Source organism: Medicago sativa, chromosome 6 (assembly GCF_051527215.1).
Source record: "Medicago sativa cultivar Bolivia chromosome 6, Bolivia_mono, whole genome shotgun sequence".
Taxonomy (NCBI): domain Eukaryota; kingdom Viridiplantae; phylum Streptophyta; class Magnoliopsida; order Fabales; family Fabaceae; genus Medicago; species Medicago sativa.
The window spans coordinates 15,744,025-15,812,115 of NC_140754.1; the positions used below are offsets into that span (position 1 = coordinate 15,744,025).

Sequence of the window (68,091 nt, forward strand, 5' to 3'; positions counted from 1 at the left end):
TGTTATGTCTCGATCAAGTTTGTAGCCCCATGTTTGTCAAAATAGTCACAACTAGTAAAAAAATTGTCATATGTAGCCATCTATTGGTGGAATTTCAAAATGTTATGAATTTTCATTGGTGGAACTGGAATTTCAAAATGTTTTTTTTATGAATTTTCTTTATGAGTTTACTTTATTTGTTTTATATTTTTAAACAGAAAAAGCTTATACTAATCAGAACAAATGTCACAATCATAAAATACAATTTTTTTTTAAATTAATTTCCATTCAATCAAACAAGCAAAAAAACTAGTTAGTTTCAGTTAACATCAAGTTGATCATCGAATTAAATTTGATAGTATTTGGTTAAAACAATTATTAATAAAACTTTACTTATTTATCTCTCATATGGACCGCGAACTACTTAAAAAAAAAATCTAATTTTTAGAGATGAGGCTTCTCTTTCTTTTAAATGTTTATTTCTATCATACCAAATAATATAAAAATGTACTCTCATTTTGAAGAGATGGAATCTCTGATCTCTATATTCACTTTTGGCTGTGGAAGTACACTTATATCTTAATTATTTTTTGCAACCAATGGACATGACAATGTAGCTACCCGTGAATTATTTCTCATACTTTAATTAGTAGCAACTTTTGTAGTTGATAACATAGTACTGTCGATAAATTTAATTTTGGAGCTGTGACTGCGGTGCAGCGATTAATTATAGACCTTTTTGCCACCTTAGATTGTCCATTTTAGAGACCTTTTTCGTAGAAGTACACTTTCAATTGTACCAAATCTTACCTGCCCTAAAAGTTTACTTATCATACTCTTGGTCTTAACCTAAACAAGAGAGCATTTTCAAGACATTAGAGGCACACCAATAATAAAGTATCTCCCAACTTGTGAAGTCCGGATACGAGATATGATACTACACTGATACGTCGATACGGAAAAATTTCAAAAATCAAGATACGATACGGCTGGGATGCGTTAATAAAAAAAATTATATAATTAAATGTACAATATAATTATAACCATTAATTGTCTCAATCTCCTCTCCTCCATTCTCATCATCAAGATACAAATCAACTTCCAAATTCAGTTCATCCAAAGACAACTCTGCTAACTCAATTCTAACACCATCAAGTGGTTCATGCCAACTCTGCTAACTCTGTTAATTGAGTTAATTATAACCATTAATTAACTCAATTCTCCACTAATGTCCCACATTCTATAAATCAAAATAATATAAAAAAAAAACACGTATATGTGCGTATCGGACCACACAGATGTATCCTTCGCGTATCCGGGACGTATCGGAAAAGTATCGGATAATTATTTTTAATAAAAATAAAATTTAATCTTCGGATACTCTCCTGATACGTATCAGGAAGTATCGGGCAGGTATCAGTGCAGGATACGCAGGGGATACGATACGTCATCCATTTTGAAGTATCAGAGCTTCACAGTTCCAACATAGTTTAATTGGTAGAGATATTGTAGTATGTAAGAGTCGAAATTCGAACTTGAGATTCCTAGTTTATTCAGGTTAAGGGTAAAATTTTGGTAACTATTAGGATACTTAACTAAAAAAATGTCAACCAATAATTATATTGTTGCCACATCACCTTGAAATATGACTCATTTATGTCTAACCATATTAATAAAAGACATCACTTATTTGAAGTTTTACCATTGTTGGAGCTAGTCATTGTTAGGTTTATTAAAGAAAAGTATAGGAAAGAAAGTAAGAATGAGAGTAAGAAACATAAAGAAGATGTACAAAGAAACGTTTTTTTTGAAATTACATAAATATTATTAGTACTTTGTCTTCATTTATTCCTACAATGAATGATACTATGAGAATTACAAATTGTCTTTGTCGCTCTTTGCAGCAATAATCTAGAAATGTACTTAATATTATGAGTAACATGCCATTGCTGTAAAATGTTGATGCATATAACTTTTTTTGGTTACAAAGCAAATGAAAGACAAAAAGGGAAAACAAGAAGGAAAAAACAAAGATACTCTCTAAGATAAAAAGTTCCATTGTTGTAAATAAATTTTTTTTGGTTGATGCATAAATTAAGAAATGATAGTTGGCAATATTTATTCAAGGATGTGTCAATGTTATATCATGGACAACATGACATTGATATTTGTGATTTTTTTTTTCTGGATTACCATGATATTTGTACAAAGTTTTCACCGTCGTATAACAATGACTAATCTCCATCAGGAAATCTGTGGAGCACACTGTGGATTCTTCTCTTTCAATCGGATTTTTTCCCTACACAAGAGTCAGAAATCGAACGTCTAACCACATATTTAAGGAGCTCAAATCTCTTGTCACTTAAACTAATCCATTGTTAGTATTGTTACCATGATATTTGTGATTTTAGTTCTTTGTATATGGCACATCACGTGATCTCTTTATATCAAAAAGATAAATTCAACATAATTTTCAAATCAACATTTTAATTACAATTCTCAATGTTGATGTAATTAATACTTATTGTTTGAAGATAGAAGAATGTTGATAACTCATTGATTTTTTTTGGTAGATAGACGAAATGGCAAAGCCATTATAAACTCACACACACAAGTGAGGTACTGGGGTTCGAACCCCGATCATGGCATCCGGCCTAACAATTTCGGCATTTTGCCAATTGAGCTAGGACTTCTGGATCATTGCTTTATCGTTCATCTACGGAATTGCTTCACTACTAAAAAAAAGTTGAAATAACGAGCAAAATTAGAGACTAAGAATATAAATTTGATGTTTAAATCTGACGTTTCTAACTTAATAAGCGACGAAATTAGAGATGAATTTTGTCTTTTTCCATCTCTAAATTTTCGTCGATATCTCAACATTACTATCATCGAGCTAATCATCGGTGGCAAAATAACGATCACTAAACTCCCCCATGCCGGGGATCACACGAGAATTCTCATTTAGGGTTGCATCAATCTCTGATGTGACAAGTTTTAACATCGGAAATTTCTCACAAATGGCATTTATTCCTTGTGGTGCCTGCATAAATTGCACTTTATATTTAGTTCATAAGTGCAAGAAATCCAAAACGTAACTCACAAGCATATATAAGTCATAGTAACTCACTGCTATTAAATTTAGGAAGATGATGTTGGATTCTTGTACACCTTTCTTTAGAAGTAGAGAGATGGCTTTCGTTGCAGAATTTCCTGATAATTGTAACTATTAGACAATGCAAGACAACTCATAAACCAAATGTGTGAGACATATGATATATATGTGTGTTTTATATGATATAACCAGAGTCGGTCTTAAGTTTTTTGGTGCCTTAGACAAATCAATAAAGTTGTGCCTTTTAATTATTTGAGTGTCTTTCTTTCTCCAGCATTTTTTGTTGCCAAAAAATTCATTCATAATCAAGTTTTTCTTAAATATTTTTTTTGAAAGAAGTTTTTCTTAAATATATTTTCAATAGAATTAATCAAAGCGAGTTAAAAAAAATATATTTATATCGTACTAACTACCAAGTAAAAATAATCATATTAATGCCCCTAAAAAAAAGGTGCCCTGGGTTGCTGCCCCTTTCGCCCACCCTCAGGGCCACCCCTGGATATAACATATATGAAACTAGAATTATTAATTTTTGTGCAAATCAGATATCATTCACGCACAACTGCCGAGACTAATCGCTCGAGCCTTGTGCGACCTAAATGGACGATAATTCCTGACATAAATGCTTATTTGATTAGGGAAACTCAATTATTTTAAATTGCTCATGATTAATTAATAAAAGAATAGACAATTATGGTAAGTAGGTTATTAAACCTGTAGCCAAAACTGGATCAAGTAACAACACATGACGATTTGCAATATCTGATGGTAACTTCTCATAGATTAACTGCATTACATTGTGAGATTATAAGATAATCAACAAAGACTAATTGTTGAAAAAAATAATAATAAAATGCAAGATGGATAGAATGTATTTGCCTACACAAACCTGCCTTCCATTTGAGCCATCTCCAAGAATAAGAATTTTACCAATTTTGATTCCTTTGCAACATGCTCTCAATGCATTTTCCATGCTTTCTCCACTGGTGTTAAAGTTGGATTGAAGATTAATTAATTTAAAACTAATAACAAAAAAGTTTTATATGTTTCAAACTTGAGATACTAGCTCGGTGATAAGGGCTTATTCTTGTAACCTCGATGTACTGAGTTCAAATCTTATCGAATACCATTGTAAAATAGTCATCAGTGCCACTTTAATTAATAAAAGGAAAATGTTAACAAGGAACGATTAGGGTTTAAATCTGGCGAATGATTATCCTACTTCATAAAGTTGAGTTCTAAAATGGATCAAAAACTTAAAATTGAGTACCTTCTAATAATTGATACTCCACATAGGCTGCTACAGAAAACAACACCAGAGTATACAGATCCTACACCCATATGAGAAAACATTAATACACTTTTACCCTTCTTATTAGTAATATTAAGAAAACAAGATATAACAATTTGTCTAAGAAGTGTGTGATTGTTAAAAAACTATGAACCACGTATATTTCTCGGATCAGGTGTCTCCTGGTGTCGGGTAGGTATCATGTCTGAGTCAGTGTTTCATAGTTAGAAAAGAAATACCTGTTGGTGTTGTGACTTGCTTTTCTGTAAAAGGAAGGTGACCTAATCCATGCTCAACAACCTAATAAATCAATAAAAATTCATCATTCTTCAACATTTATGAACATTTTTCATGATTATTTCTATTTAAACAAAACTTGTTTACCAGCCTAATAAGACGATCTGAATAAAAAACAAAATCATGCTTTGAAGTGCCAACATCACGTATTAGAGTATGCATTCCCTTTATCTGAATACAAATATAAAAGTTTAGATCATAAGGTTTTTATCATTATTAATATTATTATTTTTGTAAGAGAATATGATTATGAGGAAATTTTACCTGAAATGTAGAGAAAATGACAAAAATATTTGGATATATTTTACACATATCATGTTGACCAAGCTTTGAACGTATATTTTGTATTATCAAGTCAATAGCAACATCATTATCTCCTCCAGGGATGATTATATCAGCATATTTTTTTGTTGGAAGTACAAAATCTTCAAAACTAGGTTTTACAAATCTGCAATACTAAAAATTTATTTTATAACAAGTCAGAAAATAATCTTTATATTTTTTTTAAACAACTTTAAATAACTTATATGCTTTAATTTATAACAAAATTTTCATTAAATAAATATGTATAATTAGAGAGAGAAAAATTAAATTCACTAACTTGGTCTAGAACATTTTGAATGATCCTCCCACGTTCAATGGCGAGACGTTGAATCCTTCGTGTAAGACGAACATCGGAATCTGCATTTCTTAAACCCTAACAGTATTTTTAACCAGATATTTGTATTGCTAATATTAAGTATAATTTTCATTTATTTAAAATGTAAATCGGAATGAAGAAAACAAGTAAATTTTAGTACAATAATTTCATGTTATTGAAATTTAATATATAACAATAAAAAGCTAAAGAAAAATAGATGTTGATATATACATTCTTTTCTAAGTTATGAGATGCATTGCATCCTTTCAAAAATGTGTTCAATAATAATGTAAACATTTTCAAGTATAATCAACTTGGATAAGATAGAAAATCAGAATTTTTTTTTTTTGAACAAGCCAAAATGAAATATATAAACACCGCATTCTCCCTAGAACAAGGCGTACCATAGAGAACACCACAGTTTTACGTCATAATGTGCAAACAGACAAAAGAGCACATCCACCAACTATGATAACTAAAGCAAAAGTATGAATTTTCGCCTTCATCCACCAAAAAGAAAACAGCTTAAAAGATTAACTAACCTTCATCAACATCCTTCAAAAAAAAAAAAAAAAACAACTAACCTTCATCAACAAAGATCTTCATGTTCAAAAGATTGCGGACACGAGAATCATGAAGAACTAGTATCCCTTCTAAAACTATGATATCTGCAGGGTGAACCTACAAGAGACCAAAAAGGAAAAAGAAGGCCATATTGATTATATCAACATATTGCATAAAAAAATATGTGAAGTTTATATGAACACAATAATGCAATGCCATTACATTATATGATGCATCAAAATCTACTAGTTATTTTGATAACTTAGTTACTTTAAACAAAAAATCTCATTATCAAATGAAATTATACATTCAAACATGTAATATATACTTTCTTAAAATTTAGTCCTTAAATCTCATTCAAACATCGTGGACCAACTCAACAAAATGTCAAGCATAAATCGAGACCATAAACCTAATTTCAACATATGGTGCAGCCATTATAAGAAAGTAGTTTTTTTCTTATCTCACCCTACTTGTTTCTAGTGCGTCCTACGATATTTTGGATTGTATATTCTGAAAGGTGTAAAAATGTTGAAAAAAAAACCTCCAAAAAGCCTTTATTGTTCGGATTTTAAAATTCAAAATAGAGATTAGTACCTGACGTGAAGGTTCAATTCTCTTACACCTATTGATATCATAATTTGGTATGGTAACAGCTTGTCCATGTTTTAATTTATCCATACAAGAAAGCATAAGCTCCGTATCAAATGCATCTGAAAGTTAAAGAATGAGTGTTAATTATTCTTCTAATATTGTAGATTCAATTTTTCAAAATAACTATACATTAAATCATGACTTTCTTTTGTTACATAAAATTGAAGCAATGTACTCACCAGGATGATCAAAGTTGTAGTCATTAACATTTTGTAATATCTCGTCACTCAATGAGTGGTAAAATGAGTCCTACAAAATCATGTATAAATGAATTATAAGTAAACAAAATTCATAATCAAATATTTGTATTGAAATGGATTTGGAAAAAAGATAATACTATTGACAACATTTTAGATATAATCAAATAAAATTATATCAAATAGTGCATGTTATATGGAGAATTAATTACTTGATTAATGAGGACAACACGTTGATCATGAAATTGACTATTTATCAAGTTGCACACAGTTGTTTTCCCAGATGCAGTTCCACCAGCAACCCCTAATTTTTTTAATTTGTTTGAAAACCAAAAATTAGTGTAAAAAATTGAATCAATAATAATAATAATAATAATAATAATAATAATAATAATAATAATAATAATAATAATAATAATAATAATAATAATAATAATAATTGTTAAAAATAAAAAAATATTTGTTACCGATGAAGAAAGGTTGCTTGGGAGATGGTGGAGCTTTAGAGGCATCAGATAGGAGAGAAGAAATCTTATTCTTGATGTTGAGATTCAATGGTAATGCAATCTCTTTTGGAGAATTGTTCATCTCTATTACTATCTATGTTTCTATTATGATTCTTGTGACACACATAACACATTCACCTATGATTGAGATCAAAACAGCCCAATACATATGGTAAGGAAGAATTAAACACCCTTTTTCTCTGCTAGTGTTTTGGGAAGTTAGTTACTAATATAATATTATTTTGTTTAATTTAGTTAACTAATGCATCACTTGCATGAAATTATTGGTTTTAGTTTCTATATATAGTAATAATTATGTAAAACATAGATGAAATAAATGCTTCACTGTTATGGTCTTAACTAGAGACCAATAGATCTGGGTTTCATTAATGTGATTAAGCTATAAAGTTTTAACAATAATGATAAAAATGGAGATGCGGGGTATCGATCCTCATATTGCTTGCTTACTATTACTAAGTGGGTGCTCCATCATTTAAACTACATTCCTACATAGTTCATATTTTTAAACAATATAGGGAATCAATGTTTGATTCTCGACTGATAGAGGTGGTGCCACATTTAATGTTCGACAATATCTCAAGTAAGGTTACCTTCATTGAAACCTATAGAAAACCAAAAAAAAAAAAAAATATATATATATATATATATATATATATATATATATATATATGACAAGAATTCAATTAATATCCTACAAGAACTGAATTTGAATGCCATTGTCGATGCAAAAATGTCATTGTTGGATATTTGTAAATACATCTTTCAATTCCTTGAACTATAAATAGTGATGAGTGAAAAAAAAAATAGTGAGTAATAAACCCTCTTCAAGCAAATCTATGATAAAATTACACACTTAAATAAGTTTTTGGTTCTTATGAATATACAATTTTTCATTTTTGGTCCCTCTAAAGTTTTTCATCAGTAAATTTGTTTCTCGCTGTTAAATTTTGATAGCTTCTTTTATAATTAAGTTATCATATTTATTCCAATTAGTCATATTAAATATGACTAGGTTATAAATATTTAAAAATAAGAAAAAACTCATATGGTTTTTAACTTAAATTTTTTTTTTTGTTATAATAAACTTTGACAAAATAATGAATTTGAAAAATCATGGATAGTTTAGTTAAAAGCACTAAAGAAAAACATATAAAAAGCATCTAAGTTTTGTCCTTAAAACCTCCCAAAAAATGTTCTTAAAAATAATGATAAAAATGGAGATGCGGGGTATCGATCCCCGTACCTCTCGCATGCTAAGCGAGCGCTCTACCATCTGAGCTACATCCCCATGTGGTTCAAATTTATTATTAAAAAATAAGAATTCAGCGTAGCAGAAGGAGTTTAGACTCCCACGATGATGAAACAATGTTTTATTCTCAGGGTGAGAGATATGTTATATTTAATGTCTGACGGTGCCTCAAGTAAGATTACTATCAGTTAAGGGAAATTATAGAAATTCAAAAAAGGTTATATAAATTCAACTCATGTCTCACAAGATTTGGATTTGAAATTTGTTGCAAATGAAAAAAATGACATTCTAGATATTATATAAATACATCTTTCAACACTCTTTTTGGTTGAGTTAATGGGTTAAAGGAGTTAAAAGGTCTACGATTTGAATTCTAGCAAAGGAGAAAATACTAACATAACAATTTTATATTTGTCATTCAAAATAAAGGGGGGGGGGGGGGGGGGGGGGGGGGAATCTATAAACTATAAAATAGTGATGAGTCAAAAAAAAACTATAAACAAGTTATAGAATTAAATAAAAAAATTATCCATATAAATATATAATTTTTTCGTTTTTGGTCCCTCCAAAATTTGTCTTCAAACAATGGTATTTCAAATATTTTCCCTAATCAAATTTAGTTTCCGTTGTTAAAATAGTTAAAGTAACAATGTATAGAGAAACTAATAACAAAAGATGATATATTTATAAGAACCAAAAACTTATTTTAACATAAATTTTTTACCCTGGAAAAATTTCATCTTTCATTTTTAAGTATACACTACCACATGTGAAGCCTTTAACGACGAGGACTATATTTGCTAACAGGAAACTAAAAATTTAGAGGAAATAAAAATAAAAAATAGTATTGTTAGGTACAAATGATATGGCCTACAATATTTATCCTTACTCGGTTATTTGTGCGCATAAAGAGTAAGTTTTCCCTCGTGGAGGGTGTACATGGAGTTAGACGTTCGGCTGGTAGCTCTCCATTTTGTGGCATGATCAGCTGATAGAGTCCAATGTGTGAAGCCTCCCTTGAAATTTACATCTATGTCCATCGCTCCTTTCACTTAGTTGCGCTATAAACATGGAGCACGAGTTAGTTTCGTCACTCATTTATGTTAGTGGCGTTATAAACATGGAGCACGAGTTAGTCACCTCATTGTCTTGTTCAACTGGATTTTGACTTAGTTTGATGTCTTCAAATCCATGTATACCTCAATAGACTTGAGAAAGAGAAAAGTTGACGTGTATTCGACGGTAAACTATAGCGTTCGCCTAACCTACGACCGATGGAGGGAAACTCGCCTACCCTTAAATCTCCTATTTGAAGATTTTAGCTAATGGAATAATAACTTTTTAAGTGTAAAAAAATTCCTCCTGCATTGCATTGTCAAATATTTGAGCGATGAGATGATACGATGTAAACTAAACCAACTGCACGTAAACAATGTCATCATTGCAATGTAAAAGCAAAAACTAACCGTTAGAAACTCTACCTTAACTTGGTCAAAAACAAAAAAAAAACTCTACCTTAACTTTCAAATGGTCCTTATCTTCTTTAAATCTTGTTGATTCAATTACCTAATGACAATTAATTTTCCCAATTGATCTAGTCATTTCCTGCTTGATGAGTGGATGACTTCTCTTGTAAACTACATGAACCAATTGTACGTCAGGAATCAGTACTCATATGACTAAGTGTTAACAATACTCATATTCATACATGCAGTTTGAAAAACGATATGAACTTGTACCTTTGTGTGTAGCAACTACAATATTTGTACTTTTATTCATTGGATATCTATGTACGTATACCTTTTGCATGCAGTTTAACTAAAATAAATTCTAAAATAACAAAAGAAAGTGGAGCAATCAATCTCTTCTAGGTTTAGAAATATATAGATATTAATACGTGTAAAATATTTTTACATTCATTCAATTAGGTTTTATCATTTTGTCATTATCATCTAAAAAAAACTTTCAATTTCATAATTCTCTTTTATCTCTCGATAGTTTGATGTATGTATCCACACTCATACCGACTTAAATTTACGGGTAATAATTTGCGTTTGTACTTGTACTCATTTTATTGTGAGTTTTTATTCTACCAATTGTGAATATTTTTTCAGCTCAATGAGTACGAGTTCAATTGTCATTCCTAAGTGTATGTCATTTAATGGGGATTTTTTAAAAAATTAGTTTGGCCTAAATCTATCCAATTATTCATTGGATATCTCGTTTAATGTTTGACTCTAACCTCATCTTCCTCATGATTATGACTTTAGATCTGAAGTATAGGGACAAACCCAAATGTAAAAAATTTGGTTACACTCATACAAATGTCTTTTTTTTTTAAAGATAAATTGGTTTAATGATGTTGAATGATGTGACAATGACTAAGTTATAAATATTTATAATCATAAAGAAAAACAACGTTTTGTCCTTAAAACCTCTAAAAAAAATGTTCTTAAATATAAATATTTATAATCATAAAGAAAAACAACCAAGTTTTGTCCTTAAAACCTCTAAAAAAATGTTCTTAAAAATAATGATAAAAATGGAGATGCGGGGTATCGATCCCCGTACCTCTCGCATGCTAAATGCTAAGCGAGTGCTCTCGCATGCTAAATGCTAAGCGAGCGCTCTACCATCTGAGCTACATCCCCAATAATACTAAACTTATTCTTTAAAAATTATTATTTGTATTCTGAATCACACGTCTCTGTTTGTCTTGAGTATGATAAGGTTTTTAATAAAATTTGTTGTTAAAAAAAAAAATACTCCATGAAAGAGACATAGATGAATATTTATCTGAGGAATACGCAGTGGCATTTTATTGTTCATATATCTTGTAAAATCAAACAAAGATAACAACACTTGCAGTTTTTTTTTCCGATGATTATGCAATTTTATTGAAGATAATAACCCAGCAAATGCTTGAACTAGAAGAAGGATACATAGAAATATATCAGTAAGAACAAGCTTAACAAAGCTGCCCAAATAAAACACCAAGAAATACAACAAGACTAAAATACACCAATAAAGCCAATGAAAGTTGGTTAAGTTGGTAATAATTAAGTTGACTCATTCATAAGTAACTCTAAAGCTCGTCGTGCCTTAAGGTCTGACATGACTCTAATAAGTCGAGGAGCCCAACTCACATAGAGTCAACTTTTTATTAAAACAAATACATCAACAAAAGAACCAGAACGCTTTCATAGGAAAGATAGAAAACAACAAAACTAAAAAAAAACACAAAGATGATTCTCCAAACATAGCAAATCCACAATGACTAAATGCACAACCTTCCATTCTAACACCAACAGTAACACCTCAAGAACAATACTTGCAAAATATAATCAATATGCTTCTTTGCCACCTGTCAAAGAAATTTAAAGGTTAAAGAGAGAAAAATTGAATTGTGCAAGGAATCTTAAGTGTAAGAATATTTTGAAATAAAATTATAAGTTTAGGATAAGTAACTAAATTGGTTGAAAAAAGAAAAAAAAAAAAAAAACTTAACTGTTAAGACAGAAGCAAATATGTGAAACACACTTCGGAATCTGAGGTCCGGTACAAATAAATGGGCAGTCTTCATCTCTATTACATCGAGTTCCATTTACAACATGAAGTAGGAAAAGAAATATGATCATAATATAAACGAATTTGAGAATTGCAGCCATGTTTCTTCTTCTTTATGTGTAGCAGCAAATAGAAGATTGTTTGATCACTTTACAAATTCTTAACACTTAATATATAGGCATACGGAAAAGATTATCTTTAACCTTCATATAATAATAATAATAATAATAATAATAATAATAATAATAATAATAATAATAATAATAATAATAATAATAATAATAATAATAATAATAATAATAATAATAATAATAATAATAATAATAATAATAATAATAATAATAATAATAATAATAATAATAATAATAATAATAATAATAATAATAATAATATAATAATAATAATAATAATAATAATAATAATAATAATAATAATAATAATAATAATAATAATAATAATAATAATAATAATAATAATAATAATAATAATAATAATAATAATAATAATAATAATAATAATAATAATAATAATAATAATAATAATAATAATAATAATAATAATAATAATAATAATAATAATAAATAATAATAATAATAATAATAATAATAATAATAATAATAATATGGTTTGTATAATATGGACCCTGTTCAATGATGGATTATTATATTTTTAATAAATTTTAAAAAAATATTGTTTTTATCCTTCATCTTTTATTATTATTATTAAAGGAGTCTTTAACGAGTGCCCTTAGACACTCTTTAAGCATTCCAGATTTAGTAATTATTTTTTTAAAAAGTCAACTATTACAATTTTCAATGCATTCAATACACAATTTTTCATTAAATATTTACTATTTAAAATACTTAAAGAGTGTCACGGGAACACTCGTTAACATTTCTCTTATTAAAGTTATATTAATTATGCATTAAATAATTAATGTTTATATTTCGATATTTTTTAGAGTTTCATATTTTGTTTACATACACTACGTAAACTGAGTTTACATACACTATGTAAACTGAATTTACGTATACATAATTAATGTGCAGTGAACATGAATAAAGGGTATATTAGTAATTTTGGGGTGTAACTTGGATTATTTGGGGTGTGGGTAGTATCTGTCTTTGATTTATCGTGTTTATCAAAAACAACATGCCATTTTTAGCGGTCCTACAGATAATAAAAAAAAATGCCACAACAACAACAACATGCCTTTCAAAAAACATGTCATTTTTTTAATTCATCGTGTTTATCCTTTTTTCTTTGTGAAACGTGTTTGTCCTTTTTGCCTACTCATGTTTGTCTCGTGGTAATATTTTTTTTAAGATTAAATTTAAATTTTATGGTGTACAAATGAGACAGACAAATCTTGTATCATATACAAACTAGTTTTCATCATTTGATCAATAAATTTTATCAATAAATTAAATGAAATATAATATAATATTTTATCTAAAGGTAGAAAAGAGTGTACTACCTCCGTCCCTTATTATAGGACCCTTTTAGAAAAAAATTTGTCCCTTTTTATAAGACTCTTTTGATATTTTCAAGTGCATTAATTATTTCTTTACAAAATTACCCCTATTTACTCTACATATTTTTTTTTAAAAACAATAAATTCTTTTTTCCTTTGATAAAAGAAGAGCAATAAGTTAACGTGGGAAAACAAAAGAGTATAACTCTCATTCATGCACTGAAGCTGCCTTTATAATGATGATATTCACGTCCCACAATAAAAACATATACTAGTTCTCTATATGTTTATATACTCTTGTTTCATGCTCATTGTTCTTAAAAAAATGGTGCCAGAAATTTAAAAATAATTCCTAAAAATTTTAAGTTTGGAGCTTCAAAATTGAAATTTTGGGAAAAAAAGAGTGATTCCAAATTTTTGTGGAAAAAAAATGGAATGGTTATTCACGTTTCATTTTTTTTGTGCCACGGCCTTTCCAAGTCTACATTCAATCCAGAGGTACATTCACGCCTCCTTTTCAATTATGGGTACAATGATAAATTAATTTGGTGCATTATTCAAGTAGTAGTGGGTAATTAATATAAGAAAATAATAAATTGTGATTTCAATTATTAGAAGGGCAAACATGGAAAAAAATGTCATTTGTCAACAAATTTAACACAATAATCAACTTTCTTAAAACCCGTGTTTTTTCTAAAAGGGTCCTATAATAAGAGACGGAGGTAGTATATTACAAGATCATTTTATTTATGCATCTTAAACAAAACATTTTTAACAACATGTCTCTATTTTGATGTGTCATAGTTGTCCTTTTTGCCGACTTTTGTTTGTCTCATGCTTATATCACACATCCTTAATAATAATCTGACATTAAAAATATTGGTTGTGATCATAGTTCATTTTCTTAGGTATGTCATCTGAAAAACTAGTTTTGGAAGAACCTATGAGACAATAAAAAATATACAAAGAAATATAGATAATGACATAAAAACCAAAACAATATAAAGAGTAATTACACAATGAGAGTGTGAAAAAGAGTTGTCACAAAATGACGATACAAGTATCATTTTTCACTTTGTACCAAAAAAAAAAAGTATCATTTTTCACTTTTTTTAACCCAATTTCACTTTTCTCCTTTTTTGGATTTTCATGAGAGAATTGGCCTGAATCTCAAAAGAGAATATTAACTTTTAAAAAATTGGATGGGATTTTCATGAGAGCCGGCTACATGAACCAATTGGATGGGATTTTCTTTCTTCTCCTTCCTTCTCTCCATTCAACTTGATGCTTTATGCAACGTCTTTAGGCTTTCGAATTGTACGTCCGGAATCAATACTCATATGACTAAGTGTTAACAATACTCATAATCATACATGCAGTTTGAAAAACAATATTTGTACTTTTATTCATTGGATATCTATGTGCGTATACCTTTTGCATGCAGTTTAACTAAAATCACTTACTCTTAAAGCTTATTAGGTCTTGCTTATCACTAAACCTAATTTTTCCCTCTAATTCCATGCAATTAATGCTTCCTAAGCAACCCTAATTTTTTCCTCCTTCTAATTGTGAAATTTGAAATTCAAATTGTTTTGAAAGTTTGTTGCAACACTTCCAATACATGTGCAGTAAATGAGAGCTATGCGGCTTTCCACTTTTTTAGGCTCTATATTATTTTTCCAATATTTTTTTGAACAAACTAAAATGGTGTATATATATATTCACAAAAGACCCCCCGCACAAGGAGTGCAAAGAAAGGACAATATTATTTTCAACTTCAATTTCTTCATGTGCGGTAAATGAGTTATGTTGTTGATGACTTTCCACTTTTTTAGGCTCTATATTATTTTTCCAATATTATTTTCAATTTCAATTTATTTCTGATAGTTAACGCCAAATACATGCCAATTTCAATTTCAATTTGTTTTTGTTTGGAAGCATAAGTTATTAATTCAAATACAATAACCAATCTGTGTGGTAAAACGTGATGCATTAGCCCTTTTTTAAACTTTCTGTGCTTAATATGTGAAGCTTTAGAAATCTACCCTACTTACTAGCCTAAGTCAAATTCAGTTGCAATCTGCCCTATTTTCTAGCCTAATGAGTTGCATAGTAAATGGAAAACAATTAATTCCATCTATTTCCAAGAATTGCTCAACCGTGCAAAGTAGGCAGCGTTGCATATACTCTTCACCACACCTAAACTCTTTCACCTCACCCTTAAACCCAACAACTCCAATTTCTAAACCATCATCACCTCCATTTCCACCCACCAGGTATTCGATTTGTTCTTTCTTAATTTTCTATCCTATTTGTTCTTTCTCAATTCAATTCAATTTAATTTGGTAATTCTTCTCTTACCTTTCTACTATGTTGAACTCTCTAAGGCATTTTATCATTCAGGAAAAACTAATGATATAGATGTTTTTTTAGAAAAGGAAAAACTAACGTAATAGATGTTAAGTACTACTTGCACTTTATAAACCATTGTCATTAGTGAATCAAATTAACTTTATGTTTGTGTCTGTATTTCTAACAATGATATAATAAACAAGACTTTTACTATATATATCATGGCACTAACAACCTTTTTATTGCTACAGTTAAGAAGTACCGATGACTATAAACTATAGTCGAAACAACTTTTGGATAAATAATTCATGATTTGGAGAAAATGGACTTGGATTTTTTTGCTATGACAGGGAAGGCACTCCTATCATTGCAAACACGTGGTTCTGTTTCTTTCCATTGCTTACATTTTCTCCAACAAAGTCTTTGGGAACTCTCTACAACGAATCCTCAGCATGATGAAGAAAACAACTAATAAGTGATTACAAATGTCACTACTCCTTCTACAACAAAGTCCATTATGTCACTACTTTTTCTTTTTCGTTTTTTGTAGATTAGTTTTGATTAGATCTCTCTCTGCAATATCAAATCAACAAAGATTTTTTCATTCTTTTGTTTCTTTATGAAATTTATTTTGGCAAAAAACTAAGCGAAAAAGAAACGTAAATGGTGGTTTTGTTTGGATCGTCGTTTTCATTGTATTATTTTATCAGCGCATGTTATATAGATACAATTAAGTGTATAACTGGATAAAAGAAATGGACTTTTTGCCATATACTGCAGTTGTAGGTAATTTCAGTTTAAGTGTTTGTTCTTGAATCCTTAAAAAAAAAAGGCTCCATAGATGCTGAAACACAACTTACAATATATCGTCAAATGTTGTCTTTAGAGAATTCTTACGTAATGTATAAAACCTTATGCTTATGTATGATTTCGCTAAAACCTTATGCTTATGTATGATTTCGCAAAAGAATGACTCATCGTATTAATATTCATATGGATCAATGTTTATGAAGAAAACAAACTAGCTCACCCAAATTGTCATCGAAGAGTATCAAACATGAGACCTTTGAGAAGGAGTATACTCTAAGATACCAAGTCAACACAACCATTCAACCCAAGTAGGATCAATGTCCGTCATGTGACTTAGTTTAGAACAATCTTTTACTATGGTATATCATATTGCACTTAATTAATTTTGATATGACCCGTGCGATGCACGGGTCGGCGATCTAGTAAATTCTAAAATAACAAAAGAAAGTGAAGCAATCAATCTCTTCTAGGTTTAGAAATATATAGATATTAATACGTGTAAAATATCTTTACATAGTCGTTCAATTAGGTTTTATCACTTTGTCATATCATCTAAAAATCGACTTAATAATTCTCTTTTATCTCTTGATAGTTTCATATATGTATCCACACGGTATTGGCTTGGGACCTGGGAGTGTGCTCATCCTCAAGGTCTCAAGTTCGATTCTCTCTGGTGTCAATTTGAGGGGGTTAGTTTAGCTTCTTCAAAAAAAAAAAAACACTCATACCGACTTAGATAAAAAAAAAAAAAACACTCATACCGACTTAGATATAAGGGTAATAGTTTGTGTTTGTACTTGTACTCATTTTAAGAGTTTTTATTCTATCAATTGTAAATTATTTTTTAAACCCGATGAGTATGAGTTCAATTGTCATTCCTGCATGTCATATTTAATGGGATAAATTTTTTAAAATTTGAGTTTGCCCTAAATCTATCCTATAAAGTCGGATTGAAAGTTGAAGGATATCTCGTTCAATGCTTGACTCTAACCCCATCCCCCTATAAAGTCGGAATAATGGGATAAAAAAAAATTAACAATCAAAAATGGTATATAATAACAAATTTAGGAAATCTCCCAAACACAAGGTGTACCCAAGAGACTCCTAATAATTACAACCTGTCACAAGTACAATGGCACTTAGCAAATGGGATAAATTTTTTAAAATTTGAGTTTGGCCTAAATTTATCCTATAATGTTTGACTCTAACTTATCCTCCTCATGATTATGACTTTATATTAAGTGTAATACAATCGACTTGATAGAGAATGACTCTAAATCTTGGATGTACTTCGATATTATCTTAAATTTTATATTGGTTCACAAAATTGACTTTTAGACATTCAATTCAATGTAAGATCGTATGATGTTTAATCTAAGTGGTTTGATAGCAAATAGCTCAATCGATCTTGAATGAAATCTAATCTAATCTTATCTTGAATAAATAGCTCAATCGATTCTGTTTCAACTCCACAAAATTGGCTTTCAAAGGTTGGGAAGGGTTTGTTATTTTCTTTCTACAATTTTCACGTCTCCGCAGAACCCTAACCCAAAGCCCTAATTTCATTGATTAGAAACAATTATGTAAAACTTAGATGAATTAAATGCTTGGAGACCAATAGATGTGGATTTGATTAGTTTTGTGATTAATATTACCAACACTTTTTTTTTTTAATATTACCAACATTGGAAAACAGAAAACGTTGATAGCTTCTTTTATGGTTAATTTATCATCATATTTCTTCCGATTAGTCATATTTAAAATGACTAAGTTATAAAAAAAAAAAAATTGAAGAAGCTAAAATGAATTATATTACCACCTCAAAGAAGTCCTTCCTAGCACAAGACGTACTAAGGAAAGAACAACAGCGTCGAAAACAATATTTACAATAGTCTCCTGTACAGAGCAAAAGAAAAAAAAAACAGAAAAGAAACTCTTAGCCTATGTCCAATATGGTAAACGGACTAAGCCACCACCCATGGTAATTGAGGGAAAGAGAAATATACTTCGCCTTCAACCACGTAAAAGCAAGCGACTTAATCTTGTCGACCACCTGATTAACCGAGCATTCTTTGACATTAAACAGCCTATTGTTTCTTTCCTTCCATATTTCCCAAACTACAGCAAACCAAATAACCTGAAAAATAGAGCGGTGAACCTTTGTGGTACCACCACTATAGCTAAACTGATTAAAATGATCCGACACCTGAAAAGGGGCAGCCACTGACAAGCCTAACCACCTATGAATTAAGTGCCAAATAGAACCAAAAAAATTACAATGTAAAAAAAAGTGATTTGAGGATTCCAAAGAGCCACAACTAGACACGCAAAGCCTTGATGCTTGGTCAATAACACCACGACGGAACAAGTTATCTTTTGTGGGCAATCTGTCTCGAAACAAGCGCCACGCAAAGAGCACAACCTTCAACGGAACGTCTTTATGCCACAAGGAGCAAGCATCCACCGAAGACACTAAAGGAGGTTGAAGAGAAAGATATTTGTAGGCACTTCGAACAGTGAAAGCATTTGATGATTCTAACGTCCAAAACCATCTATCAGCCTTAATGACTAAGTTATAAATATTTAAAAACATAAAGAAAAACAACCATGTTTTGTCCTTAAATAAAATCTAATCTTATCTTTACATTTGGATCGATTCTGTTTCAACTCCACAAAATTGGCTTTCAAAGGTTTGGGAAGGGTTTTCTGTTTTGTTTCTACAATTTTAATTTTCCGTCTCCGCATAACCCTAACTCGAAGCCCTAATTTCATTCATTAGAAACAATTATGTAAAACATAGATGAACTAAATGCTTCATTGTTTTGGTCTTAACTAGAGATCAATAGATATGGATTGATTAGTTTTGTAAGTCCAAGTGTTTACATGTTGATGGATACATAGTAGACGAGATCACTAGATTGAACCGTACAAAAAATGTTAATAGCTTCTTATGTATCTTTCGTACGGTTCTTAACTTCTTCTTCTTTTTTTTTTTTTTTTGCTATAATAAACTCTGAGAAAATGATGAATTTGAAAAATCATGGATATTTTCGTTAAAAGCACCAAAGAAAAGTATAAGAAAAGCATTTGAGTTTACGTCCAAGTGTTACATGTTGATGGATACATAGTAGATGAGATCATTGGATGCTACCGTGGATAATATTACCAACACTCAGAGAACAAAAAACGTTGATAGCTTCTTTTATGTCTTTTGTATGGTTTTTAACTAATTTTTTTTTTGTTATAATAAACTTTGAGAAAATAATGAATTTGAAAAAAAAAACATGAATAGTTTTGTAAAAGCACCAAAGAAAAGTATAAGAAAAGCACCTAAGTATTGTCATTAAAACCTCTACAAAAAAATCTTAAAATAATGATAAAAATGGAGATGCGGGGTATCGATCCCCGTACCTCTCGCATGCTAAGCGAGCGCTCTACCATCTGAGCTACATCCCCATATAGTTTAAATTTATTCTTTAAATAAGAATTGGGCCTAGCACAAGGAACTAGACTCCTATAACGATGAACCAGTGTTTTTATTCTCGAGTGAGAGATATGTCATATTTCATGACAGTGCCTCAAGTAAAATTACTATCAGTTAAGTAAAATAAGCTAAAATTACTATCCAACAAGTTTTGGATTTGAATTTTGTTGTCAATGAAAAATGTCATTGCGCATATTATGTAAAGACATCTTTCAACACTCTTTTTGGTATCTAATCTTATTTTACATTTGGATCGATTCTGTTTGAACTCCGCAAAATTGGATTTCAAAGGTTAGGAAGGGTTTTTTGTTTTGTTTCTACAATTTTCAGGTCTCCGCATAACCCTAACTTGAAGCCCTAATTTCATTCATTAGAAACAATTATGTAAAACATAAATGAACTAAATGCTTCATCGTTTTGGTCTTAACTAGAGACCAATAGAACAAAAAACGTTGATAACTTCTTTTATGATTAAGTTATGAACATATTTCTTCCAATGGGGTTTGCTAGGATACACCCACTAGTTTTTATTAAGGTGTGTTTTAGCAAAGATATAACTAAAAAGTTGTTAAATACACCTTAAGGTGAATGTTGCTAAAACACACCTTCTAAAAAAATAAGTGGGTGTATGTTAGCAACTCCTATAGGCATTTGCTAGGATACACCCACTTATTTTTTAGAAGGTGTGTTTTAGCAAGTTATAACTAAAAAGTAGTTAAATACACCTTAAGATGTAGCTTGTTAAAACACTCCCAAATAAGTGTGTTCTAGCAAATCCCTCTTCCAATTACTCATATTTAAAATGACTAAGTTATAAATATTTAAAAACAACCAAGTTTTGTCCTTAAAACCTCTAAAAAATGTTCTTAAATATATGTCCTTAAAACCTCTAAAAAATGTTCTTAAAAAAAACAACCAAGTTTTGTCCTTAAAACCTCTAAAAAATGTTCTTAAATATATGTCCTTAAAACCTCTAAAAAATGTTCTTAAAAATATTGATAAATATGGAGATGCGGGGTATCGATCCCCGTACCTCTCGCATGCTAAGCGAGCGCTCTACCATCTGAGCTACATCCCCTTATATATTAAAATTATTCTTTAAAAATAAGAACTGATTCTAGCAAAAGAAGTTAGACTCCCACGATGATGAAGCAATGTTTTATTCTCGGATGAGAGATATGTCATATTTAATGTATGACGATGCCTCAAGTAAGATTACTATCAGTTAAGGGAAACTATAGAAATTCATAAAAGGATATATGAATTCAACTCATATCCCACAATATTTGGATTCGAATTTTGTTGCGGATGAAAAAAAATGTCATTGTCGATATTATGTAAATACATCTTTCAACACTTTTTTTGATAGAGTTAATGGATTAAATATTTGTCATTTGAATTCGGACAAGTGAGAAAAATTAACATAACAATTTAACATTTATTATTCAAAAGAAAAGGAGAAAAAAAAATCTTTGAACTATAGATAGTGATGAGTAAAGAAAAACTATAAACAAATTATATAGTTAAACAAAACAAATTATCCATATTAAAAAGAAGCCTATGTAAGTTTATAATAGGTGTTTATCTGTAGAAACATTTAGATCAGGTAGCTTCTAAAAATGATCAAGTATAAACAAGTTCTTATTTGCATATCAGAAAAAACTATGTCATTTTTTAAACAAGTATTGATAAATGTAAAATTTTCATGGCAACATATTTGCATACTCTTCCATTCCAGATCAAATACTGAAGAAAACTTGGAAATAAGCAAATGATTTAATCCTATAATAAATAATATATCAAATGCTACATTAATAAACTAGGCCAAAGAATTTGTGGTGTTATCTGTCTAAATAGTAGCGATAATATATAGGTTTTTGTATAAAACAAAGTAAAATAAAAGTTAGAATATTTTATTCATTGGTAATGTATTAATTCTCATTTAAAATTAATACGACTATAATAATGATATTTTGTCATTATTTCGGGTCCATTTTATAACGATTTATTGGTTGTAAATAATTAGCATAGATGAATACATCTATACGATCTATATTATACCGAATACCCATTACCACTTTCACAATCTCTTTGAGATTTGTAAAAACTATGGTTGAAAATGGCTCTACATATAATTCAATCATGGAGATTTCAGACCGGCGGAACGATTGGTGCTTTTTTGCTAGGGTTTCGAGGGTATGGACCGTGTCTGATGTTTATACGCATGTGTTGCCGTTGTCCATGGAAATGGTTCTCATGAACCGAAACGTAAGCATTTATTGTTTCAAAAATTGTTATCTGTCTAATAGTGATAATATAAAGGTATTTGTACACAACAAAGTAAAATAAAAAAATAGAATATTTTCTTCATGTGTAATGTATTAATTCTCACTAAAGTTGATCGTTTTATACGTCTTTTTTGTTATAGTGCAACAATTTATTGTATTGTGGAAAGGTATCTCACTCAGAAATTCAAGAATGTTGTCAAGGAGAATTGTGTTTATATCATGCTTAATTTCTGTGTCTCTCATAACGATGCTAGAATTAAGACGTCCTGCCATAATTTCATGCCAGAATTTGTCGATGGTACCAAGATTAGACCGGTTGACGACGTTGTTGTCCCATGCATACGTGTTCAATGAGCCCACTGAATTTCTCGGCCTATCTCATCAATCTGAGTTTATGATCGGTGAGTTGCTAAACGAACTTAACAATGATCAATTGAATAAACTATTGTGCAATTGTATCAAGCATACCTATGACGTCTGAAATTATCGCGATATAAAAAAAATTAAATTAAAATGTATACATATGATAGTTAACTGAGAAAAAATAACAATCGCACAATAGTTTATTCAATTGATCATTGTTAAGTTCGATTAGCAACTCATCGATCATAAACTCAGATTGATGAGAAAGGCAGAGAAATTCAGTGGGCTCATTGAACACGTACGCATCAATGGGGACAACAATGACGTCTAACGATATAATCCTGGTACCATCGACAAATTCTAGCTTGAAACTATGGCAGGTCGTCTTAATTCTAGAATCGTTATGAGAGACAGGAAAGTTAAGCATGATATAAACACAGTCCTCCTTAACAACATTCTTGAATATCTGAATGAGATCCCTTTCCACCGTACAATAAATTGTTGCACCCGTAACAAAAAGACGTATAAAATCAATTTTAGTGAGAAATAATACATTACGCATGAAGAAAATATTATATTGTTTATTTTACTTTGTTGTGTACAAAAACCTATATATTATCGCGACTACTTGGACAAATAATACTTGTTGAAATAATAAATGCTTAGTCCATGAGAACCATTTCCATGACAACAGCAACACAGACGTATGAACATCAGGCATTGTCCATACGCTTAAAACCCTAGCAAAAAAGGACCAATTGTTACGCCGATTTGAAATCTCCATGATTGAATCATATGTGGGAGTCATTTTCAACCACAAATTGTATAAACCTCAAAGAGATTGTGAAAGTGGTAATGGGTATTCGGTGTTGTACAGTGTCGGTTTTAGTATAAAAAGTATCGTATCCTCAAAGACCAATTTATCAAGTACTAATTAATTGACGGGTAGAGACCAAAACGACGGTTTTCGTTGACCTCTGCTACTCGAGTAATTTGTGTTGATTAAATAGTAACGAGAGAAATAAAACTTTTGTAGAAAAAATTGAACAAAACACTAAAAATTTGTTTTTCTTAATTCAATAAATTCCTAGTTAAAATAAAAGAAGTGCTTTTGCTTTAACCTTTTCAATTAAAAATCTGAATTTTTCTTAGTCAGAAATCTCTACTTTCGTAGTAGAGATTTTAAATTGTAAAACAGAATTTTTCAAAACAACTGTTTAAATTATCGTTACAATAAAAGGAGCGTACAATTTACATGAGTTCCGTCGCTACGGTTCCTCGTTTTGTACTCAATTAAGACTATTCAAACATGATAAAATAACATTCTAAATTTATCTTTTGATGAATTCATAGTAAAAAATAAATAAAAGAGATCGAACCTGTTAATGATGGACACTTTAAATCAAAAGAATCGCCATAAAATTCAACGAACGGAATAGACTAACAGGAGAGGCACATCGAAACACCACAATATGATTGGAATCAAAAGAATAATACGTAGCAGCACTAGAAATAAAGGGAATTGGAATAAAATTATTAAGTACTATTGGAATAGCAACAACAAAGTTAGTAATGGAATTTTAATGGAAAATATGGAACTGAATCAAGAGATTTACATAGAACTAAAATTAAAACATGAAACCTGGAATTGAATCCAAAGGATTTTGAAGAGTTCTATTGTAATTTTCGGCAGCCAAAGGTTTCAAAAGAAGAAGAAAAAAACTAGGTTCAGAATTATGTTAAGTTGTACGGCAGCTAGGGTTTATTTTACAACGAGTGTCTCAATGCCTTTTTTATAGGAAAATTGCTTTTCTGACATTCAAAACGTCATATTGACACGTGGAAATGACGTTTTTACCCCCAACGGTAGTTAACTACCGTTGGATTTATCCGGCGGTAGTTAACTACCGTTCCCAGTCAACAGCACACAAAAAAAAAAATGCTCCAGAGGTAGTTGACTACCGCTGAATTACTTTCTTCAATTTATTGTTCTACGTTCTCTCCATCTATTTCTCTTTCTTTTTTCCCTTTGTCTTTCCATATATTTCCCTTTTGTTATGCTACAGCCCCATCCTCCCTCCTTGTTCCTTTTCAGTGCATGTTTCCCACCCTTTGCAAATTTCCCAATCTCATAGACTCCATTTTCCTTTCCAGTTTTCTTCCTTTTGGGTCTAGCTTATGAATTTCATACATCTAGTTAATTAAAGATTTGTGTGAAAATCTTGATTTTGGATGGATGTTAGGTTGTCATACTGAGTTGTGTGTAGTTTAGACCAAATGTTTTGATTTGAGAAGGATGATGAAGAACTTATTGATTTGAACAGGAAAGAAGTTAATTGTGGTGAAAATAACGGCAAGAATGGTGATTGATTCAACGTAAAAAAAATTAAAAAAAGGAGTGGTGATGGATTGGATTCATTGATAGAAGTAAAGTAAAGATTTTGTTGTGTGATAGTAATTCAGTGGTAGTTAACTACCGTTAAGGCCCAGCGGTAGTTAACTGCCGCCGGTTAGTCCAACGGTAGTTAACTACCGTTGGGGGTATTTATGGTTTTTCCATGTGTTGTTAGGACGTTTCTTATGTCGAAAAAGCAATGGTCTTTTTATAGTCTAATTCTTCAGCACAAAATTGTTAAAGGTCATTGGGTTTGTGATGTCGGTAACGATTTCTTTATTTTCCTCATTTTCCTTCGCTTTTGCTTTTTACACCTATGTTCCTGAAACACATCAAAATAATTGACTCTAAAATAAATAGAAAACAAACTATTTAGAGAATGTATTTTGCATGTTATCATGTGTGGAATAATCTTCTTAGGACAACAATAAAGAATTATTTAGGAATTATTAGACGAAATAAAGGCCTATTCATATAGATGCATTCATCTTTGGTAATTATTTACAACCAGTAAATCGTTATAACTTGGACCCGAAATAATGACAAAATATCATTATTATATTCGTATATACACTTTCATCTTTGGAAATTATTTTCATCCAATAGCTGATTTTGGTGCTGAAAATATGACATAATATCATTAATTCAATGACGATGATTAATGTTTTTTTTTTACAATTACATGATATTGATGATGATTAATTTTTCCAATAAACACAATATCAATCATTTCTAAAATGGTTCAGCCAAAGCATACGACGATTTGCTGATTATCGACCAGTTGAAAATTTCAATCATAACTTTTGGTCCTGTTATTAAGTCGACTAATAACAATTCATTATACAAGTCTGATGGGCCGAAAAATTAACACTGCCTGAACCACTAAGGTGTTTATCTATTGAAACTTCGATTTTTCTATTATCTAATAGAGCAGCTCCAATATTCGCACACTCCGTTTAATTTTATTTATAATGTCAGTATCGTTCTGTTCTTTCTCATTTATCCTAATGCATGTCATAACTCTTTCACCATATTATCAGCTATATATTCTGCTTCATTTTTGATACTATCTGCTATATATATTCGTCTGTTTTTTCTTTGTTTGTGGAGTGCCTGTGTCTAAGTGTATGCACAAGACAGTTTTGTAGTCCCGTCCCTTTTTCTAGCCTTTTTTGTTGTTTAAACATAATATTTTAGATTATTGGCGGTTGATTTTTGGATTTTTTTTATTGATAAAATTATATGTCGAGTTATGAATTTCAGTTATATTATATTTGTAGTTAGGCACATGAATACAATTGGACTGTAGTTTGGGTTATGTAAGAAATTGATGATACTATGAATAGATTTTATTGAAACTGATCAATTATAACGTGACTTTCTCAACAACAAATTGTTGCTTCACTAGCACCACCATGTAATGAATGACACGAAAAATTTGTCATTTTCAAACACTACTTTTATGTTAACTGAGAAAGTAATTTTATTATGAAATTCTATATCTATATAATAGTGTTCTGACCTAAAGCTCTTGATTCATTATTATATAAAAAGCTTATTTTGTTTATTGTGATGATGAACCAAATAATACACAATATAAAACTTAAAACTATTCTCATGTTATGGATAACTTTTTACTAGTATTATGAAAGTACCATGCTAAAGATTAAAACTAGTATTATGGGAAGAAAATTACTATATTTTAACATTCGTCCCCAACCTCCCTTTTCTGTAAATATGATCCACTTCTACCGATCCTAGCATACATGAACTAAATGCTTCGTTGTTTCGGTTGTATAATTATATGGGAAATGTTAACAATATTGGAAATGGGAAATCAACATTCTTCTGGCATGATATTTGGATAGGGGAAAAATCTCTTCTCTCTAATTTTTCTAGGCTTTTTTCGCTATCCACCCAAAAAAATAACAAGATGAATCAAATGGGGAGGTAGGTTGGTGAAGAGTGGCATTGGGATCTTGGTTGGAGGGTGGATCTTTTTGGTAGGGAGGAGCATGCTTTGGTCGAACGAAAGAAACTCCTTCCTACTAATGGAGTTAAAAAGGATAAAGATAAGTGGATTTGGTCTCTTGAAGGATCAAGTAGCTTTACGGTTAAATCACTATATACTTTTTTGATTGGTAAATTTCTTCCTCCTAAGGTCTTAAGTGCGGCAACAAGAAGAGGATTAAGGAAAATATGGTCGAGTTTGGCTCCGCAAAAGGTTCAAATTTTCTCTTGGTAAGTAATTTTTGGTAGACTCTCCACTCGCTCAAATTTATCTAGAAGAGGAGTTTTAGTGGATGGTGTTTGTTTGGATTGTGCGTGGTGCTGGAAATTCGAGAGGTGGAGAATCACTTGTTTTGTAGATGTAACTTTGTTACGGAAATTTAGAATTTGATTTTTAAATGGATCATAATGGAGGTCATTCTACCAGGAAATGTGATCTCCCTCCTAGATTATTTTTATATTTCTTTATTAAAAAAGAACCGTAAGGGCTCAACACTTATGTGGCATGCAACATTGTGGAAGATTTGGGAAGCGCGGAATAAGGTTATTTTCTTCTCAAAGATTGTGGGGGTGGAAGAGATTGTAGAAGGTATCAGAGTAACAGCTTGGAAATGGTTTCTTGCTAAGAAAAAAGGGTGATCATGTTTGTATTATGAATGGTACTCAAACTCTCTTCTTTGTTTAAACGCGTTAGTGTTTGGTATTTTGCAGGGCAAGTACCCCTTATACTTTTCCTGAGTTGTGGGTTAAGTACTCTTTGTACTTCTCTCCTTTCTAATAAAATTGGTTGTTCAAGATAAAACTTAGTTATTTTCTTTATGTGTCTTTTGTATGTTTCTTAACTCAAAATATAGTTTTTTGTTGTAAACTTTGAGAAAATGATGAATTTGAAAGGAAAAAAAAATCATGGATAGTTTAGCTAAAAGCACTAAGGAAAAATATAAGAAAAGCATCTAAGTTTTGTCCTTAAAATCTCTAGAAAAAATGTTCCTGGAAATAATGATAAAAATGGAGATGCGGTTCCTGGAAATAATGATAAAAATGGAGATGCGGGGTATCGATCCCCGTACCTCTCGCATGCTAAGCGAGCGCTCTACCATCTGAGCTACATCCCCATATTGTTTAAAATTATTCCTTAAAAATAAGAATTGAGCCTAACAAAAGGAGTTAGACTCCCACAATGGTGAACCAATGTTTTATTCTCGTGTGAGAGATATGTCATACTTAATGTCTGACGGTGCCTCAAGTAAGATTACTATCAGTTAAGGAAAATTATAGAAATTTAGAAGAGGTTATATGAATTCAACTCATATCTCCCAAGATTTGGATTTGAATTTTGTTGCCGATGAAAAATTGACATTCTAGATATCATGTAAATACATCTTTCAACACTCTTTTTGGTTGAGTTAATGGGTTAACGGAGTGAAATGGTCTCCGATTTGCATTCTAACAAAGGAAAGAATACCAACATAACAATTTGATATTTGTCATTCAAAATAAAAGGAGGAAAAATCTTTAAACTATTAATAGTGATGATTCAAAAAAAACTATAGACAAATTATAGAATTAAACAAAAAAATTATCCATACAAATACATAATTTTTCGTTGTTGGTCCCTCCAAAATTTGTCTTCAAACAATGGTATTTCAAATATTTGCCCTTATCAAATTTAGTTTTCGTTGTTAAAATAAGTTGAAGTGATAATGTATAGAACCAAAGACAGTATAAGAACCAAAGACTAATAACGAAAACTTATTTTAACAACGAAAAGATACATTTTCACTTAATAAGATAGTATAAGAACCAAAGACAGTATAAGAACCAAAGACTAATATATACTATCTTTTCGTTGTCAAAGCCTATTTCGTTTATTGTGATGATGAACCAAATAATACACAATATAAAACTAAAAACTATTCTCATGTTATGGATAATTTCTTTACTAGTATTATGAAAGTACCATGCTAAAGATTAAATTTTGTAAGTTGTTTTTGTTTTTAAGATTTACTTCTTTGAGAAATTAGTTTTTTAAAATGTCAACTTATAAATGTGCATGATAATTTCCTAAGTAATAGTGTATTATTTTTATATAATGTACAATGTAAGAAGGGTTGTTAGTTAAATCTTTATTTGTGTTCGTAGTTTTATTTTTACCATCATTGTACTCTTAAACGCCGTCTCCACCATCTTTGTACTCTTAAATGCCGTCTCCACCATCTTTGAACTCAAAGCCTTACAAATTAACCATTAGCGTCATTCAGTTGTTCAACGAACGATTGCAAGACCATGTCTTTCGAACCCTCTCGGTAAAGTTGTTTTCCCACGGTTCAGTTATCGTTGGTCGGCCTATCACACTCAACGTCTTTCTTTGTTTCCTCTCAATCATGTTATTTTGTAAGGTATCGATCAACTTTCTTCTCCTTTTATTGTTATAGTTCCTAATATATCTGTTTTTTGTAGTGTTTGAATCTCATGTGACTTCACTAACAATTCTGGTCCAATTTATTATCACTGTTTCATTTGTTTGTCGTTGGAATTTTTAGATTATGTTTAATCTATTTTGCTTAAGTTTGATCTCATTGGTGTACTAATATTATGTAACTTGTACTAATATTAAGTCTGATCTATTTTGTTATGTAACTTATATTTGGTGTTTCAGTTTAGTCATATTTTTATATTAATTTATTTAAATCAAATTTTGAATGAGTTTTACGTTCAAAGTAAATGGTACTCAACCAAACTTCATTATATTAAATTATTGCTGGTTTGGTTTAGCGGTGTGATAAGTGTTTAAAAGTGATATATTTCATATAGGAGTTTAGGCATTTTAGTGACTTGTTTTGCAAGATTCTCTATGGAAAACTCCAATTATTGTGTAAATATGTCATTTATGCTTTTGAGCCTTATTCTACCCTTTTTGTGCAGGAAAATACAAGCAAGGAGCAAGAAACGTCAAAGTTCAATGTCCTACGCTATTAGCGTGTCCTACGCTATTAGCGTGAGAAGAAATGGCCAAGGTCAGAGAGATACGCCATTAGCGTACCTGGGGCGTAGGTTTTGGAGAACTCTTGAAGAGTACGCTAATAGCGTATTCTGAGCTATTAGCGTACAAGCTCCAGAGAGCTACGCTATTGGCGCACCTGGAGCGTAGCTAGTCAAGAAGAACTACGATATTGGCGTAAACTACGCTATTAGCGTAAATACTCCAGAGAGATACGCTATTGGCGTGGCTGGAGCGTAGCAGCAGGGCAAGGCCAACGTGGCACTCTCCTATTGGCCAGATTATAGGCCGCCTTACCACGCTATTAGCGTGAGTTGCGCTATTAGCGCAGGTGCAAAAATGCAGGCCCATTTAATTAATAGCATTCTTCCCTCTCTCTACATATTATTCACTATTCCATTGAAACATTTTATACATTTCTAGAGAGAGGTTAGAGCTATTTCATAGAGAGAAACACAAAGCAAGTGATTAAGGAGTAGATTCAACCCTAGATTCATTGAGACATCAAGGATCTTGGCATGGAATCTTCATCTTTCCTTCATTCCTTGCATTAGTTTACATGTCTATATGTAACTATCACCTTCTTTGTAGTATTGAGGTAACTATCAAGCTATTATGTAATCTTTTGATCTTTTAATATATAAGGTTCTAGCTTAATGATTCAATATTGTTGTTATTCTTGCTTTTAATGCTTTCAAAGAGATTCAAGATGATTTGGACACAAACTCTTGAATCTAGAACTAGAATAACAATCTATCTTATGTTATATCACTCTTGACAAGTTTGTAAACCTTTGATAATTACTTTTAATCAAGATTTTAATGCTTTCGGATACTTAATCAGGCTGGACACGGTCGATTAAGTTATCCGATCGACTTTGTTATCGTTTAAGGAATTTGGACACAAATGTTTAAACGCTAACTTGGAAATAACGATGTCGCTTTGGACACGAAGGATATTGTAGAAATGATTGTAATAATATTGGTTATAAAGCTAGAGTCTGTTAATCGATCGAGAGATTGCTGCTGTTATGCTTGCTCGTTATCTTAGACCGCAAGCGAAATAGTTCGATCCCCTCTCGTTTTTACTTTAGTGTCAAATATGGATATAGTGTTACAAACAAACAAATTATATCCAAACCCTTAATGTGAACGATTGTGTAAATGCTTATGATTAAACGTAACTCCCTGTGGAAACGATCCTATATATACTCACGTGTACATAGTTATATGACGTGTAGGAAAAATCTTACATCAAAATGGCGCCGTTGCCGGGGAGTAACGGAAATTTTTGTCATAAGTATTGAAACAATTTTGTCATGTTAAGTCAATTTTGCACAAAATTCTTTCATGCATATACATATACACATATACCATTCATTTTTTTTATATGCTAACCACCTGGTATAGTCTTGGTGAACTTTGTTTATGCGAGGTACCGTTGCTAGCGAAGACCTACAATTTGATCCAGAAATTGAGAAAACTGCTAGGTTACTTAGAAAGCAAGCAAAGGAAGCTAGGAGATTAGCCAGGTTGGCTCAGCCGGAATCTTTACTTTTTATTCCTTCTCCGTCAGGTTCGGTGCATACTATTTCACTTAGTGATTCTCCACATTCTTCACCACATTCATCTCCGAAGAGTGAACCAGAAGTAGTCATGGCTCAAGAAAATGATAATGATGCTCTACCTATGTGGATTAGTCCGAGGAGGCTAGCTAATCTTGGCAATCGTAATGCCAAATCAATTGAGCTGAAGTCGGGGTTGATAAACTTGATAACTCATAACCAGTTTACCGGTATGGATCATGAGGATCCATATAAACATCTTACCAACTTCTATGTTACCGCCGGTACACTTGGTATGAAGGAAGATGAGGAAGAGGGTGTGTTTGTGCAATTGTTTCCTCATTCTTTGATCGGGAAGGCTAAGGAGTGGTATCTTGATCAACCAACTTCTTTGATGGAAAATTGGGGTGAGCTAGAGAAAGCATTTCAAGAAAGGTTCTTTCCGGAGGATAGGCATCTTGAGGCTAAAACTTCAATTACAACTTTTGCTCAAGGCCAAAGTGAGACTCTTTGTGAAGCTTGGGAGCGCTATAAATCATTGCTAAGGAATTGTCCAAAGCATGGTTTTGATAGCCAAATGCAACTATATCTTTTTCGTCAAGGGCTACAAGACATGTCCAAGACGATGCTAGATGCAAGTGCTGGAGGTTCTATTGCTTTGAAAAACCCAGCTGAAGCTGTCAAAATCATTAACCAAATGGCTCTCAACACAAGAAAATCCTCTCACAACCGGAATCCTAATCAAAGGAAAGTCGGTATTCTGGAACTAGAAGCAAATGATGCGGTCTTAGCTCAAAATAAGCTCCTCACTCAACAAATAGAAGCTATGCAAAAGGAGATGAGAGCTATGCCTAAACAAATTCTTGAATCTCTCAAGCAAGAAGGAGGAACCGCTCAAGTCAATACTTGTGGACTTTGTACGGGGGATCATCCAACCGGCTATTGTCCCGAACCCGGTTCTTTTGAAGAGGAAGAGGTCAACTATGTGGGAAACCAACAAAGGCCTAACCAACCACAACAAGCCGGAACCTCACAACAAAATCCGGGTACTTCCAACTTCCAAGGAAGGTATCCGGCAAACCAAAACCAACAAAGACCTTGGAGAACACCGTACAACAATAACTACCAATATCCTCAATCAAATTTCTACCAACAACCTTTCCCCCAATTCCAACAACCCTTCAATAATCAATACCAATTTCCACCACCAAATAACCCCCAACAACCTAACAATTCCCAAAGCACCGAGGAGGTCTTGAAACAATTCATGCAAGTGTCCATGGCTAACCAGAAAAACACCGACGCGTCTATCAAAGGCCTTGAGACACAAGTTGGTCAGTTAGCACAACAAATGGCTCAAGGTCCTCCGCAATTGGGAGCTTTCACCGCTAACACTCAACCAAATCCTAAGGAGCACCACAAGGCATAGCAGTCAAAAGCTATAGCTACAAGGAGTGGGAGAGTAGTAGGTAAAGGGGTAGGTGATGATATTGTTGTTGAAGAGAAGGAAGATGAAGTTGTTAACAAGGAGGACATAGAGAAGTTCGAGGAGGATAGTGTAGAGATAGAGGAGGAAGTGTATATAAAGAATAAAGAAGCATTATTTGAAAAAGAAAAAAATCAAAAAAGAGATCTTGAGGTACAAGTGGAGATGGAGAGGAAGAATAAAGATGTGGGGAAAGATAAAGGGAAGAAACAAGTGGTTGAGAAGCAAGTGGTGGCTCAACACTTACCATACCCACATGCTCCATCGAAGAAAGACAAAGAGCGGCAATACGCAAGGTTTCTTGAACTCTTCAAGAAGTTGCAAATTGATATACCATTCTCAGAAGCCTTGGAGCAAATGCCGGTCTATGCGAAGTTCATGAAAGATATCCTTTCCAAGAAAAGAAGAATCAATGATGAAGAGACGATCCAAATCGATGCCAATTGTAGTGCTATTATTCAAAGAACAATGCCAAAGAAAGAGCAAGATCCGGGAAGAGTCACTCTACCGGTAGCTATTGGCACAACACATGTAGGTAAAGCACTACTTGATCTTGGATCAAGCATCAATCTCATGCCTTTGTCCGTTGCCAAAAGAGTTGGTGACCTTTGTATAAAGCGGACTAGGATGATGTTGCAATTGGCCGACAAATCCTTTGCAAAACCATTAGGTTTGGCCGAAGATGTTCTTGTAAAAGTGGACAAATTTATTTTTCCGGCTGATTTTGTGGTTATGGATGTCGAAGAAGATGAGGATGTGCTTATCTTAATGGGAAGGAATTTCATGCAAACGGCTCGGATGATGATTGATCTTGATGATAATATCATGAAGGTCAAGGTAAATGATGAAGAGGTTACCTTCAACATCCGAGAGGCTTTGAAGTACTCGAAAGACAAGGGTGCGTGTTTCAAAATGGATGCAACCGAAGAAGTCATCTTGACTACTCGGAAGCAAATGCACAATAGAACACCCCTTGAGAGTGCTTTGGTGGACGCACTCAATGCTATTGATGAAGACGAAGCAAGTGCCATTGAAGAGTGTTTGAAGGAGCTAGATTCCTTGAAGGAGGTTCTTCCTAATCAAGCCATACTTGAAGATTTGAAAGAAGAATCCAAGGAAGAAGCCAAAGTTGATGACACCAAGGTAGAATTAAATGTTTTGCCATCTAATCTGAAATATGTTTTTCTTGAGAAAGATGGTACAAAACCGGTGATCATTAGTAGCTCCTTGTCCATCGATGAAGAAACAAAGTTGGTAGAGGTTCTCAAGGCCAACAAAGAAGCAATAGGGTGGAAGTTATCCGACTTGAAAGGGATAAGTCCATCTTATTGTATGCACAAGATTATGATGGAAGAAAACTTCAAGCCGGTAGCACAACCACAACGCCGCTTAAATCCAAACATGAAAGAGGTGGTGCGAAAGGAAGTAGTGAAGTTGCTTGAAGCCGGCATGATCTATCCTATCTCGGATAGTGCTTGGGTAAGCCCGGTTCAAGTAGTTCCCAAGAAAGGAGGAATGACGGTGATCACTAATGATAAAGATGAGTTGATCCCAACTAGAACCGTCACCGGATGGAGAATGTGTATAGATTATAGAAGACTCAATCAAGCAACAAGGAAGGATCACTTCCCCTTGCCCTTCATGGATCAAATGCTTGAAAGACTCTCCGGTCAATCCTTTTATTGCTTCCTAGATGGTTACTCCTGTTACAATCAAATCGCCATGAATCCAGATGATCACGAGAAGACGGCTTTCACTTGCCCCTTTGGTATTTTTGCTTATCGAAGAATGCCATTTGGCTTGTGTAATGCACCCGCAACTTTTCAACGGTGTGTTCAAGCAATCTTCTCCAAACTTATTGGAAAATGCATGGAGGTGTTCATGGATGATTTCTCAGTTTTCGGTTCGTCATTTGATACGTGTTTGAATAGCTTGGATACCGTGCTGAAGCGGTGTATTGAAACTAGCTTGGTGCTCAATTGGGAGAAATGTCACTTCATGGTTACCGAGGGTATTGTCCTTGGTCATAAGATTTCTGCTAAGGGTATTGAGGTAGACCAAGCAAAGGTCGATGTCATAGGAAAGCTTCCTCCACCGGTAAATGTCAAAGGTGTTCGGAGTTTTCTTGGTCATGCCGGGTTCTACCGGAGATTCATCAAAGACTTCTCAAAGATTGCAAAGCCTATGAGCAACTTGCTCAACAAAGATAAGTCTTTTGTTTTTGATAATGAATGTCTTGATGCATTTGAATCTTTAAAAGAAAAGTTGACCACCGCACCAATAATCATTGCTTCTAATTGGGATTTAAATTTTGAATTAATGTGTGATGCAAGTGATTATGCTGTTGGTGCGGTCTTGGGTCAACGTAAGGATAAAATTTTTCATGCTATTCACTATGCAAGTAAGGTTTTGAATGAGGCACAAATCAATTATGCCACAACTGAAAAAGAGTTACTTGCAATAGTTTATGCAATGGAGAAATTTCGTTCTTACTTTGTAGGTTCCAAAATTGTTGTTTACACTGACCATGCAGCTATCAAGTATCTCCTTACTAAGTCCGACTCAAAGCCAAGGCTCATCCGTTGGATGTTGTTGCTTCAAGAGTTTGACTTAGAGATCAAGGATAAGAAAGGCACGGAGAATCTTGTAGCTGATCACCTTTCAAGGTTGACAAACAATGAGGTAACCAAGAATGAACCGGAGGTTCGTGAAGAATTTCCAGATGAACGGTTGCTAGCAATCAATGTGAGACCGTGGTTTGCCGACATGGTGAACTACAAAGCAACCGGGTTCATTCCGGAAGATTTTGAATGGCAACAACGCAAGAAGTTCCTTCATGATGCTAACCACTTTGTGTGGGATGAGCCTTATTTGTTCAAAATTGGAGCGGATAATCTCTTGCGTAGGTGTGTGGATGATGAAGAGGCAAAGAAGATCCTATGGCAATGTCATAATTCGCCCTATGGAGGTCACTTCAACGGGGAGAGAACAGCCGCAAAGGTACTTCAATCCGGGTTCTATTGGCCAACTCTTTTCAAAGATGCCAATTTACATTGCAAGTATTGTGATGAATGCCAAAGAACTGGATCAATGTCAAAAAGAAATGAGATGCCTCTACAACTCATCCTTGAAGTGGAAGTGTTTGATTGTTGGGGTATAGATTTTGTTGGCCCTTTTCCTTCATCATATTCAAATGAGTACATCTTGGTAGCTGTTGATTATGTTTCAAAGTGGGTGGAAGCCGTAGCTTCGCCTAAAGCCGATAGCAAGACGGTAGTGAAGTTCCTAAAAAAGAATATTTTCACCCGGTTTGGTACACCAAGAGTTCTCATTAGTGATGGAGGGTCACACTTTTGCAACACACAACTTGCCAAGGCCCTTGATCATTATGGAGTCAAGCACAAAGTAGCATCACCGTATCATCCGCAAACTAATGGACAAGCCGAAGTTTCTAACCGGGAGGTCAAACGCATACTTGAGAAGACGGTTTCTACATCTCGGAAGGATTGGTCGGCTAAACTTGATGAAGCTTTGTGGGCATATAGGACTGCATACAAGTCTCCTGTAGGCCTCACTCCTTTCCAAATGGTTTATGGCAAATCTTGTCACTTACCGGTCGAGCTCGAACATAAAGCATTTTGGGCATTGAAGTTCCTCAACTTTGATCAAGGGAAAGCCGGTGAAAGAAGAAAAGTTCAAATGCATGAGCTTGAAGAATTGAGAAATCAAGCTTATGAATCTTCAAAGCTCTACAAAGAAAGGACCAAGAAGTATCATGACAAGAGGATCATTCTGAGACAATTCATGCCGGGGCAAATGGTATTACTTTTTAATTCAAGACTGAGATTGTTTCCGGGCAAATTGAAGTCTAAGTGGTCCGGACCTTTCATGGTTAAAGAGGTCAAACCGTATGGAGCTGTTGAACTTGAGGACCCAGTCACCAAAGCCAACTGGACTGTTAATGGGCAAAGGCTTAAGCCCTACTTCGGTGGTGAAATTGATCGGTGTTTGACGACGATTTCACTAATCGAGCCATGATTTCTTCAAAATGCGTCAAGCTAAGGACGTAAAACAAGCTCTTGCTGGGAGGCACACCCAGTTTTGTAAGTATTTTTATATTTATTGCATATAGTAGTAGTACATATACATTTACAAGCAGAAATGAAAGACTTTGAAAAACTGATCCTGAAGCCTCACGCCAATAGCGAAATTTGCGCTATTAGCGTGAGAGCTCCAGAGAGCCACGCTATTAGCGTGAGTTTGGCGTGAGGGAAAAATTTTTGTGGGCCCAAGGGGAGTAACTCCCCTTAACTGCCCACAACCCACTCCCCTTATTCCTTTTACGGTTTCATTCTTCCCTTTTTCACTCTCACACACAAAAACTTCTCTCACTCACACACTAACCCTAAAAATCAAAACCCTTTTCTTTTGGGTTAATTGGTTCCAAGCATTCATCTTTGCATCATTCATTCTATTGCTTGCATTCAATCACTGCACTAACAGGTTTGATTCTCTTTCATTTCCTTGTCTTGAATTGAAAAATACATGTTTTGACATGATTAGCAATGGTTAGGGTTAGGGTTAGAATTTTGATTTGTGAATAGAGATTGTTCTTCATTGATAATAGTTGGAAAAGGAACAATAATCATAACCCACATGCAACAAACATTCATCTTTTGATTTTGACCCATTTTGTAAATTTGAAAAATAAGGGTTTTGAATGATTTGTGTACCAATGTTGTGATTCTGATTCCTTTTCATGATTCTATTGTGTTTTAGAGACATAGGATGAAACCTAGGGTTGAAATTTGCTGGTTGGTGTTGTGAAATTGCAGGAACAAAGATTTTGAAAATTTGAAAATTGCAGGTACGAAGAACTACGCTAATAGCGAAATATACGCTAATAGCGCAACTTTTCCAGAAAAATTTCGCTAATAGCGTACCCTACGCTAATAGCGAAAGTTTCCCAGAAAAATTTCGCTATTAGCGTGGCTGGCGCTAATAGCGTAGATCTTCATACTTGCCCAGATTTTCAAAATTTTTGATGTTTTTAAATAACCAATTCTGCTTTGTGCTAATATTTTCTATGCAATATGTTGGTGTTTCCTGGTTTTGTTGCAGATGGCACCGAAAAATGTTGAAAAAACTACCGGGACCAAACGTCCAAGAGGCAAAGGTGCCTCTACCTCTGCTGCACCTGCAATCCCAAACCGTTTCCCCACCCCTGCCCACTCTGCCAGGTTTAAGAAGATGGCACAGTACAAAACCTGGCACGAGAAAACCTTTGACATTCACCCTAGTGGTGAGCATGCTGATATGCTCCACATTTTCACTGGTCGCAAATGGATCAAACTCCTTGTGCCCGCAACTGAGATTAACACCGACCTAATTAGGGAGTTCTATTGTAATGCTGTCCCTGATGCCTCACCCGCTACCTTTGCTGAGACTTTCTCTTGGACTTCTTATGTCCGAGGAAAGCAAATCCCATTTGATAGGGATGCAATCAATGATTTCCTTGAAAATGCCTTAAACCTTGAACCATCTGAGGACCCCACAATGCCCACCTTGTGTACCTATGCTAAGAGAAACGCTCAAGGCAATTGGAAATTTCAGCAAATTGAGCGTGATATCATGAACAAGGGTAGGTGCTTTGTAAAGAATGACAAGGGAGAGATTAGGCATGCACTTACCAAGGAGATGACCGCTACTGCCCGCTTAGTTTTCCAATTCCTTGTCCACAATGCCCTTCCTAGAGCCCATACATCCGATGCCCCAAAAGCCGTTCTACCACTCATCTGGTGCATATTGAAAGAAGTGCCTGTTGATATTGCTCGCATCATAGCCAATGAGATGAAGGCTGTGGCTTTGAAAGTTGCCACGGGTGCTAAGAAGGTGGCATTGTTCTACCCGGGTTTGATTATGGGATTGCTTAAGGCTTATGGAGTGCCCATTTCTGGACCCTATGATGAAGATATTGAAGGGGCCATTACTGACACTCATATTCGCACCTGGGAGAAATCAGAGCAGAGGGCAGCCCAATACCATTTCTCTGATGATGAAGGTGGCCCATCTGAGGGTGCTGGTTCTTTTGACTTTTCAGGTTTGCAGACCTTTATGCTGGAGCAGCAGATGCATAACCAGTACGTGAGGGACCAGAACAGCTTCTTAATGGATCAGAATGAGGCAATTTGGAGGAGCAACATGGGCATACACCAGGACCTTTACAATGCTCACATGCATCCGGGAAATACTGAGTACCCGGTTATGACTCCTGAGCAGTACCAGGCTTATGTTCATTGGCCTGAGGGCAGGCCAAATCCTTATGTGGGGGTGGCTGATGTTGTTGATGATGAGGCGACACCTGATGATGCTGGAGTTGTGGGTGATGATGATGTGTACCAGGATCTTGATATGGATGATGCTGGAGAGGATGATCAGTGATCTGGGTTTTTAGTGATGTTTTTCTTTCTGCTTTCTAACTCTATGTTTTTATTTCATGTTGGAACAGTTGTTTAATTGGTTGTATTTTGTACTCTTCAAGCACTGTGGTTTTAGTGCTTGATTTGTTACTTTGTTACTTTATATTTAGTTTAATAACTTAGCTTTTTGGTTTAATAACTTATGCTTTGGATGAAATTTTTTGTTTACATCTTGCTTGTGTCTCTCAAAAGAAAATTGCTCATGAACAATAAATTTTAAAGTGCTCCATGGAGCCATGTTTGAGCAAAAGCAGGTGAGTGATAATGATATTACTTGTGAGAAAGCGTAAGGCCAAGGTATTGGTTTCCTGTTATTCTAGGTTTTTAATAAGAATTTGAAACTTGTACTTTGCACAAAATATATATCATGTAAGTCTTTTCATAAACATAAATATCTTTGAACCACTTAGTACTTAACCTAAATGTGAGGTAGCTTCAATCTGTTGTATATATGCTGGAGACCGATAATCATCGTCTAACTTGTTTTAGTTATGTTAAATCTGATAATTATTTTGAATTGTTTGAAAGCATGGAAAGGATCAAGGCACTTTTTGAATTGAGAATAACCTACTTGACCACATAAAGCCTACCTGTGAGAAGAGCGAGTATCCGATACCCCAATCTGAGCCAAATGAATCAAGTCCTCAAACATGAACTGTCAATATTCATAAGCACAATGCTTGTTGAATTTGCCTGAAATTTTTCAAAAATCCAGTTCATGGTTGAATCTTATAGGACTTTGATAATTTTACTTTGTTGAACCCTTAACCTTTTTGTACTTTGTCCCTTGCCTTAGGATAGGGGAACATTCAATTAGAGTTTTGTTGTATTCAAGTTGGGGAGGAAAAGGAGGCATTATATGTTAAGTTATGGTGAAGTTGTAAAATAACCTGACAACATTGAATCAAAGAAAAAAATTGTACATTTGAAAAAGAAAAGAAAAGAAAAAGAAAGAGAAAAATCAAAAATAGAATAAGTTGTCAAGGTTATAAGTTTGATTGTTAATCACCAAAGGTTTTAATTCTTGGTAGGGAAGTATATGGATTTCAAGTTGTGATACAAAAAAATGTTCCTCTTTGATAGGCTTTCTGATCAATTGCCCCACATATGACATTTCTTTTGTAGCCCGGCCAAGTTATAACCCTTGCAAGACCTTTTGATCCATGCTTTTATGCTTTTTGAGACGATATTTGGATGGACACCTAACTTAAATAGGATGTTAGCATGATTGTTGGATGTGTGTTCATTACCTCATTCATTGTTATCATTATATTGCATTTACTTTCAAAGAAGTGTGTTAGGTGTGGTTCATAGATAGATATGTTTATGTTTTGAAGTTTATGATGTATAGTTTGTGCTTAGGACATTTTTCGCATTCTTAGTTTGAACCTAGAGTAGCGGAGGACCTCATGCTTATCCACGCGATCATATTTGAATCACCATTTGTTTATTTTTGTTTTGAATTGTTTGACACCATGTTGAAAACCTTGTCCAAAGCCTTGTTAGTTTCCTTTTCAATTGATTTGTTTGAGGACAAACAAAAAGCCAAGTTGGGGAGAGTTTGATAAGTGTTTAAAAGTGATATATTTCATATAGGAGTTTAGGCATTTTAGTGACTTGTTTTGCAAGATTCTCTATGGAAAACTCCAATTATTGTGTAAATATGTCATTTATGCTTTTGAGCCTTATTCTACCCTTTTTGTGCAGGAAAATACAAGCAAGGAGCAAGAAACGTCAAAGTTCAATGTCCTACGCTATTAGCGTGTCCTACGCTATTAGCGTGAGAAGAAATGGCCAAGGTCAGAGAGATACGCCATTAGCGTACCTGGGGCGTAGGTTTTGGAGAACTCTTGAAGAGTACGCTAATAGCGTATTCTGAGCTATTAGCGTACAAGCTCCAGAGAGCTACGCTATTGGCGCACCTGGAGCGTAGCTAGTCAAGAAGAACTACGCTATTGGCGTAAACTACGCTATTAGCGTAAATACTCCAGAGAGATACGCTATTGGCGTGGCTGGTGTAACACCCCGAAAATTACATGTATTGATTTAATGAAGTTAATTAGAAGAATTCTTGATTTTGTTTATTATAATGGTGTTATGATGCTAGAATATTATGTTAGATATGAAGAAATAGATTTATGATGATTAATGACGTGCTAGGAGGATTATTATGATGAAAGCGAAAAATAAATAAAGTAATATAGAGGCGGCGGAAGGTGTAGAATAGAAGTTTTAATTAAGTGGGGGAGGGAGAAGTAAAAATAATGGAAAATAAAATAGAAAGAATAATAGTACGAGGCTAGCCCAAGTATAAATAGAGAATTAACAATCAGAGGTCTTTCTTTTGCTGAAACGTAGAAGCAAGAGAATAAGAGAGAAGAGGAGGAGAAAACCCTAGTTTCGGAGAAGAGAGCCGGAAAGCTGTGACTTCGAATATTCGAGGTAAGGGGGAGATTCTTTGCACTTTAGGGTATCTTAATCTATGATGGGATTGTTGTATTAAATTTTAATATGTTGTTGCTGTTATTGTGTAAATTTGAATGAGATAACGAAGATGAATGAATTAAAATACGATGTTGAAAGATGAGAATTGAGGGAGAACTAGTTTAGGTTTTGAATGGAGTTTTTAGCCTTAAAAGAGTGGATAATCCGGTAGGTTAATGAAGAATTAATGTTCTAATGATAGAGTAATAATAGGGTGAAGATTAGGGATGTTTTTGGTGAATTTAGGATAGAAAAACGGAGCCAAGGAGGCTCCCTTGGCAGAAAATCGCAGAAAAATCTGTGATTACAGCATGTCTGATGCTGTCGAAAACATGAAGCGATTCCCATGATCATGAGGCGATTTTGACAGAAATCTGTAATTTCAGTATGTCTGATATTGTCAAAATCATGAAGCGATTTCACATATCATGAGGCGATTTTGACAGCAAGTGTCAAAAAGTTTTGCTATCAAAACATAAGTTAAAATAAAAAGAAGTGATCCTTAGATGAGAGGGGTTTAATTAAGGGTCATGAGAGTAGTTTCATAAGCTATAATATATTCAAAATAAGACCAGTATCAAGAGTATTAGAGGAGAATAAAGGTGAAGATAAGAATAATTAGAAAATCAAGAACTATAGCAAACCAAGAATACTAAGATAGAAGTCTAAGGTAGTAGACGACAGTAAAGATGAACTAATACATGACGATGAGATCTTGAAAACTGAATAAGTTAGTCGCATAGATGAAAACCATTATGTGGGGAATGGAATAGTGAAAGTCGTAAAGAATGAGAATGAAGGATATAATGTATCTATAGGAGTAAAAGATGAAGAGAACGAGGGTAAATTAAGAATGGAGGTGGGATCTAAATATGATGTTGGTTTGACAAAAATGTAAACTAATATGTACATATGATGTTAACCGATGGATGCGATATTCACGTTATAAGATGATGAGGTATGATGATAGTATAAATGTCGAATGATGATGATGAACGACGTAAATAAAGATGCTTATGAAAGACTTAACGGGAAAGTAGAGGGAGATGTAAGAGGGTTATTCATGAACTAATAAATATGAAAATGATAGTAAATTATAGTAAGGGATGAATATAGCGACGAGGCTTTATGAAGAGTGTGAACTTAGGAAAGTTGTCAGGTTGATGCGGAAAGGAGTCAAGGTAAAAGGGTAAAGATAAAGACACGATGAGGCGTAGGTGAATGAGGATTAGAGAGGAGTAGGTTAAATAAAGAGATGTGGTGAAAGATGTGATAAATATCGAGTTACTTATGATTTATGATACAAGATCATAACAGTAGAAATAACGAGGATGAATTTAGAGAATTGATTACAATGTTGGGGTTATTAGGATGAAATGTAAACTGAGATAGGAAGTTGTGAACAAATTAAATGAATAGCGTGAGGGGTAGTAAGAGCGGTGAGTCAGGATATGAACCTAATAGAGGAGAGTAAGATGAATGAGAAGGAAGGTAAGGGATAAGATAAGAAAAGATGATTGTTTTAGGAATAGTTCATAAACAAGAGACAAAGATAAAGAAGAAACTTAGAATAAAGATTGAGTCTAATGATTTAAACTATACTTTTAAAGGTACAAACCAAGTAAAATTAGTGTATAATGTTAGAGGACTAAGGTAATAGACGATAATAATGATGAATTTAATAACTGATGATAGGGTCTTATGACTTAATAAGTCTAGTTGTATGGACAGAAGTTATTAGGAGGAAAGACGAGGGAGTAGTAAAAATCATAAAGACCTAGGATGAAGGATAAGGTAGGTTACTAGGAGTAAATGGTGCAAAGAATGTAGAAGAAACCAAGGATGAGTGTAGGTTCTAAACATGACATGAGTTCTAATAAGAGAATGAGTTAGATATAATCAGATGAACATATGATGTTAATTAACGATAATGTGTTAATGATGATGTATAACGACGTTATGATTGTTAAAATGACGAAAGACGAAGAATGACGAAATTGAATAATGACGAAAGATGAAAAATGACGAATGACTATGACGTAAAGATGATGTGTTGTTTATGTGTCTTTCTAAATGATGTTTGGTGAGTCTTCATGCATCATATCATACTGCATAATGACGAATGACGAATGACGAAATGTATGTTTCAGTAACACATCTCTGAACTACATTATTATGACGATAGGATCCGGTACCGGCATGCATGTAGGTCTAGGAATGAAGTACGTTGCATATAGGTCATGATAGGTGAACTGTGATATGTGCTAATGATGTGAATATGGTATGTGTTAAAGGTGTGCATAAGATGTATGTGTTAATGATGTTTATGAAATAAATTGTATGAGTATCATGAGGAATGATTGATGATGATATGATGAATAATTGATGACGATGTGAATGAAGGACCAATGATGATAAGATTATCTGCTTTATTATTCATGTACCCCAATTATATGTTATGTTGTGAATTCTCACCCCTTTGTTGTTGTTTGTGTGTTTTGGTGTCTGTATCCTTGGGGTACATACACTCAGGACAAGGAGTTTTAGCTTTGCGGGACGCTCAGAAGGTGGTAACGGGGATATACTCATGTAGTTATTATTTGTGATATAAAGTAGTCGAATAAATACGTGCTCTGATCTGTAACACTGGGTTGGGTTAAACGTTGAATGTCCCTGAATTATGAAGTTTAAGCACTTTGATGTTCTATGCTATTTTTCTTAAATAATTTTGAAGACAAGATATTTTATAATATTGAAATTTTTATGAAGGATCTTCCGCTGTTGTATCTGATTCTTTATCATTTTATTACATAGTAAGATTAATGAATGTGTGTGACACCCTTTTTACTTAAAACCATGATTATTATTATGTAAAATTATCGTCGGGAATTAGGGTGTTACATAGTTGGTATCAGAGCAGGTCGGTCCATCCGGCCAGGTTTTATAATTTTGTTAATCCCCTACAGGCGGCATGTGTGCAAACACTGTCGTTGTCTAAATCCCTTTAATAAGGTATCTTACTACTGGTGGGTATAAAAGGAAGATTGGAACAAAGTTGTCGAGTGAGGTCCCCTCACTACAAGAGTGCCAGGGAGAGGAAGGGTAAGAATCAGGAGTACGGTGATGACTTGTGGAGTTACGACGGATAAGGAAGAGGAAGAGTGTCAACAGGAAACAAGTGGGGGAGACACCCTTTCTCCTCTGGGATGTTTCACTTGTGGTGTCGTTGAGAAGAGAAGTGTAGTCATTAAAGTGAGAGATTAAAAGCTACGATGATAACCTTTGGAGTTAGTTTGGTGCTAGTTATAAGTTGAAAGATTAGAAGGAAAAGTTGGGTATTTGTGCTTGGCAATTTAGAAGGATGATATGGATCGAGAATTATCAGTTTAACCTTTTAAGCTTAGTCGCGAGTAAGTGAGTTATAACATAAGTATAAATGTTGTTTAGATTAATATGAGTTGGGGAGATAATCCATTGATGGAAACATGTTTCAGATGGGTAGTTATAAGATGTTAATGCGAAGGGTATTTTTGGAGAATGTAGATTGGATATGATTCATTTACGGAAGAGTCATATAAAGTTTTGAGCAGTTTAAATTATCATAGGGAAGGAATGATGTGTGGATGATATTATGTTATATTTTGTTTTCATGTAGACCATCAACAAATGAGATGAAGATGTAGTAAGAATAGGCTCCTTACCAGGATTGATGATTTGATGGATAAGTTAGTTAGCGGGTGCATGTGTGATTAGTTAGATAGAATTGAGATCGGGATATCATCAGATTCAAGTGAAGTTGGAGGATGTACCAAAAAAAAAAACTACATTTATGACTCATTGTGACCAATATGAATATTCGATGATGCTATTTGGAGTATTTATGGAGTACACGAACAACATTTTCCATCCGTATTTAGCTCGGGTTGCTGTAGTATACATGGGAGACATTTTTATGTGCTTTGAATCAGATGAGGAACATGCAAAACATTTGCGGATTGTGTTGCAGACTTTAAAGGAGAATAGGTGGTGTGATATGATGTCTAAGTGTGAATTTTGATTACGAGAAGTAAGTTTCTTGGGACATGTGATTTCTAGTAATGAGATAGCAGTTAATCCTTCTAAAGTGGATGCAGTGTTTGCAACGAGAGGCTCTGAAGACGGGTACGAGAAAAAAAAAATTAAGAGCTTAAAAAGAAGTTGACGACGATGCCGGTGTTAATTTTGCCAAAGGCAAGTCGGTCATTTGTAGTATTTTGTGATGCGTCTAAAATATGTTTGGATGGTGTGCTTATGCAAGACGGTCGGGTTATGGCTAATGCTTCAAGACAACTAAAAATTCATGAGAGGATTTTTTTTTTTGGCACAAGATTTAGAATTAGCAGTTATGGTAATTGTACTTAAGTGTGGAGGAATTATTTGTATGGGTCGAGGTTTGAAGTGCGTAGTGACCATAGTAGTTCACGATATCCGTTTAATCAGAAAGAGTTAAATATGAGGAGAAGGAGATGATTGGAATTATCGAAGGATTATGATTTTTAACCGAGTTATCTTCCATGAAAGGCCCATGTAGTAACGTATGCCATGAGTAGGAATTCCTTACACATGTCAACACATATGGTTAAGGAAATGGAATTAATAAATCAATTCCAAGACATTAGTTTAGTTTGTGAAGCGACGCCTGATATTGTGAAGTTGGGTATGCTAAAGCTGACGAGTCAAATGTTAGTAGAGATAAAAGAAGGGCGGAAAACTGATTTGGAGTTAGTTGACTGTTTAACACTAATCAACCATGGAGAGGAAGTGAATTTCAAAATAGACGAGAATGAGATTACGATGTTTTGAGATAGAGTTTGTGTGCTGAATATGCCGGAACTGAAGCAGAGCATCTTTGAGGAAGGTCACAAAAGCAGTTTGAGTATACACCCGAGAGCCATTAAGATGTATCGAGACCATAAGGATATATTGTGGTGGGCAAGTGTGAAGAAAGATATAGCTGAAGTTGTGTGTGCTTGTATAGTCTCGCAAAGGTCAAGGGTGGAACATCAAGAGTCGTCGAGGTTAATGCAACCTTTGTGTATTCTAGAGTGGAAGTGGGACAATATTTCCATGGACTTTGTTGAAGATTTGCAAAATAACGAGAAGTGAAGAACTTAAGAGGCAAGGAGATTGCATTAGTGAAAGTGACATGGGAGGACCAGCCCAAGGAAGCATAACATGGGAGCTGTAGAGTTAGATCAAGAAGTCCTATCCAGAGTTATTTCCTTCAGTCAATTTTCGAGGACGAAAATCCTTTAAGTGGGGGAGAGTTGTAACACCCCGAAAATTACATGTATTGATTTAATGAAGTTAATTAGAAGAATTCTTGATTTTGTTTATTATAATGGTGTTATGATGCTAGAATATTATGTTAGATATGAAGAAATAGATTTATGATGATTAATGACGTGCTAGGAGGATTATTATGATGAAAGCGAAAAATAAATAAAGTAATATAGAGGCGGCGGAAGGTGTAGAATAGAAGTTTTAATTAAGTGGGGGAGGGAGAAGTAAAAATAATGGAAAATAAAATAGAAAGAATAATAGTACGAGGCTAGCCCAAGTATAAATAGAGAATTAACAATCAGAGGTCTTTCTTTTGCTGAAACGTAGAAGCAAGAGAATAAGAGAGAAGAGGAGGAGAAAACCCTAGTTTCGGAGAAGAGAGCCGGAAAGCTGTGACTTCGAATATTCGAGGTAAGGGGGAGATTCTTTGCACTTTAGGGTATCTTAATCTATGATGGGATTGTTGTATTAAATTTTAATATGTTGTTGCTGTTATTGTGTAAATTTGAATGAGATAACGAAGATGAATGAATTAAAATACGATGTTGAAAGATGAGAATTGAGGGAGAACTAGTTTAGGTTTTGAATGGAGTTTTTAGCCTTAAAAGAGTGGATAATCCGGTAGGTTAATGAAGAATTAATGTTCTAATGATAGAGTAATAATAGGGTGAAGATTAGGGATGTTTTTGGTGAATTTAGGATAGAAAAACGGAGCCAAGGAGGCTCCCTTGGCAGAAAATCGCAGAAAAATCTGTGATTACAGCATGTCTGATGCTGTCGAAAACATGAAGCGATTCCCATGATCATGAGGCGATTTTGACAGAAATCTGTAATTTCAGTATGTCTGATATTGTCAAAATCATGAAGCGATTTCACATATCATGAGGCGATTTTGACAGCAAGTGTCAAAAAGTTTTGCTATCAAAACATAAGTTAAAATAAAAAGAAGTGATCCTTAGATGAGAGGGGTTTAATTAAGGGTCATGAGAGTAGTTTCATAAGCTATAATATATTCAAAATAAGACCAGTATCAAGAGTATTAGAGGAGAATAAAGGTGAAGATAAGAATAATTAGAAAATCAAGAACTATAGCAAACCAAGAATACTAAGATAGAAGTCTAAGGTAGTAGACGACAGTAAAGATGAACTAATACATGACGATGAGATCTTGAAAACTGAATAAGTTAGTCGCATAGATGAAAACCATTATGTGGGGAATGGAATAGTGAAAGTCGTAAAGAATGAGAATGAAGGATATAATGTATCTATAGGAGTAAAAGATGAAGAGAACGAGGGTAAATTAAGAATGGAGGTGGGATCTAAATATGATGTTGGTTTGACAAAAATGTAAACTAATATGTACATATGATGTTAACCGATGGATGCGATATTCACGTTATAAGATGATGAGGTATGATGATAGTATAAATGTCGAATGATGATGATGAACGACGTAAATAAAGATGCTTATGAAAGACTTAACGGGAAAGTAGAGGGAGATGTAAGAGGGTTATTCATGAACTAATAAATATGAAAATGATAGTAAATTATAGTAAGGGATGAATATAGCGACGAGGCTTTATGAAGAGTGTGAACTTAGGAAAGTTGTCAGGTTGATGCGGAAAGGAGTCAAGGTAAAAGGGTAAAGATAAAGACACGATGAGGCGTAGGTGAATGAGGATTAGAGAGGAGTAGGTTAAATAAAGAGATGTGGTGAAAGATGTGATAAATATCGAGTTACTTATGATTTATGATACAAGATCATAACAGTAGAAATAACGAGGATGAATTTAGAGAATTGATTACAATGTTGGGGTTATTAGGATGAAATGTAAACTGAGATAGGAAGTTGTGAACAAATTAAATGAATAGCGTGAGGGGTAGTAAGAGCGGTGAGTCAGGATATGAACCTAATAGAGGAGAGTAAGATGAATGAGAAGGAAGGTAAGGGATAAGATAAGAAAAGATGATTGTTTTAGGAATAGTTCATAAACAAGAGACAAAGATAAAGAAGAAACTTAGAATAAAGATTGAGTCTAATGATTTAAACTATACTTTTAAAGGTACAAACCAAGTAAAATTAGTGTATAATGTTAGAGGACTAAGGTAATAGACGATAATAATGATGAATTTAATAACTGATGATAGGGTCTTATGACTTAATAAGTCTAGTTGTATGGACAGAAGTTATTAGGAGGAAAGACGAGGGAGTAGTAAAAATCATAAAGACCTAGGATGAAGGATAAGGTAGGTTACTAGGAGTAAATGGTGCAAAGAATGTAGAAGAAACCAAGGATGAGTGTAGGTTCTAAACATGACATGAGTTCTAATAAGAGAATGAGTTAGATATAATCAGATGAACATATGATGTTAATTAACGATAATGTGTTAATGATGATGTATAACGACTTTATGATTGTTAAAATGACGAAAGACGAAGAATGACGAAATTGAATAATGACGAAAGATGAAAAATGACGAATGACTATGACGTAAAGATGATGTGTTGTTTATGTGTCTTTCTAAATGATGTTTGGTGAGTCTTCATGCATCATATCATACTGCATAATGACGAATGACGAATGACGAATGACGAAATGTATGTTTCAGTAACACATCTCTGAACTACATTATTATGACGATAGGATCCGGTACCGGCATGCATGTAGGTCTAGGAATGAAGTACGTTGCATATAGGTCATGATAGGTGAACTGTGATATGTGCTAATGATGTGAATATGGTATGTGTTAAAGGTGTGCATAAGATGTATGTGTTAATGATGTTTATGAAATAAATTGTATGAGTATCATGAGGAATGATTGATGATGATATGATGAATAATTGATGACGATGTGAATGAAGGACCAATGATGATAAGATTATCTGCTTTATTATTCATGTACCCCAATTATATGTTATGTTGTGAATTCTCACCCCTTTGTTGTTGTTTGTGTGTTTTGGTGTCTGTATCCTTGGGGTACATACACTCAGGACAAGGAGTTTTAGCTTTGCGGGACGCTCAGAAGGTGGTAACGGGGATATACTCATGTAGTTATTATTTGTGATATAAAGTAGTCGAATAAATACGTGCTCTGATCTGTAACACTGGGTTGGGTTAAACGTTGAATGTCCCTGAATTATGAAGTTTAAGCACTTTGATGTTCTATGCTATTTTTCTTAAATAATTTTGAAGACAAGATATTTTATAATATTGAAATTTTTATGAAGGATCTTCCGCTGTTGTATCTGATTCTTTATCATTTTATTACATAGTAAGATTAATGAATGTGTGTGACACCCTTTTTACTTAAAACCATGATTATTATTATGTAAAATTATCGTCGGGAATTAGGGTGTTACAGCTGGAGCGTAGCAGCAGGGCAAGGCCAACGTGGCACTCTCCTATTGGCCAGATTATAGGCCGCCTTACCACGCTATTAGCGTGAGTTGCGCTATTAGCGCAGGTGTAAAAATGCAGGCCCATTTAAATAGCATTCTTCCCTCTCTCTACATATTATTCACTATTCCATTGAAACATTTTATACATTTCTAGAGAGAGGTTAGAGCTATTTCATAGAGAGAAACACAAAGCAAGTGATTAAGGAGTAGATTCAACCCTAGATTCATTGAGACATCAAGGATCTTGGCATGGAATCTTCATCTTTCCTTCATTCCTTGCATTAGTTTACATGTCTATATGTAACTATCACCTTCTTTGTAGTATTGAGGTAACTATCAAGCTATTATGTAATCTTTTGATCTTTTAATATATAAGGTTCTAGCTTAATGATTCAATATTGTTGTTATTCTTGCTTTTAATGCTTTCAAAGAGATTCAAGATGATTTGGACACAAACTCTTGAATCTAGAACTAGAATAACAATCTATCTTATGTTATATCACTCTTGACAAGTTTGTAAACCTTTGATAATTACTTTTAATCAAGATTTTAATGCTTTCGGATACTTAATCAGGCTGGACACGGTCGATTAAGTTATCCGATCGACTTTGTTATCGTTTAAGGAATTTGGACACAAATGTTTAAACGCTAACTTGGAAATAACGATGTCGCTTTGGACACGAAGGATATTGTAGAAATGATTGTAATAATATTGGTTATAAAGCTAGAGTCTGTTAATCGATCGAGAGATTGCTGCTGTTATGCTTGCTCGTTATCTTAGACCGCAAGCGAAATAGTTCGATCCCCTCTCGTTTTTACTTTAGTGTCAAATATGGATATAGTGTTACAAACAAACAAATTATATCCAAACCCTTAATGTGAACGATTGTGTAAATGCTTATGATTAAACGTAACTCCCTGTGGAAACGATCCTATATATACTCACGTGTACATAGTTATATGACGTGTAGGAAAAATCTTACATCACGGTGCCATGTTCAAACATGCGTCTCAAAGACCAATTACCGTGAAAAGGCAGAAGCTGGAAAACATGGCTTCTAAGGTAACGTGATTTTTTGCCGTGATTTTACATTTGCCAACGCCATACCAAACACTCTTAGTCGCATTACATGATTCCTACTTAATTACTTGATTCTACCGATTGACTTAATGACTTTTAAACTTTGATCCCAACCAAACAAGAGAATTGGGAGCAAGGTATATGAGAAAATGTGTTATTGATCAATTTATGAACTAGTGATTACCATGTAAAAGTAAAATATGTAAAATGACAAGAATTTTTCAAATGCAATTTTAACTATGATAGCTTTTCTATTTTAGTTACTCTTTCTATTGCTTAATATAACTGAAAATGTTATATTGTGTACTTTTTTTAGCTTGTTTATTTCGATTCTATGATTTAAGTAAAATATTGTATAATACTAATTGTATTGATTGAAGATGAACTTATACAACTTAATTTATTCATATCATGATATGAGCTTCAACAAGAATGATCAAAAAACATATGATTTGAACAAAAGCATTAAGACATTATCTTCTTGTTACAGAAAATAATAGTTAATGATGAAAAGTTTATTTCCCAAACTTGATTCTTATAAAGAATTCTGATAAATTTTAATTGAAAAACATGTCAAAAAATATTTCATATTTTAACGCCAGAGATACATATTTGAACCATCCGTCCTCGCTCGCACTTTACATAAACGGTGTCACAACAGCTCTTCTTTATCTTGCTTTCGCTAACGAACAAGACGGTATAACTATGACCTATGTACGTTTATAATAGGTGTTTATCTGAAAAATTATGTCATCGTTGGAGCATGGATTCGAACTCGCAATATTCCTTTCCTATGCACTCAGTATGCGTGAGCACAGTGAGGCTTTATCCATTAAATTTTCTCCACAAAATTTTCATTCTCAACAACAATGGTTTGTTTTGACATTTCTCTGAGGTTGTTTTATTCTAACCGTTATAGCAACTTCCATAGGAACCTTATACTTTTTCTGATTAAAAAATGTTTCATTTAGAAATTGCAAACCATTAAAGCAACTACCACAGGAAGCCTGTAGTTTTTCTACAAAAAAATGTTTCAGTTAGAAATTGCTTACATTAGGACATATTATGAATTCAATTCAAGAGAGAAAGCTTGTAAACAAGATAGATTGATATATTGATTCTCCTTGATCTATTGAACGAAATAAATTATATTAGTAGAGTACAACGATACAACGGAAGAATTTACGAACTACTCACAACACCTAGGTTAATAGTATAAAATAGCAAAATATATATATGTAGGATGGTATTTGACTTGCTTATTTCATCGAATGAACATGTAAGAGAGTCTTGACTACCAAGTCGTTGTTCACTTGACTATCAAGATGTTACCAATTATAAAAGATACATACTAAATATAAAAGATATTTACATATTTCAATAAAGATTCATATTAAATATAAAATATATTTATATATTTTAATACATCCCCGTATTTGAAACTAGAGGATGCCGGATATTGAGACAATGTCAAAAGTAAACAAAGAGTTGTCGTGGAAGGCCCTTGGTGAATATGTCAGCTATTTCGTATCAAGAACGAACATATTACACATTAACTTGGCCACGGGTAACTTTCTCGCACACAATAAATATCCATCTCAATGTGCTCAGTGTATTGATGTTGAAAAGGATTACTTGAGAGTTACACTGCACTTTCGTTATCACAGTAGACTAATGTGACCTTCGAGACATGACAAGGTAGTTCCAAAAGAAGATTCTTAAGCCAACACAACAGGTTTTCTTTCCCATCAATTTGCACATGTAATTGGAAATAATGCAATACACAACTCCTCAACCTGAAATAATAATAGGTTACATACCTTGACTAGATCATCAGACAAGTGGCATGAATACAAACTAGGACCGTTGTAAAGGAAAAATACTGTGTCATACATATTTATAATTCAATGAATCTGATGTGACTCTAAAAAATAACCATTGCAACTTTCTACATATATTTTGGAAATTTTTCTTAGAGTTGGTGTAGTGATGTAGTTTCAATTTATGGAGCTGCTGTTTGGTAGAAAGGTTGTAATAATTGTATTGATTGAAGATGAACTTATTCAGCTTAATTTATTCATATCATGATATGAGCTTCGACAAGAATGAACGAAAAACATATAGGCATTGAGGCATTATCTTCTTGATACAGAAGACAAGAGTTAATGAAGGGCTTATTTTCCAAACATGGCACAAAAATCTGATAAATTTTAATTGAAAAACATGTAAAAAAATAAGCCAGAGCTTATCGTCCTCGCTCGCACTTTACATTAACGGCATCACAACAGCTCTTCTTTATCTTGCTTTCGCTAACAAACAAGACAATATAATTATGAGTTATAAGAGCTTATCAAATGTTTTCTTTCGCTTAAAAAGAAGCCTATGTACGTTTATAATAGGTGTTTATCTGTAGAAATACTTAGATCAAGTAGCTTCTAAAAATGATCAGGTATAAACAAGTTCTTATTTGCATATCAGAAACAACTATGTCATTTTTTAAACAAGTATTGATAAATGTAAACTTTTTATGGCAACATATATGCATATTCTTCCATTCCAGACCAAATACTGAAGAAAACTTGGAAATAAGCAAATGGTTTAATCCTATAATAAAAATATATCAAAAGCTACATTAATAAACTAGGCCAAAGTATTTTTTCCTGAAAGTCACCAAACAAAATCCAGAATCAAAGGCAACTTGAACAAAACTTTAACAAACAGCATTCACCATATGCAATTCATGAAACAAATTCAAAACTGAGAAACAGAACCTAAACCTAAGCCTCGGTAACGGGATACTCAAACACAACATCTTTGCCAGATAGTTTCCTGTAAACAGCGGAGAATGTCTCCAACTTGTATTCGGTATTGTTTCTCTCCTTTGGGTCCAAAAACACCTGTATCAATCAAAACCACAAGAATTCAATTAAAATTAAAATCATTTCTTATTCATTATCTAAGTTTTGGTTGATTGAACGCAACAGGAGTAACTTTTGGAAGTTATTTGGCTGTTATGACAGTTTACCTTCATGATCTTTGATCCATCAACTCGGTACCTAGTGCGCTTGCCAACAATCTCGGCAGGTAACACAACATCCTCAAGCATTGCCTCGTGGACAGCAGTAAGTGTACGGCTACGGGGGCGCTGAGCAGCAGAACCTTTCTTTGGAGGACGAACAATCCTCCTGGTGGCAATCAGGATAACATCCTGCAAGTTAAAGGTTCATTAGTATACAACAAAATGAAGCATCATGCATATAATGGTATGGTATCATAAACTAACTACCCTACAGTTTGATTTAAAACTGCTTCGAATAACCTCTACTCAGCGAGAATTACTATCAACGGTTTAAATTTGAAATCAAAACATATTGGTAACAACAGAGTTTAATTTTTTAACTCAATAATAACCGTTTAAGCACTGTGTTGGACATCAGAAGGTTTATATACAACATGACAGCATGAAAGACTCGATCAATCTCAGAAACTAACTAACAAGAGCATAAACAAATTACAGAAATCGAAAACAGCCAGTTCATAATGAAATTCCAATCATAACAAAATTCCAGTCACAGTTACCATCGAGAATGTGATTGAGGGAAATTACGGTGCTATAGTAAGTTAAACAAGGTTTCAATTAAGGATCAAAAGACAATGGAGTAGTTGACAAATAAAAGAGCACCGGAAACTGTAGTGTGACAAAAACCTAATGACTCTATACAGAACAAAGGTAAATAAGAATTTGTATACCTTGCCGCTGAATTTCTTCTCGAGCTCCCTAACAAGCCTGACATGGATTTTGCGGAATCCCTTCCTCAATCTATATGGGACATGGATAACCACAGCCTTGCGGTTGCCAGAAACATCGACTTGGCTGTAGATTATGGAAAATAGTAGATACATGAGACATAGAAAAAACACATGTATCTTCTTCATACAAACAAAAAAGCAAGCATGCTTACACTGCTGAATTGATGTATAAATCTTTGAGCTCACTTTTCAGCTCGTGGTTTGTGTTTTCGAGATCAAACAAAGCCTGCAACAACAACAAATTTTAAATAATTATAATTTTATTGTAATTTGTAAATAAACTAACAATAGTTTATAATAGTAATCAATTTATAACAACCTGTCCAACAGATTCCTCAAATTCAGTTGGCTCAGCACCTTTGTCCTTGCTGATTTTCTTCCTTGATGTGAACATCTTCAAACCTATATGCAAAGTTAGAACTCATGTTAATTAAAAAAAAAAAATAACAAGTGAACACAGACAAATAATAAACTAGAGTTCATCTGAATATCTAATAACATGATATTCAAAATCAGCTATAACCAAATAAGTTCTGATATAATCATACAAGTTAATCAAATCAAATACTACAAGTCTTCTAACTAATGTAATAATTAAAACTTGAATGACATTTCAAATGACTTGTTTGGATTGGCTTATTTGACCCTCTTTACTAGCATAAACACTTCTGAGAGACTGTTCGGGAAAACTTGTGAAAACAGCTTATAAAGTTATAAACTTATAACACGTTCATAAGCTGTTTTCAGCTTATTTTCTTAAGCCCCCTAAGATAGATTATGAAAACGGCTTGGAGCTTATACGAAAACATTCTAACTTCATTTTAACTTCTATTATAGAGATGGCTTATACATGTGCACTTGTTAGAATGTTTAGGAGAACTTGTGAAAAACAGCTTATCACACGTTTATAAGTTGTTTTCAGGTTATTTTCATAAGCCCCATAACATAGCTTATGAAAACAGCTTATAGCTTGTACGGAAACAGTCTAACTTCATTTTAACTCTATTATAGAAATAGCTTATACCTATGCACTTGTGAGACTATTTAGGAGAACTTGGTGCATAGGTATAAGCTATTACCTAAGCTATATTAGGGGGCTTATGAAAACCGCTTACAGCTTATACAAAAACAGTCTAACTTCATTTTAACTTCTATTATAGACATGGCTTATACATGTGCAATTGTGAGACTGTTTGGGAGAACTTGTGAAAACAGCTTATGACACATTCATAAGCTGTTTTCAGCTTATTTTCGTAAGCCCCTAAAATAGCTAAAGATAACAACATAGTAGATTATACAAAAACAAATTGATGTTATCTCGTCTTGTATTATAGGCCAGTTTCGATCGGCTTATTTTTGAACTTGTGAAAAATAACATATGCAAATAAATAAGCTTTAGGTTAATCCATAAGTTCTCACTAACAAAAATTATATGTTCATAAGTTGTTTTTTATAAACAGACTTAAACAGGCTTATGAATGATATATTAAAGCTTATTTATCAGCATAAGCTAAAAAATAGGTCAATCCAAACAGGCCCTAGAAATGTAGCTTATAAAAACACGCTTATGCTATAATCTGCAAATTAAGTTGTTCATACAAACATGTCCCAACTGGATCTAATTATGAAATGACATAATTAGATCAAAACATTTCACAAGTAAAACATGACATTGTTTAAAGTACACAAAAAATGTAGACCCATTTAATCAAATCAATTAAAAACACAGTCTTTAATTAAAAAACATCAAAATCTCGTAAATTCTCAAACCAAATTACATCATTTAAACACAAAATCAACGAACAGAAACAAAGTATAAGGAAAATGAAACATAGATTGAATCAAAGAGACAAGAATCGAAGGAAGTTGTTACCTTTGCAGAAACGAAATCGAAGGTTGTTCTTGTTCAGCCGCAGAGAGAGAGAGTGAGAGATAGAACAACACTGAACGAAAAAAATTAGGGTTTATATGTTTTTATTTGAGAAAGATATTTTTCATATTCCGAAAATGCCCTTGGTTTTATTTTTTTGTTAACTGAATAAATTGATGTAAATGGACCGGGTTGGTATGGGTCACTAAACCCATGAATACCCTTAGGTTTTGAATTTTGATTGTTTCTTTTCCCACCCGCATACTTCTCCGTAGAGTGGGCATGGTTCGGTTCGGGGTGAAAACTGAACTAAACCGAACTATTTTAAATTGAACTAAATTGTTCTGAATCGTACTGAATTGTTATTATTGATACCGTTGAAAAACATATAAAAAAAAACAAACGAAATCGAATTTTAGTTACCAAACTGTTTCGAATCGAATTGAACTGTTTTGAACCAAACCAAAATGTTTCAGTTCAGTTTCAAAATTGTTAGTAATGGTTCAATTTTTTTTAGTTTGGTTTGGTTAGGTTCAGCAATTCAGTTCGTTTTTTTCCCACCCCTACATCTCAGAGTCTTTTTCCTTTTTTTACACGTTCGGATTTTAAAATCCAAACATGCTAAGGTCGTCTAAAAAAGTGTAAAAGGTAAGAAGAGAAATTCATGTAGGTTTGTGCAATATTGCAACATCATTTAGGTTCTTGGATCAAATGAAATGCGTAAAGAAACATCGTTAGAAAATTGTTTCATAATACATTTATTCTTACATTTACATGCAAGAGCATTAAAATACTAGCTTAACAATGAAATTCATACATAACTAGACCATCGACCCGTGCTAACGCACGGGTCATATGGAAGGTAATATTTGACGGTAATAAGTAACAAAATAGTTTAGATGAATGTCATGATTGTCATATAGTATTTCATAATATTAAGAATCATAGACGTTGGTACTGTACTATAACATAATTTTCCATGACATCGTCCTTGATACCGTAACGTAACATCATATGTTAAGTACAGGGACGAAGCTAGGTACTAATGAAAAGGGGGAGCCGCCACCCATGAAATATATAGGACCCCTATATGACTCATGTGCATATTAACCGTTCGCCACCCATGCTTTCATATCCACTTGATTCACTTATACTAAATTTTATTTTTTTAATTAAAGGTCCACTCATGTTCACTTTTTCCTTACCATCCACTCATATTATTTTATAATAATAAATATAGCATATTGAATTGATCATACTATTAAGTTTTATTCCTATTTCCAAGTAGAAGCCATCAACATTTGGGAAACTAGGGGTGATAGAGACACCCTAAATCATACATTCAAGAACAATTATATTCTAAAGTTGCAATTTTTAAAAATTTCAAGTACCGTCACACCTCAAGATTTAGTAGTATATATATTTGTTATTGTTTATCTTGCAAACAAAGTAGGAGCAGGGAAACAAAATAAGAGGAAACTGTTATAGGATGGACTCCGTTTAGTAAAAACAAAGTAGCAACGATGAGTTGAAAATAGGAGCAACGATTATAGGATGAAACATTTAGCATCCGGGTTAACTTTAATAAATAAGAGATAAGAGATCTCTCCGTTTGAAAATAAGATTTTGATTAAATTGATTAAATTGATTAAATTAAATAGGTTTAATTAAACAGGGGTAATACAGTAAAAGTAAGCGTAGAATTTAGGTTAAAATTAGGGCAACAGTTAGCGTCCAGGTTAACTTTAATAAATAAGAGATAAGAGATCTCTCCGTTTGAAAATAAGAATTTGATTAAATTAACTAAATTAAATAGATTTAATTAAACAGGGATAATACAGTAAAAGTAAGCATAAAATTTAGGTTAAAATTAGGGCAACAGTTAGCGTCCGGTTTAACTTTAATAAATAAGAGATAAGAGATAAGAAGATAATAATAATAATAATAATAATAATAATAATAATAATAATAATAATAATAATAATAATAATAATAATAATAATAATAATAATAATAATAATAATAATAATAATAATAATAATAAGAGAAAGAGTATGAAGCAGATAAGGTTAAACCAGAAAATAAGCATTAGGGTTAAAACAGTAAATCTATGCAATAGGTTTAGGTTAAAATTAGGGCTAAAATATTCACCCGGGTTAACTTTTATATATAAGAAGATTATAAGAATTATTTTCACTTGTTGTTGATACATATAAGACTTGATTTTTTATGTTGGAGAGAGACAATCTAAAAGGTAAATGGGTATGATAATCTATTTTATCTGTCATTAGTCTGCTGCAATTCTAAAATTAGTGGTGATGTGAATTTTAATCATTTATTTTTCAAAAACAATCCAGTGTTTTTTGTAAGTAGCTATATATGTTTTTAAAAGAAGTAAGTGTGGCTAAATTTAAATTATATTATTTTCTGTTTCAAACTTTATAGATTTTGGACCAATCAACAATTTCCTTTTAGTGGAGCACACACAAATCACTTAAAAGAAAATTTAATGTAAAATAATATAGACAATCAAGATTTGTTGTTCTAATTTTTTCTCATACAGTCTTAATTTATATACAATCAAGTTTTGGAGGTAAGATTTCAATTTTTCTTCTCAAGTTTTAATTCAACTAGATTGTCGACCCGTGCGCCGCACGGGTCCTACCGATTGTAATAAAGACCAATAAATAATATTTGATCTCATATGAAATATAATCATAGAAAAGTGTATATCAGAGAATAAAGATCAATAGGTCTTTTTTTGGTCAAGTAGTCTAGTAGTTGGAGCTCACACATTTTAAATGTTGAGAAGTGGGGTGTCTGGAGTTCGAACTCCGGCCTCTGCATATATTATGTATTATTTCTACCAACTGATCTAAGTTCATGGAGACAAAGACCAATAGGTCTTATCGACATATTTTGCCAGCCCATGCGTTTGACTATAATATAAAGGAATAATGTATATCAAAGAAAAAGAAAAAATTAGATGTTAAATAAATAGTAGAATACAATTGTATTAACATTAACATATTTAATCATAAATTGAGAAATACTTTTCTATAGACCACATTTGATGTTATAGTAGTAACTTCGCTATATTTATCAACATCTTCAATTAACAATGTTAACACGGATATTGCCAGATATATTTTGCCTCTCTTTAATATGATTTTTTTTAGGGAAACGTCTCTCTTCTATATGATCGTTAAGTTATATTTATTTCCTTCGATAGAGAAGATACTATAAAGCAAAAGAACAATTTTTTTTTATTTTCAAAAAGCAAAATTATTTGAAAATAAAAGAGTCAAAAACCACAAAGAATACTTTATGAATGTCAAAATTAGAAAAGTCTTGCACATTATCTTCATTATGCAGGAAAATAAGGAAGAGCATAGGATCGTAGGTTTCGACAAATCCGGCGAGGTTTTCTTTATACATTACTAAACTGGAGAATCGTGTTGACGGTGGTGGAAGACCACAAAGCGGCAGAAAGGAGAAGAAAATTTGATTTGAAATGGAAATAAGAGTTTGATGTACAATGATTTGAAGGAGAGTTTGGAAGGATGCATTTGATGAAGTTTGATTCATTGAAACTACACAATTCATTGTAACCACATATATTACTACAGAAGTGACATAGGTAGTAGGTGATTACATAGGAAAATGATATGAATTAAATGCAACACATGTTAACTAATGCCACCAAATTCTTAAATTTTATTTTTAAAAATAAATCGAAATTCAAATTGGCAAGGATTTTTGAGGGAACATTTTTTAGGGTTAACCACATTAGCATTTAATGCAGCACAATTAGAGGGAAAAATCTAGGTTTAGATGTTGCATGACCTAATAAGCTTTAAGAATAAGTGATTTGTTGCGATGGATGTCTCTTGGAAAAGTCATTTTATTGAAAAAATAAATCTCATTTCTTTTTCATACTTTATAGTGATGTGAATGTCTTAATTCTCACTATTATTAATTTTATATTTTGTGAAAAATGAAATCGAAGTTTATGTTTTTCTTAGGGATTTAAATTTCATGTTCATGAGTAGTAAACTGGAAAACCACGTGAATGGGAAAAACTATTAAAAAAAAATTAAGATCAAAAGAAATAATGTAGATGTTGGGATGAAAATAAGTTATAGACAACTTAATCAACATAATTTGTGATATTAATATTGAGATTTGCAATTTCTTTTATTTATATCAATTGATTTTTATATTAATGTTTGTTTTGAGGCTCCTCTCTTTTGTTTATGCAATTCAATTTAATGTTTAGAACCACATTATGTTGCTCCAAAAGTGCTTCTCGTATAGTCAAGTGCGATTTGACAAAAAAAATCATGGCTTTATCTCTCTTATGCAATTCTTGCTCAAAAAAAAAAATTCAGGTTGAACTTATCAAAGGAAGCTTCTACTTTTCCATTTTAATTTGGTACAATTCTTTTATTACCCATTAATCAAAAAATTGATCTATACACATACACCGATACACTTGTTAAAACCATATCGGTCTTTTAGACATCCAAAAACAAATATGACACCAAATATTCAAACCATAGTTTTCATAAAAAAAAAAAAAAAATATTTATGTTTTGAAGGTATCTTATCATAAATCACTTTAATTTAACTCACTTTTAACCAAAATCAACTTTAAAAAATTAATTATCGCCATTGCACAATCAAATACATGGTTCAACTCCAATTATATTATAGTGTATCAAGACATATAAAATCAATAGTTTATTATCATCATAGTTAGTCTAACATATCGTTCAACGTCTCAAAATTAACTATTGTTGCAAAAATGTTTGTTACTAACATTTTACACTTAAAACTTTCATCTCTGATTTAAAACATGAAATATCAACTGAATTCAAAGTTATGCTTATTAAGTTAAGTATATGTTTCCCCTAAAAAAAAGGTATATGTTCAAGACCTTAATTTTATTTAAAATGTATGTATCCTTATAAGGCTTATTAAGTTTTTTTTATGCATGAGTCTTAATAAATTATTAAGGTGGTTATCATTTAAAAGGAGGTGTGTTTGTTAGTAATGGGTTTTGTTTCCATTTATTGTTTATTATGACTGTAGGTTCGCCCTAGGCCACCAAAATCTCATAAACAGTCCTGGTCATAACCACTATTCTTTTCCATTATACAACACTGACTAAGCAATTTTAACAAAATTTAAAAGTATTTTCTATATGTGTCATGACTTCCACAATATATTTGATGTTTTTTTATCTCTTTCCAAAACCGACAATGGCAACAGGTCATCATGGCAACTGCTAACATTGCATCTGCTATAATTGCTCTTGAAGCTTATTGAAGCTGTTAGAAGAGACAATTATCAATATTGGAGCATTCAAGTGAAAGACTATTTGAATGGAAAAGGTTTATGGGACAACACAATTGAAGGTGATCCTCACATCAACAATCAAATATGGGAAAAAACAATGATCAGGCATTGCATGTGATTCGACTTGTATGTGGATATGACGCACTTGATAGAATTAAGTTGTGCAAAACTGTTAAAGAAGCTTGGGATCTTTTGCGATCTATATTCAACGAGGATTTAAAGATCGAACCCAACATCATTAAACATGGAGATTTCAGAAATTATATAGATATGTTGCATCATGCAGTGAAGCAAGGATAGTAGGATACTACAGAATCCATCATCATCACACATGGAGACATACATATAATTTATGAAACATCTGAGTCTACTGGATTGACTTTTATCCATGTCACCGTTGATGTTGAAAAGAGGATATTATGAAAAAATTGATTGCAATGGAACCAAAATCATTGGAATCAAGAGACTCAAGGGGATATACACCTCTTGCTTTTGTTGCAAATAAGTATTCTGAAGAAAAGAAGATTGATAAGTGGTTAATAAATGAAGGTGGATATTAGGGGTGTTCAAAACCGAACCAATCCAATAGAAAAATCGCAAACCGAACCAACTCAAACCGAAACTGCAAAAAACCACATTTGGTTTGGATGTATTCAGATCACTTTTTCACTCAACCGCATAGTTTGGTTCGGTTTGCGGTTTTCATTTTACCAACCAAACAAAACCGCAACATAAGAAAAATGTTAATTGAATCCATGTCACATAAACCAATACCCACAGAAACATATAAAATTGGTATATGTTTCGTCTTGTTAAGTTTTTTCTTTCTTTTTTTATTTCAAAATATATCTATGTACTACTTGAAATTTATATAATAATAAAATTTTAGTGTTTTACATTTCTTACATGATAGAATTACTTTTTGTTTATGTTTTTGATTTCGTTTATATTGTTAGGTGAAAATAAAATTGTAATGTTTAATGAAATTTAAAATATTATCGAAAACATTGTTGTAAATATGTCGTGTTATAACTTTTTAACTCAATTTTAATGTTGGAAAAAAATTGTATTGTCTTAAAAAAAAACGCATCAACCGATCCAACCCAAACCGCGTTGGTTTGGTTCGGCCGAACCAAACCAAACCGCATGCTTTTTTATCTTGTGGTTTGGATGACTTTTACCCTCAAAACTGAACCAAACTGCACCGCGAACACCCCCAGTGGAAATGACTTACTGACTATGAAAATAATATATAATGGAGCAAACAAAATTGACATTCGAATATTTCTTGCAGCAGCAAAGGGACATAAAAAACTCACTAAATATCTCTTCCTTAAGATGAATTGGAACTACTTGTTTTCTAGTGATTCTTATTATGCAGACAAGCTTCTAACGTTGTGCATCCATGCAGAAATCTTTGGTAAGGTTTACTTTAAATCATTTTCATTGATTATGCATTATTTTTTCATTTAGTTTGAATATCAATTGCTTGCACTTAATTATGGTTCATATGTTGCTGCAGAAAAACACAACTTAATATGTTTCAACTGATTGTTTATAAAGGTACATATTTTTTTCAATTTCAACAACAAATAATAATACATTACTTTCTTTACGAGTGACTACTGAGGGTTGCACTTTGTTTTTTCCTCTGCTCTTCACCTTCCTCTCCTGCACCATGGTCCGAAGAACTAAACCTTCCAAGAACAAAGACGTGGTTCTCTTGTTGACTAATGCTAATACACTTCCTCATGAGAGATCTGAACAACAACCTTTGAGGCGTTCTGCACGCATTAACTCCACCAACTCGAAGCATGGAAATCCATTGTCTATATCACTGTTAGTGATAGTGAACATGATGAAGAGGATGCACAGATTGACCAAGTATTGCCACAGCCAAATCCAACAGATGTTCAAACTGAACCAGTGCAAGTATTGCCACATGAGAAAAATGTTACGTCTGGAAATGTAAGTGAAAAGAGTGCGGATGTAAAAGTTGATTATGCGTTATAGAAAATCGAATATTTGTATAAGATCGTAGAAGTGTTGAAAGCCAAGATTGATGGAAATGCTGGCTTATTTGAATCCCCACCGATGGCACTCGGTTATCGCAGCATGTACATTGATTCCCAAGAGAAGCTTAAAGCATTAACTAACGAAAATAAACATCTAAAAACACTATTGGAAAATGCTCTTGGCAAAGCTGAAGAGGAAAGAGAAAAGAATGTTGTCTTGACTGAACTAGTGGAGAAAATGAAGGATATTGTTGATCAAAAGCTATCTGATGTGGCAAAAACAACTGAAGCTGTCGTTATTTCCTTGAATCAAGAAATTGACAATGCATTTTCAGCTTTTGTCGGTAAAAGAAAGAGAATTGAAGGCTGATGAAGGAAAAAGTTAATGCTGCGTAACTTATTTTTTTGTATCATATCACAAACTTGACACCTAATGTCCTTGACCTGAAAGTTGTGCCCAACTTTTTTTTTTGGTGATTTGTGTCTAACTATTTAAACCTGCTTTTGTATGGATTTCTGTTGCTTGCAGTTGAACTTTTGATGTTTAGAAGAAAAAAAATAATACAGTACTTTCTTTAATTTATTGGAGAAATACTTGTCTAATATATTTTTGTTATAGCTTTGGTCATGCCAATGCAAATAGACATTGAAGGAAAATCCATAACCATCGAATCTCATGATGGAGAGACATAATCAAATGTGGTAAAAGGTACGTTTCAAAGTAGTTATTAACCCCTCTAAAATAAATATATTGAATTATAATAAAATATTTTTAATTGATACTAATGTTGTGGCAATGTGAGGTGAATTAGAAATCTAACATTTGATGAAAAATGAGTGTTTAAGACAAGGTGTTAACTCACTTGTATGCTTATAATGTTTACTAATATGTGTGTAATATATATTGAAGAGACTGTATTGTTTGCTTCTCGGCGAAGCTTTAAGGTGGATTATTTTAACAAATTAATAATAAACTTTTAAACATGTTTTTTTTCGCAGTATGTTGCTTAAGCTTATATATGCTAAACTAGGGGCTTAATTTTTATATTGGTGAATAATTTTAGTTTTTTTTTTTAATTCGTAATGGTGTTAAAGTTTGTCCAATTATAAAATACAAAAGGGTACTGAAGCATTATCATGAATACACATAATTAGAACCATCTTAACAAATTCAACAAAAAAATTACATGTTTTTTAGTATATGGTGAGACAAACTTTTAACGAAATAATATTTGGAATGATGAAAGTGAGTGTAAATTAATGAGGTGGGTGCAAATTATTTGTTAAAAGTTATAAAAATAAGTGTAAATATCAAGTGGGTGTAGGTTGCTAACTTGCACCTTAATGATTTTCGGTGGGTTAACTTGCTAACTTGCACCTTAGTGTTTTTAGGTGGGTTTAAGTTAGCAGTCCTCATATATATATATATATATATATATTTGATTAAAACTTTCAAGGTGTAATGCACAAGTTGGTGAATTCTCGTACGTGTGATGTAGTTACTAGTTTTTTTAATCAAAATACCTGATGTGTGTAATATAAATTGTTTTTTTTTTACCCAAATTTGTTTTATCATCAAGTTGCTCCTCTAAATTTTCATTTGTCTTATGTTCAACCTTTCTCAGGTAATGAAAAAATCTATAAAAAGAAGGTGAATCATCACCTTGCAATTGAGATTCTTAAATTTTTTTGTGAAAGAATTTAAAAAAAAAACTCTCAATCAAAACTTTACGATTTGCCAGTTCAACATGCAATGTTTAAAGCATCTCAAAATGGGATATTGGAATATATGGAGTTGATGGGTAAAGCTAACCCAGACCTTTTATGGGTTACAAATAAAAACAAAAGAAGTTTTTGATATCATATATGAGATTGAAGGTAGAAAAAAGTTTGTAACTGCAACTGATATGTTTGGAAACAACTTACTACACCTAGCAGCAGAGCTAAATCATTCTTCACTTTTTGAGTGATAATCAAATAGGGTTGTTAAAATGCAAGGAGAGCTTTGATGTTTAAAGTAATATAAAGATTACCCCTTCTTCTAATCTTCTTGAAATAATAAAAACTTAGACATTTAAAAATTAACAGTCAATAATGTAAAATTTGTATTATCTTTTATCAATGGATTCTATCTGTGCTTGTGTCTACACCGATTGGTTCAAATCATTAGCTTTAATTTAACATAGACCTATTATGATTTTAACATGCCATGTGTGTTATTTTTTCTAAAGTCATTTTTTTTGTCAAAAATACAAAATTTGAAGCAATTTGTTGAAGAAAGTAGTTTAATGTAATTGATAAGTTGTTGTTGTTCTTTGTAGGAGATAGAAAGCATTTTGCCTCTAATGTTCAAGAAAGCTAAAAACTCAAGTGGTGTAACACATCATTAGTTGTGAGTGGATAAAAACGACAACAACCGCATTTGGTGTCATTGACACTTATTATGAGGAATACCTTTTCTACAGCTTATTGTAAAAAGTGGAGTCTTAAAAAAAATCAGAAGTATTGATCACGCAATGAAGGAAATCAATTTACTTGATAATGATCTGCGATGATACATGTCTACTTTATTTCAAAACCCCCAAAATTCAACCGCTGATCTTCCTTCATATTTTCACTCTCAAATTCCCTCTATTTTCAAACGCTATCAACTCAAGTTTTTACGTGATGTATTTATCACATCGACTGCATTTGTTTTACTGACTTGTGAAGGATTATTACGTCTAGTTATGATGATAAAGTTTTCATAAACACGGTTGTCATAATGTTCTTGATCGCTGTCTTTGGTTATGATCTTGTTCCGCAACTAAAGGGGTGTATTGGAATGGAAGCAATGGTCATAGGATATGCTTTTATTCATACAATAATGTTTTTGTTCTTATTACACCTTTTGTAAGTTTTACAGATTTGCTACCAACAAAGGTGCAGCGCTTCGCTAGCTACAAAAAGACACTTAGAAATT

At 32.8% G+C, this 68,091-nt stretch overlaps 2 protein-coding genes, 2 long non-coding RNA genes, 5 other non-coding genes and 1 pseudogene across 10 annotated transcripts; 2 read left to right on the forward strand and 8 right to left on the reverse strand.

Moving 5' to 3' along the window:
• Window positions 1-2,743: 2,743 nt before the first annotated feature.
• On the reverse strand, window positions 2,744-7,744 carry LOC146913195 (uridine kinase-like protein 5). Its single transcript, XM_085716433.1, has 14 exons — window positions 7,205-7,744; window positions 6,950-7,041; window positions 6,720-6,789; window positions 6,484-6,599; window positions 5,907-6,003; window positions 5,284-5,363; window positions 4,947-5,138; window positions 4,770-4,853; window positions 4,625-4,685; window positions 4,365-4,425; window positions 3,984-4,077; window positions 3,809-3,881; window positions 3,110-3,192; window positions 2,744-3,022 (listed from the first exon to the last, which is right to left on the reverse strand). Exons 1-14 carry the CDS (start codon window positions 7,323-7,325, stop codon window positions 2,876-2,878), a joined length of 1,371 nt encoding a protein of 456 aa, XP_085572559.1. The 5' UTR covers window positions 7,326-7,744; the 3' UTR covers window positions 2,744-2,875.
• Window positions 7,745-8,479: 735 nt separating this feature from the next.
• TRNAA-AGC (transfer RNA alanine (anticodon AGC)) lies at window positions 8,480-8,552 on the reverse strand. The gene has a single exon. It is a non-coding gene; the product is annotated as a tRNA-Ala (tRNA).
• Window positions 8,553-9,214: 662 nt separating this feature from the next.
• On the reverse strand, window positions 9,215-11,859 carry LOC146913197 (uncharacterized). Of its 2 annotated transcripts, XR_015013338.1 has the most exons (3): window positions 10,029-11,859; window positions 9,654-9,875; window positions 9,215-9,574 (listed from the first exon to the last, which is right to left on the reverse strand). It is a non-coding gene; the product is annotated as an uncharacterized LOC146913197 (long non-coding RNA). The 2 variants fall into 2 exon arrangements; XR_015013337.1 differs by having other exon boundaries at window positions 9,654-11,859.
• TRNAA-AGC (transfer RNA alanine (anticodon AGC)) lies at window positions 11,057-11,164 on the reverse strand. Its single transcript has 2 exons — window positions 11,128-11,164; window positions 11,057-11,092 (listed from the first exon to the last, which is right to left on the reverse strand). It is a non-coding gene; the product is annotated as a tRNA-Ala (tRNA).
• A 3,671-nt stretch (window positions 11,860-15,530) lies between the features above and the next one.
• LOC146913199 (uncharacterized) lies at window positions 15,531-16,588 on the forward strand. The gene is made up of 2 exons (XR_015015286.1): window positions 15,531-15,830; window positions 16,158-16,588. It is a non-coding gene; the product is annotated as an uncharacterized LOC146913199 (long non-coding RNA).
• A 3,511-nt stretch (window positions 16,589-20,099) lies between these two features.
• TRNAA-AGC (transfer RNA alanine (anticodon AGC)) lies at window positions 20,100-20,172 on the reverse strand. Its single transcript has one exon. It is a non-coding gene; the product is annotated as a tRNA-Ala (tRNA).
• A 1,033-nt stretch (window positions 20,173-21,205) lies between these two features.
• TRNAA-AGC (transfer RNA alanine (anticodon AGC)) lies at window positions 21,206-21,278 on the reverse strand. The gene has a single exon. It is a non-coding gene; the product is annotated as a tRNA-Ala (tRNA).
• A 7,020-nt stretch (window positions 21,279-28,298) lies between these two features.
• Window positions 28,299-28,371, reverse strand: TRNAA-AGC (transfer RNA alanine (anticodon AGC)). The gene has a single exon. It is a non-coding gene; the product is annotated as a tRNA-Ala (tRNA).
• A 26,288-nt stretch (window positions 28,372-54,659) lies between these two features.
• LOC146913203 (small ribosomal subunit protein eS7z-like) lies at window positions 54,660-57,830 on the reverse strand. The gene is made up of 6 exons (XM_085716435.1): window positions 57,757-57,830; window positions 56,203-56,285; window positions 56,036-56,109; window positions 55,824-55,947; window positions 55,099-55,281; window positions 54,660-54,970 (listed from the first exon to the last, which is right to left on the reverse strand). The coding sequence occupies exons 2-6, from the start codon at window positions 56,275-56,277 to the stop codon at window positions 54,851-54,853; spliced, it is 576 nt and encodes a 191-aa protein (XP_085572561.1). The 5' UTR covers window positions 56,278-56,285; window positions 57,757-57,830; the 3' UTR covers window positions 54,660-54,850.
• Window positions 57,831-64,792: 6,962 nt separating this feature from the next.
• On the forward strand, window positions 64,793-65,499 carry LOC146913204 (uncharacterized; annotated as a pseudogene).
• The last annotated feature ends 2,592 nt before the right edge of the window (window positions 65,500-68,091 follow it).

Coding starts and splice junctions, on each gene's coding strand:
- LOC146913195 (XM_085716433.1), bottom strand. CDS start 7,325: ATGAACAATTCTCCAAAAGAGATTGCATTACCATTGAATCTCAACATC. Junction 4,078..4,364: donor GGAGTATCAATTATTAGAAG/GTACTCAATTTT, acceptor CTTTAACACCAG/TGGAGAAAGCATGGAAAATG. Junction 3,882..3,983: donor ATGGCTCAAATGGAAGGCAG/GTTTGTGTAGGC, acceptor AATGTAATGCAG/TTAATCTATGAGAAGTTACC.
- LOC146913203 (XM_085716435.1), bottom strand. CDS start 56,277: ATGTTCACATCAAGGAAGAAAATCAGCAAGGACAAAGGTGCTGAGCCA. Junction 56,110..56,202: donor TTGAGGAATCTGTTGGACAG/GTTGTTATAAAT, acceptor TTGTTGTTGCAG/GCTTTGTTTGATCTCGAAAA. Junction 55,948..56,035: donor TTATACATCAATTCAGCAGT/GTAAGCATGCTT, acceptor CATAATCTACAG/CCAAGTCGATGTTTCTGGCA.